The sequence below is a fragment of the Lepidochelys kempii genome, chromosome 2 (assembly GCF_965140285.1).
Source record: "Lepidochelys kempii isolate rLepKem1 chromosome 2, rLepKem1.hap1, whole genome shotgun sequence".
NCBI lineage: Eukaryota > Metazoa > Chordata > Testudines > Cheloniidae > Lepidochelys > Lepidochelys kempii.
Window position 1 is genome coordinate 14,220,704 of NC_136381.1, and position 72,089 is coordinate 14,292,792.

Consider the following 72,089-nt stretch of genomic DNA (forward strand, 5'->3'; position numbering starts at 1 on the left):
TTATGTTTTTAACCCCATCTTAGACACAACATTGACACAATTGGATGACAGGATGTGTAAGTACAATAGAGTCAGACAAAGGTTTACTTTTTTGATGGGCTGGAAACTGAAAAGTATCAGCAGCAAGGACCTAAAGAGGCACGCTCGAAACTTAGCAAGCACCTACCCTGAGGTTTTAAACTTGGAGTTTTGAGAACAAGATTTAGCTCTTTGCCAGGTTTTACAAGTGAATCTTTAAGCATGACTTCAGCAACAATGGTGCCGATTGATCTACATTCACTATAAGTCTTTAGAATCAAGTTTACCTAAAATCAGTGTATTTTTTGCTGTGTTCCTGTAACTGTGGCCACTAATGAAAGGCGTTTCAGCAAGATAAAACTAATCAAGACCTATTGAAGAATATCCATGGGACAAGAAAGATTAAGTGATCTGGCAGTTATTTCTGTAGAGGATTCAGAAGCAAGGTGAACGGACTGGGGTAAGATAATTAATGAGATTACTTCAGAGGAGAGTAAGAAAGGAAGGTTCTTTTGTAAAAGTACTTAGTGATGATTCCAGATTTTTGTGATAGGGAAATAGGGGGCCCCAGATTTGAGTCTTAAAACTGGGCCAGTGTAGGGGCAAGGTTGCGGAAGATTGGCAAAGAGCTAAGTGGTGGACTGAGTATGTGACTGGATGAAAGCGGAGGATGCAGGCAGTTTCAATGAACTTTGTCCGACAGACCCTGCCAAAAGATATTGTAGCATAGCTCAGCATATATTTGCCTGTAAATGAGTCAGTTTATGTAGTAAGCATAAATTATATATATAAGAATGTAACCAGCTGTTGACCCCATGTAACCCCGAGATAAGCGCGGGGAATATAGCGCCGCAGAGGACTCCCCCCTGGTGGAGTTCTGCCTGGTCAGCAGTCCCGAATGGCCAGACTCCCCTGCAGCCCCTCTGTGCGTCCTAGGGTCTCCCTGCACAGATTGGAGTGTAAGTTCTTCCTTCCTTCAATAAAGCATAGTTTACTATTCTTAGGCTTGAGTGTCCTTCTTTCGCTGGTATCTTCCCTTCCCCCCCCAGCCCTTGCTGGCACAGCCTGGAACACCTTTGGCATGGCACTGGCCTTGTGATAATTTAAATGTCCACATTGTAAACAATTTCACTCATCCCGTAAATAAAAAAAAAGAGGGTCACAGATTTGCACAATTTATAAGAGTGACCTCTCATTTTTGTGCCATAAGTGGATGGTGTTGGGAGATGCTACCACTCAATTTCTTCCCCAGCATCCGATGAAGTGAGCTGTAGCTCACAAAAGCTTATGGTCTAATAAATTGGTTAGTCTCTAAGGTGCCACAAGTACTCCTTTTCTTTTTAGAGATGAGGGAGTTAATGCAAGTGGCTTAGGAAAGTAGAAATACTGCTAAATTTTGGGCAGCAATAGAATGAATGCAAGAATTTCTGGGTGCAATTAGTTTATTTCATCCAGACACTGGCATTTTAAATATTAAGTTATATTAAAGGGCACTTCTGTTCTGAATGATGGCTGTAAAAGCTTTATCATGGAATTCCTTATCTTTGGGCTTCAGTGGCTCCTAGTCAAGTGCACTTACTTTACAAGTAAAAAGCTGTTTCTTTTTTTCCTAACAACCAGCCCTGCAAACTCAACATCGTTTCCGACAATCAAGCTGTGCTCTGTCCTACTTGCACTTCATTGCCAGTAACAACGATTTTGCAAGACAAGTTATACCCTCTGGGACACCTGTGCAACCATATTGTCTGATGCTTATCCTCTTTATTACATGTGGGTAAATGGTATATTGTTGACAATGGAGTTTCACTGATGTAAATGAGCACAATTTTGAAGATATAATGGGGATACACAAGTATAACTGAGGTCATAATCTGAAAATGGGAGGGTTGCACAGATTGACATGAGGGCAGATTTTGAGCTCCAGAGTCTCTTTCCAGTGGTGGTATAGAAGAAGGAAAGAACACATCTTGACTGAGAATCTGAGTTTGCAGGGCTGGGAGTTAGGGGAAAAATATCATGTAACTTTTAAGATGAGCATATCTGATATGGAAATCACTGAGATGCAAGACGTCTGGCACCCCACAATGCCATCTTCACAGTCACTTTTCAGAGCAGAACCACATTATACATAGCTATCAAAGAAAACTTATGGGACTACCATAATGTGTAGCAAGAACATGTATAATGAGACACTGGACAAAGGGAATCTGTGCTTTCAGTGTCAGAATGGATGAAGGATATGACTGCATGTATCCCACTCAAATATATTACTTATCAACTCAGAAGACATCTAGAGATTTAAGTTGATACAGTATCCAAAGTTCATCTTACATTTGGTATAAATTATTTCTAAATGTGACTGTTATAATGTAGCTTCTTTTGAGTTTTTTATTTGAGTATGACTCTTTTTGACACTGAAGCCGCTAAGCAAAGTGTCCCTTGTTCTTTGCAAACAATTCTCACCTCAGTGCAAATTCACACAAAACATATGTTTTATAGGTTATTGGTCCATAAAGAGTAACATGTAAGGTATCTACAGAAAGTTTGTAATTTGTCAAGATTCATAATCATTGTGAGATGTAGACACAGAAAACACTTCGGGACTAATGTATTTATATTGAAAGTATGCTTTATGGATGTGGAGTAAAAATTATTCACCAGGGGGATAATATGTCTTGATGATGGGCCAGTCAGGTAGGAAGGAATTGTCACCCCGCCCTGTTAGTCTGTGTTGCAGTGCAAGGCTTGATTATTTAGTCTTGCTCAGTCCCAAGACTTTCAATGGAAAACCATCAGAAACAACTGCAAACAAAACCATTTGAAAGTAAAAGGCAAGGATTTGTCCTCTTTATGAATAGAAACAAAAGACTTTCAAAACAACATAGAGAAGGGAGAGGGCCTCTGAATCCTTTCACTAAGGAGTCATCTTGAGGAGCAAGATGTTCTCATAAAAAAAACATTTGTTTCCATCATATTCTCTTGTTTTTAGTTAAATCTGTATTTTTTTTTTGTTTTATTACAAGTGCTCTTGAGTGCTGTGTGGTTTACAGGAGTAGTGATTTAAAGTAACAGTAGTGAACTGCGACATACTTCTCTTTTAGGGGCAGAGAATCTGGAGTTTCTGTGAGTAGCTAGTGTCAGGGGTTGGACATGGCAGGGGAACAATTCAAAGGGACTCAGGAACTGGGGTGCACCTATTGTTAACCTGCAAGGCAAAACCAGCACTGGCATAGCCCAGAGGATGGTGCTTGAGCGACTCAAAGGTTTGGGGTGGTAGGGAGCTGACACCCAGCCAGGTACAGGTAAGACTCCCTCATGCTGGAGGGGTGACTTTCAGTCCTAGGTACTCCGAGAACCGTCTCACTCTTATATTTACGTTTTATGAGGTATATATTGTGTGTTATTTACGGAATTATATGTACACATGCAAACTGATTTGAAGAAGCTATCTGGTATCCATTGCTCACAGCCTCTGAAGGGAAGCGTAGATTAGGGGCCAAACCCAACTGGACCTGCTGAGGACACCTGGTTGGTAAAAGGGGGTGCTTCAGCCTGGAGACCCAGTCTAAGAGTAGGCAGAATCATGGGATTCCACTCTGAGAGAAGGGCAAGCACTGGGCCTGTCACTTGAAAGGAGTTGAGTGAAGGGTCAAAGGTACAACTAACTGAAAGTCTATGGGAACAACAGGGGAAAAGCTTTCAGATGTTGACTACTCTACATCCCCCTCAAGGGCTGACAGCACAGCTGACTCAGGTAGGGGAATATGATTGTGGGTAAAACACTATTCTTCGGTCTGCACTAATTTTCTATTTGAACTTAGTCAAATCACTGACATTCCCCCTGCCTCAGTTTCTCGGTCTATAAAATGGTGATGAATATTTTCCTGCCATCCAGAATTGCTTGGAGGTGTGCAGTGGTTTTCCTGTCCTGTGAAAATATTTAGGACTTAAAAAAAATAATTTTCCCAGTCTGCATGCAGATGAAATCAAGACATTTTGAATGTTTTCATGAAAAGCAAGATTGAAAGAGAAACTGACCCACCCTAGAAAAGCCTGTTGGTAGGACACTTACCTGGGATGTGGAAGATCCATGTCATTAGTGAGTGCCCTAACCACTGAATTCTTCTGGGCTGAGTCTGTCTTGACCAGAAATTCCATCCTGGAGCTGAGAAATCTTTCCCAATGAAAGTGTAGTTGACACTGGTGTGTTCTTGCATTTCAGTTTTGATGCACTGGCATTTTCCAATGAAAAACCAATTTGTCAAAAACTTCCTGACCAGCTCTACTTTTTGTTCTTTGTTGTTAACTTCTTCTAGCCTTAGTCCCATCTAGATGGAGTCAGCTGTTCAAGTCCTTCTTCCCCATTCCAGTCCATCTTGCAGCATTTCCTCAGAAACTCCACAGCTAATCAAATCCTTTTGTATGAAATCCATCCATCTAGTTTTGTGTCTTCCAACCCTTCTCTTACCCTCCACTTCTAAGTTTAATACCCTGTTTCCTATATATTCTTCCAGACTTTTTTTCTCGGGCCCAAACCATCTAAGTCTGCATTTCCTCAGCTTTTCTGTAATTGGTACCACCTTCACACTTCTTCTCATTTGTTTGTTCCAAATATGGTCCATTCTTGTAACTCCAAAAATCCATCTTAGTGTTTTCATTTCCACTGTATTCAGGATCTTCTCTTGTCTCTTCCTCAGTGCCCAGAATTGAAAGTCATACAAAAGTGCAGACCTATTTACCATCTTATTTTTCAATTTGATAGGCACTCTCCTATCGCAGATCACTCCACTCACTTCTCTCCATTTAGTCCACACCTTTCCAGTTCTGCTTATAAGTTCATTGTTGAGTTCACCACTATTTTGTACTATTGAATCTAGATACTTGAATTGCTATACCTTTTGTAGTGGCTGCCCCACTGCCCTTCCCCCGATGGTGTCTCCAAGTCCCATTGTCTTCATGCAAGCTCTCATTGAATCTATAGCTCAAATACTCTGTTTTATATCTGCTGATCTTCATGCTGTTTCTTTTAAGTATCCATCTCCATTTCTTTAAATCTTTTCCCACTTCCTCTTTGCTCTCCCCCATGAGCACTACATCATCTGCAAAGAGCATACACCAGGATGCCACTCTCTGGATGTTCTGTAAATGCACTGAACGCCAACATCCTGAGTAGCTATAGTATGCACAATCAATGTTTGTAAAAGCATTTTGAAATCCTTGGGTGGAAAGTGCTAGAAGTATGCAAAGCATCATTATTATTGTCTGATCTTCTACCTGCTGGATTAGCAATTTCCACATATGACATGTCAAAGCTATAGAGGGAAACTAATCAGAACAGCAATAATTTATGATCCAAGTTATACTGCGTTCAAAGAACAACATGATGCAGAGTGGTTCTTCCATCTCCTTCTCTTCTCAGGCTACCTCGATCCTTGTGGTTGCATACAGTTGAGGTCACATGTTATGGCCACAGAGAGGCTATAGAGAGCTACACAGAAGGGGAACGTTTAATGTTGCCCTTCTCCTCCATGTGGAATCCTGATTCACTTTTGTTTGGATTTCCAGTCATGCTGCATGACAGAAAGGAAAGGACACATAGCTTCATGTTTCCGTCCCTTCTGATCCAGTGTCTAACAATTTGGGTCATGGATGAGGGGTTCTTAGCTGTGATCCTGGGAGCCTCTCGGAGCCAACTAGCAGAGGGCACACCTTACCATAACTCTCATGAGACCTGACACACTCATAGCCCCAACTCATTGTTTTCATAATCTGTACCTAGAAGGTGTTGTGTAAGGTGTCATATGTAAACTGGTAACATACTGGCCATTAATATCACTGCAGTATCTGTGTATGGGTGATGTATAAAGAATTATAGGTGTGTGTTGGAAATATATTCCAAAAATGTGTTTGGCAGGCAATGCCTAAGCCTCGCCTGTCCTAGACAAAGAAGTCTTGTTTTGCTGGCTTGACTGTGTCTTCAATGTAAATTAAGTCAAGTGTGATCAAAGACAATGAAAAACACATTTATATAGAAGGTAAAAAAAGGCCATCAGGTGAGCAAGTGGGGGAAGATGGCCACTTAACACTTTCAATTGGGGATGGAGACTGCATCCCCAGGAAAGCCTTCCTGCCTTTTCAAACAGGGTCAATGAACTTTGAGAAGATATAAGCAGAGGCAATAAACCATTTTGTGACTTATCACCTTGGGGACATAGGGGATCAGCGCCATTTTAGCTCATGAAAAGTGGAGCCACTTGGCCCAGGCAGCAACAGTAGCTGGAAACTGACTATACGTGAGAATCCTGCTTAGACAGAGATTGATACTTGCTGAAGTTAAGTTTTATGAATTAGAAAGTGTCTTTTTTTGTTTTGCTTGTAACTGTATTACTTAAATCTCTGTTCTCTGTAAATAAACGTATGCTTGTCTTATTACAAAACCATCTCCATGCAGTGGACCAAACTGAAGGGTAAAATCCTCATCCAAAGTAAACAGGCTGGTGTGTGTTCTGTCTCTTGGGAGATAGTAAACTTGGTAACTTCTATAATGGTCCCATGGGAGGGACTGGACACTGCAAGGGGATGGTTCTGGGGAGATTCGGGACTGGAAGAACTGTTGGTGTCACACTGGAAGGAGTAACCAGGTTGGTGGAAGCCAGGGTGAGGCCATTGTGCTGTAAACAGGCTGCTGGTGTCAGGGTTCTGAGCCAAAGCTGCATAACACAGAAGCACCCAGGGTTATTGGTCAGGTGGTGACATAGCCCCTTATTGGTCTGGGTGAACCCCAGGGTTTCCCACTGGGTGAAACTCAACCCAGATAATACCAAGATAGATATTATAGGATTGGCAAAACAGGAGGGATTGGCAAAACAGGAAGAGTTGGTGGAAGTTACATAAGGACCTTCCAATTTGTTGGGTGTGCTTGCTGTTTTGTTTTTAAGGTTCATAATGCAGGGCGCTTGCTGGATCCCCAGCTAATTCTAGAGATATATAAACAGTGGTTGCCAAGTGTACTTTCTATCACCCATGCTTGGCAAGATGGCTGTGCCCCTTTCTCTCAAATGTGAACTTATCCAAGGTTGTCCATGTATTTTTCACCTAGAGGTAAGATTATTGCAACAGAGTTCTCGGTGAGCCTACCCCTACATTCAGCAATTGCTGCCAGCTCAGAATGCAGCATATCATTAATTCAATGGCATTTGCCACTCAGAGCACAATATAACTATGGTCTACACTGCCTTCCGGACAGGGGCATGCGCAAGGGGGGGCAAGCAGGGGCATTCCCCCCCCCCAACCCATGAGCAGGGGCACAGGACTCACCCGGAGCCAGGGTGGGGGAGTGAGCTCCTTTGGCCCCAGGCCAGGGCGGGAGATGACAGCTCCTTGGGCCACAAGGGGAGTAGGGGAGAACCAGCTCCTCTGGATCAGGGAGGCACACAAAGTGTCCCCCCAAAAGCGGCCACATTTTTATTCCTGTGCAGGTCCCTGCTTTTGGATGATTTGCAGGCAGACTGTAGGTGTTGGCTTTGAGCTTATAAAACCATGAATGATTTGGGACCTGACTACTTGGGAAACCAACTCCCTTTGCATGTGATAACACAGCTATTGCAATCCTCCAAGGTGTCTGAAGTAATAGATCTGATCTAAAAAAGATGGGTCTGGCAGCAGTTTGCCTGTGGTTAGGAGCCTTGACTCTGGAAGTCACTTATTGTCTTGACTCACCATAGCCCATGTATGGTGACTTTCAGGGCATGCTTTAAGACTCTCATATTTTCCTAGGCCTGGAGGAGGAGAAGGAAATTTAGGCTGCTCTGGGGGTGGGAAGATTTTTTTAGATCTTTATTTCTTTGAGATTTTTATTTATTTTGATAAAAGTTTGTGAGTTTAAATTATGGAATGTTTCTACAGTGATTCAGATATACATCTAAATATATCAGGATTAATAATTCATTAAAAGTGTAAATTTCCTTGTTAATATTAATGAAGAATTTGTTTAAAAGCGTAACCCAACACCACTATTATCAGCCTACTGTGAATTGTCATATCAGAAGCTTCCTGATCACGTGCTCTGCAATGTTGATATTCCATTCAAGAGGACAGATTTGTTTGATAGAATAAGGCTGCAAATACTAGATATTTCTGTAACATATTGTAACAGTGTCGCGGGGCCCTCTTAGCTCCTGCCCCTGTTGTGCTGCCAGTGTCACTCTGAGACCCTGGGATTCAGTAGCCACTGGTGCTGTTTATTTACAGGTTGTGCTCCCATCACCTTTTCACCATACACAGCTTGGGTTCTCGTATCTGCCCCCAGGAGGGAAGAGCTATTGCTCTGCTTCCACTCCCTTGCTCTCCTTCCTAGCTTCCTTCCACCCAGCCTTTTATATAGCCCCAGGCTAATTGGGGGGGCAGCTGTCTCCCATTCTCCAATTATGCTCAGGTTTTCTCTAGCCAGCTCTAATTTGCTTCCCTTAATGGGAGCTGGTGTGACAAAGGGCTGAGGCAGCAGTTCCTGCCCAGCACCCTGTCACACATATATACACGGCAAGCCAGATCCTCAGCTGATGTAAATCAGCATAGTTCCCTTGAAATTAACAGAGCTACACTGATTTTTACACACACACAGTGGTGAGCTGGAGCCGTTCCCACCGGTTCGCTAGAACCGGTTGTTAAATTTAGAAGCCCTTTTAGAACCCGTTGTTCTGCAAGGGACAAGCGGTTCTAAAAGGGCTTCTAAATGTAACTGGCCAAAAGGGGTGCCTAAGGCGCCGACTCCGTGGGCGCTCCAGCCCTGGAGCACCCAAGGAGAAAATCTGGTGGGTGCAGAGCACCCACCGGCAGCTCCCCGCCCTGGCCCTGGCTCACCTCCACCTCCGCCTCCTCCCCTGAACGTGCCGCCCTGCTCTGTTTCTCCGCCCCCCCCAGCTTCCTGCGAATCAGCTGTTCATGCGGGAAGCTGGGGCAGGCTGAGAAGCAGGCCGCAGCTTCCCGCTCAGGCCCAGGGAGGCGGAGTTGAACTGGGGCGGGGGGCACGAGGAGGGCCACCCACACCGCAGCAGGTAACCCGGGGGGGCGCACGCAGGGGAACCGCTCCAGCTCACCTCCGCTACCCTCGGCCTGAGTGGGAAGCCACCGCCTGCTTCTCAGCCCTCCCTGGCTTCCTTCCGAACAGCTGATCCGTGGGAAGCTGGGGGACGGAGAAGCAGAGCGGGGCAGTGCGTTCAGGGGAGGAGGCGGAGCGGAGGTGAGGTGATTTGGGGCCGGGCGTGAGGCGGAGAGCTGCTGGTGGGGGCTCTGCACCCACCAAATTTTCCCCATGGGTGCTCCAGCCCCGGAGCACCCATGGAGTCGGCGCCTAAGGCGCCACTTTTGATGTGATCAGTGGGGGAGCGGCCGCTCCCCCTGCTTCCCCCTAGCTACGCACCCCCACCCCTAGGAGCCAGAGGGACCTGCTGGATGCTTCCTGGGAGCTCCCCCAGGTAAGCACCGCTGGGTCTCCCCACCTCGTCCCCCGGCAGGTGCCTCTGGCTCTTAGAGGTGGGGTGGGCACCCACTACGGTGGCCCACGAGACCCTCCTGCCCAGGTTCTGGGGGCAGTCAGGGGACAGGGGAGGGGGGGTGGATGGGGCTGGAGGGGCATCAAGGAACACAGGGGGGTTGGATGGGGCAGGAGTCCTGGGGGGCGGGGTGGGCAACGATCCCCTCGTGGTGTGAGGAGGGAACCCGTTGTTAAGATTTTGGCAGCTCATCACTACACACACACATACACACCTCTATCTAGCTATCAAAGAGCCTACCACGGCCACCGCAGCCACGCACAAACTCCCAGTTATGGCCCCATTTTGGTAAGGTACTTAGACGTGTCTAAATTTAAGCAGGTGAGTAATTCCATTGAGTTCAATGGGACTGCTCCTGTGCTTAAGCGTGTGCTTAAGTACCAGAGTGAATTGGGACCTTAGGATAAGAGATCAGTGATACGGTTTTCAGGACTCAAATCCACCTGTCTCCAAGCACTGAAACATTCTGAGATCCATTTGTTCTTTTCTCCAAATACAGTGGAAAGAGCTGAAAAGTTGCAACTTCCCTGCAGAGCCCACAGTGAAGAATGTGCAGAGTCTGCAGATTCCTTCACCACTTGCACGGCCGTGCAGTACCTTCACTTTTCAGCTTCCTTCCCTGTACCTTTGCTTTGTCTCTTGACCTTCTCTCTTTCCCTTCACCAGTTGTGCTTGAAAAAGGCCTCCTGCTCAAAATATTGTCAAGAACTGTTCTTTCTATTTTCAGCCTGAATTTATAAGGTCTTTGTTACATTTGCAGACCTCCTGTCTCCCTTGTGACTGTGTGTTCATACAAGAGAGATCTAATTCCAAATTACAACAATCCTGATATAACAATCCTTATAGTACTAAGTGATTTTTAACAAAATAAAATAAAATATGGTGCCATAATGTTTTAAATTACATTTGAGTTAAGACATTTAAGGAAATTATATACAACAGAAGTGACACACAGAAATAACTGTGGATGAAGTTCTGCCCAGTAACAATGGAATGCTATACTTCCTGAACTGGGTCATAAACATACAGCTAAGGGTAACATAAAATTCCTCCTTTATCTGTAAAGAGTTAAGAAGCTCAGATAACCTGATTGGCACCTGACCAAAAGTACCAATGAGGGGAGAAGATACCTTCAAATCTGTGGGGGAAGGTTTTTGTGTTGTGTTTCTTTGTGTTCTCTCTGGGTCAGCGAGGAACCAGGGCAGGGAAAATACATCTCCTAAAGCCATACCTGAACTAAGCATCTAAGGTTACAAATTGTAAGTAATAGGAAGGAAATGCGTTAGATTATCTTTTGTTTTAGCTTGGGAATTTTCCCTGTGCTAACAGGAAGGTTAATCCCTGTTTTTTGTAACTTTGAAGTTTTTCCTAGAGGGGAATCCTCTATGTTTTAAATCTTATTACCCTGTAAAATTACACAGGGTGTTTCTTTTACTTTTTTTTTCTTTATAAGAAAGTTCTGTTTTTTTAAGAATCTGATTGGTTTTTAGTGTTCTAAAAACCCAAGGGTCTGGTCTGTGTTCACCTTGTTTACCTATCTGGTTGGTAGATTATTCTCAAGCCTCCCCAGGAAAGGGGGTGAAGGGGTTTGGGGGAATATTTTGGGGAAACAGGAACTCCAAGTGGTCCTTTTCCTGAATCTTTGTCTAACTCGCTTGGTGGTGGCAGCAGTACTCATCCAAGGACAGGGAAGGATTTTTGCCTTGGGGAAGTTTTTAACCTAAGCTGGTAGAAATAAACTTAGCGGTCTTTCATGCGGGTCCCCACATCTGTACCCCAGAGTGGAGAGGGAACCCTGACAAACTGATTTGCTAATTTGCTAACACAGTTACTGGCATGGTGCACAAACATCCCATAATGAGGTTCATTACATGTTATAGCTGGTCAAGACTCACTGGCCAGCATGTACAGTGTAAATTAAAATAAAGAAAACATAACATTAACAAAATATTGTGTGGGTTAATCCTGAGGTCCTTGCTCATTTTATATATGTGTGTGTGTAGTCCACCTATAGATCTACTAATGATGGCCAGACTTTGTCATGTACATGTAATTTAATCAATTCATTGGATGTTATTTTCTCAGTATTTCTATTCTTCAGTAGCTCCCCATGTGGACATTCTTATTCTGGAATAAGTTTGTCCATACACAGATTTCAAGGCCAAAAAGGACCACTGTGATCATCTAGGCAGACCTCTGGTATAACACAGGGCAGAGAACTTCCCCGAAATAATTTCTGGAGCAGAGTTTTTAGAAAAAAAATCTGATCTTAAAAAATTGTCAGTAATGGAGAATCCACCAGAACCCTTGGTAAATTTGTTCCAATGGCGAATTACCCTCCCTGTGTAATATGCACCCCTTGTAGTATGAAGAAAACCTGAAACATAAGCCCTTGTATCAGAAGCCTGATATGAAGCAGGACCTGCTCACAGAATCTGGCAAGAACAGGACTGACATTGCAGAAATACACATTCCTAAGAAGTGCTAGTCACAAAGTACTCACGCAGACACATCCCGATATTAAGTGGTACCAAAATATCCCGATATTAAGGATGATACAAAAACATTCCCCAATGATAACAGAACACACTGACCCCTCCTAAAAGATAAGGTCAGGATAACAGTACGTAATAAAAAATGTTTGAATCAAACCAACATGTACCAGGTAATGGGTAATAACTAGCCACATCAGGGGACAGTAACTATGTCAGGAGGGCAGTACTAACTTGTTTGTATCAGGATATAAAGATGTATCTCAGAGGGAATATCTTTGTCTAGCTTAGGGTGGAACATAAAATCCCGCCGTTCACTGAGCTGGTCCATTGTTACGGGCATTCATGTATTAGTGGTCCAGTAGAGTCTGCGGGATACTAGTACTGTACTTCATCGGCAATAAACCTGGCTGGGTGCCTTCATCCTTTAACAGATCTTGTGGTCATTGGGCAGTTCGCTCAAGGTCTGCCGTGCCAACTGTCTACACACAGCTGGGGCAGCACACACATGCATCTATAAACATCTTACCACACTGGTGACCCCGACATGAGTATGTGAAGTAAGTGCACTGCCTTAAAATGCCTTAAATTACTAAATTAATACAAGTTTGGCAAATATTAAAAATTCAAACAAACAAGTGGTAGCAAACATGAAGGCAAAAAAAACCCTAAAGTGGTTTAAAAAAAAATTATACAGTAACTACAAATTGGGTAAACAAATTCCCTGTTAGCAGTAGTCATAATTTGGGTCAGTGACACTGCATCCGATCTAAAGCAAATGTAATTCAAACAATCTTGTCCAATGTCTAAGTACCAACACTAAATCCTAACACAGCAATATGTAATAAATTGCTTACTGTCCATTCAGTAGGTTATCTGAAAAACAGCATCCAGAAAAAACAAAAAACTACTGGTGTATCAAAAAGCAATGCAACCAATAAAACAAAAAATCTAGCCATTCCTATTTCCCACCCACCACAGCTCCCAAATATCTTCAGTCACTGCTGCCCATGATAGAGTCCCCCATCATGTAAGTATGACCTACATTCTTTGTTCCCAGATGTATACATTTATACTTTGCCATATTAAAATCATGTTTGCTTGCACAGAGTTTACCAAGCGATCCAGAATGCTATCAGTGATCACTCCCCCAATTTCCTCTGCAAATTTTATGAGTGATAATTTAATGTTTTTGTTCAGGTCTTTGATAAAACATTACATAGCATAGGGGAAGAAATGATCCCTGGGGGACTCCATTGGAAACACTCCTTCTAGAGGATGATTCCCCATTTACAGTTACATTGTGAAACCTATCAGTCAGTTGTTAATCCACTGAATGTGTGTTCCACATTAATTTTATGAGAGACACAAGGTTTGTGAGGCAATATATTTTATTGGACCAACTTCTGTTGTTGGAAAAGACAAATTTTCAAGCTTCATAAAGCTCTTTGTCCTGAAGCCTGTCTCTTCCACCATAAGAGATATTATCTCACCTACCTTATCTCTCTCATACCCTGGGACCAACATGGCTATGACACTGCAAACAACAGTTAATTTTATAGCATTCCATTTTTTTCATCAAAATATTGTGCAGTACCAAGGCAATCAAAGCAATATATGGTACAAGTCGGGTACTGCACAGGGAGTTATTTGGGAATAGATAGATTTTAAATTCACACCCTACTTATTCTTGAATAACTTTCCCATGTAGACAAGCCCTATTTAGAGCATTGTTCCCATGTGTAATGTTTCAGATGCAGAGTGTCCTGGCCCACGATGGTTGGTGTGCTGTAAGCCTCCAGTCCTGTTTGCTAAGAGAATCTTATTTTTGTCTCATGCTAGGGCCCATTCTAAGTCATTATAGCTCCACAACCACCAAGACTAGTGTCATAAATATAAAGGGAAAGGTAACCACCTTTCTGTATACAGAACTATAAAATCCCTTCTAACCAGAGGCAAAACCGTTTCACCTGTAAAGGGTTAAGATGCTAAGAGAACCTTGCTGGCACCTGACCAAAATGACCAATAAGGAGACAAGATACTTTCAAAGGGGGGGGGGGACAAAGGGTCTGTCTGTCTGTGTGATGCTTTTGCTGGGAACAGATCAGGAAAGGAGTATTAGAACTTGTTAATAAGTAAATCTAGCTAGAAATGTGTTAGATTTTCTTTTGTTTAATGGCTGGTAAAATAGCTGTGCTGAATGGAATGTATATTCCTGTTTTTGTGTCTCTTTGTAACTTAAGGTTTTGTCTAGAGGGATTCCCTATGTTTTGAATCTGATTACCCTGTAAAGTATTTACCATCCTGATTTTACAGAGGTAATTCTTTTACTTTTTCTTTAATTAAAAGTCTTCTTTTAAGCTCCTGATTGCTTTTTCATTGTTCTTAAGATCCAAGGGTTTGGGTCTGTGTTCACCTATGCAAACTGGTGAGGATTTTTATCAAGCCTTCCCCAGGAAAGGGGGTGTAAGGCTTGGGGGGTATTTTGGGGGGAACACGTCTCTAAGTGGGCTCTTTCCCTGTTCTTTGTTTCACATGCTTGGTGGTGGCAGCATAGGGTTCAAGGACAAGGCAAAGTTTGTACCTTGGGGAAGTTTTTAACTGAAGCTGGTAAGAATAAACTACATGCAAGTCCCCACATCTGTACCCTAGAGTTCAGAGTGGGGAAGGAACCTTGACAACTAGGAACTAATGTTAATGTACAGTTGGGAAAGGGAGGTTCCCAACTTTTCAGTGTTGCTGAACAGTTTATTACAGCTCTGGTGAATCACAAGACATCTCACCTTAAAATTACATCACTCTGATCCAGACTGTTTGTGCTCACTTTGAGCATCATTAATTCTGGAACCATGTGAGATTTTCCAGCAAAAAATCTAGAACCATTAATGTATTGAGATGAGGAGATGTGCAATTTTCCTCCCCACACACCCTCTCCAATAAACTGGAAACACAGTTACAAACCAAATGCCAAACATGGATGTTCCTTTCAAATTATCCACAACAGCAAAGAGGACACAGTTATCCACACAGTGATCATTCTGTTGTAAGTCAGGAACACAAAGAGAACTCAAATGTTTTATAAAAGAAGGGTGTGAACAAGAGGAATAAGTCTTGTGCAGATCTGGATTACATTCTTGGTCCTACCACAGAATTCCCATGTGAACCTGACCAAATCATTTAATCTTCTCTGTTCCTTATCCCCCTTCTGCAGATAGGGTTGCAGAATAGAAGTATAATTTCCTTTTTCTATTTTGCTTATTAATGTAAGCTCTTTGGGGTCAGGTCTGTCTCTTACTAGGTATATGTACAGCATCTAGCACACTGGAATCCCAGTCTACGTGGGGCCCCTCAGCACTACGGTTATATCATAATAGTAGTAGCCTAATATTGTGATATTAATTCCCCCACACACCATATCTTGGTCGGAATATGTGGGGAAACTAGCGATGCAGCATCATATGACTAGAGCTGGGCCTAAATTGGAAACTTAAGACAAAATTTTCATGTGGAATATCTTGATTTTTTCAAGCCCACTTTTCTCCCTTCCTTGCTACCGTTTCCCACATTCATGTGATGGCAACAGGTCAGCCAGTAAATATAGACGGGAACATTTATTTAGTTCACCATACAGTCTCATCTACAGATATAGCCGATGTTTTTTGCATCACTTCTCAAGTCAAAAGTAAATGTGAACAGATTCAAGTTAGGCTAAAGGCTAGACTCCTCTTTCAGCTGTGCAAACTGCATCCATTGCTGACAATAGCTGCTGCTTTTGAATGCATGTCAGAATAAAATTTGGTACAGATTACGAGGTTTATGGGGCAGAGAGGATGGCTTTTTCATCCACTAGACTATGTGTCTGAATCAAAATTGCTCTATTCGTTCATAAGGCTGTAATAAGATCAGTTAGGAAGTTCAAGCTATCCTTAATCAAAGGTCCACCCCCCCAAGAAAATCATATTGTTTGGATCTAGTGGAGATGGGACATTTGAACTAATGGAGTCTAGTGGGAGCCAATACATTTTCTTATATAGGTCTCTGTAATTGGAGCTGACACCTTTTGGAAGAGAAGCATGTGTCCTGGAGGAAGACTATTCTTTTGTTCAAAAAGAATGAGACAGTTACTAAAATAAGACATCTGGCCGTTTCACCTTGTTGGCAAGTGCTCCTGGAAATGATTGATAACTTGTGCTCCAGCACAAATGCTAGGAACTGCCAGTGCTGTAAATTGTGCTACAGTCCATACATGCCCATTAAGTTCTCAGCACTCCTTCTACAGTCAGTGAAGTAATATCAGGCTCAGTATGCTGACAGGAACAGCAAGCCCACTGGTCTAAAGTAAATTTACTTAAAATTAAATGGATTGTTCCACTAAAGGGACCAAGTTGGCGGCCACCACAAAATATAAAGGAGAAAAAAATCTGGACTTGGATGCTTTGAAGAACAAGAGGATTAAAAGGAACAGAAAAGAAAAACATTGAAATATTCAGTGCAAAGGCTTTGTACAAGCCCTGTTTATAATACAGGATCTGGATTTCCTTTTGCATAGACAGTGAACAGGGACAGTATTGAAAAGGATCAGAACTAAATGTAAATAGAAACAGGCTATGAAATTTTTTTTTGAAATTTTTTATGAAAAATTTTTTAAGAAAAGGTTTAAACATGCAGTGGAAGGGAGAAAATGCCCTTCAGTTTTTATTTTTCAATAACACAAGGCTGTGAAGCACAAAATGACTGAGAAACACATGGGAAATAATATTCAAAAAGTAATATGCCTGGAAATTCCTTGGTAATTATTTTTAAGTCCCAAATTCTTTTCTGTAACACTGATTCAAATCTGGATTAAATCCACTGAAAATGATGGAATTACTCCAGATTTACATTGATGTAACAGAATAGAATCTGTCCCTAAAATACCAAAGTGATTCCAATGTGTCACCATGTTCTTTGATCGCAGAACAACACTAATTCACTAGAGAGAGAAAATTTCCCTTATAACTACCCTTTTTGCAAAAATACCCAGGGGACGGAAGTCCTAAAAGATCCTATCATGGAGTATATCTGCCCTTGTTCTGTCATGGGTCTGGGGTTCTGGGCTCCCCCGAGGAATGAAAACAGTTACATGTCCTCTCCAAATCCATGGACCTTGGAAATTCTGTATGAGTAAGGGCACACACCCTCTGCACAATTAGCCTTGCTTCTGGGGTTCCTTATTCCTCCTCCCCTGCTCCTGGGCAGCCTATTATTAGAATGGCACTGCCTCAGATTCCTGAATCTCTCACAGTGGGGTGCCCAGCCATAGAGAGGAGCCCTGGAAAAGTTAATACACTCTCAGCCTGCATTAATCATACCCCAGATTCTTCTTGGAGCTGGGGTCAGTCCCACAATGCACATTTTCCTGCCTCTGGAGTCCCCTCTTAATCCTAACCTATATTCTCCCTTGCCTTATACCAGTGAGCCCCACAGAGGGTTTTCCTTGTGGTCCGGACTGCAGAGGAAAAGAAACTGTAAGAAACTGAGAAGCCTGTAATGCCACTTTTCTGACAGACAGTGGCGACCTGCCAAGAGGGTCCCCATAGAGTGAGTGTGGGGGTGGGGGTGAGTGCCGGTGGGGGAGAGGGGGAACAGGATGGGACAATAACAAATAAGTTATTTGGAAAAATATTGTGAAATTTGTATCTTCACCCAGCTCTATAAATTGGAAAATAGGCAAATATTTGATGATTTTATTAGTAAATTCATTATTTTTTTTCAAATAAATTATAATATATTTTGGGCAATTTTAGTCAAGTTTGACAATGTAGTGATAGCACTCATATAAGCATTTATTCCTTAAATAAAATCACACCAGATATTAAGTTTCTAAACTAAGATTTCTAACAGTCTTTGTCATAAAAGTTTGGCCTTTCCAGTTGGACAGCAGTATAGACGTTATTAACAAGAGTATGATAGAAAAAAAAATGTACGTGAGATCCTTTAAATAAAGGGGATTACTATAATGGGGCATCTGGTTCTTTAAAGTACAGATTGCAAAGGCTCTATGCTGTATCATTTTAATCCCTATAAGTAAATGCTCCCCTTCTAGCTTCCTCTCTAATATTAGTTATTCTGCTGCTTGCTGTCATTTCATATGGGGAGAACAAATCAAGGACAAAATATTGAGAAGCAATTTTATTTTTGTATATACTTTGTCAGGCTCTGTCCCCAGAACTTTTATAGAAAGAGAAAGAGTGGGAAGTTGTCATATGGCTAATCACGTGCTTTAACATCTCAACTTCAGTGAGATACATTATGACTTCAAGCAGACCCAGAATTTCATAGGGGAATAATTAAGAAACTCAAACCAACTAAAGCAAAGCAGAACAAAAAATCAGCCAGTCAGGGGTACATAGCTAGGAACAATCCTAATGTGCAGAAAAAAGAAAAGTAAGAAGCTGCATTTTCTGCATATGCACACAATCTTATAATGAAGGCTGCATAGAGGATTCCTGCCTCCTGATACCGGGGGGCACAAACGTGACTGCCCCATGTTTCTCCCCTGCTTGGCCGCCTCCCCGCTGGGGTTGCCAACTTGGTAATATTTAAAAACTGGACACTCGCTGCTTTTCCCTTCCCACCCACCCCCAGCCCCAGTCAGGAGGGACTTGTCTGTGGAACCAGGGCTGGAAGCTGCAGCCACCTGAGGAAGGTAGGAGTAGGGACTGGAGTAGGGACTGAGTAGGGACTGGAGCAGCTGATGACCCTGCGCCTGCCCACTTCCCCCACTGGCAGGAACCAGACGTTGGGACTTTCCAGTTGAAAACCAGGCACCTGGCCATCCTACTCCCCACCCTGCGCCCAGCACGGGGCCGCCGCATTCTCCCCACCCGAGTTCTGTGGGGAGGGGCCTCTGTCCTTCTCCCATTGTGCCTCTGCCATGGCATGTTTGGCTGCTGTCCCTGGCAGCCAGGCCTGGGTGGGGAGCGGGAGGAAGCGCTTCTCATACCGGCTAAAGCCGACCTCTCTGCATCACTGCTGCCTGAGAGACACCTTGGCTGGGGTGGCAGCCCACCCCACCCCCTCTACTCCCTGCTCAGGCCTGGCTGCCGGGGACTGGGGCCGAGCGAGCTGGAGTTTTCCCTCCCCCCTGGCACGTTTACGACTTGCTCCGCCCCTGTCCCCGGCAGCCGGGCCTGGGAAGGGAGCAGAGGGGGTTGGGTGGGCCACTGCCCCAGCCAGGCTCATGCAAGCAGCTGCCGCGCTGCACAGAGCAGTGACTCTGAGTGGCCAGGGGGAGAAGCAGCTGGTCCTGACCCTTCTGCTCCCTGCCTGGGCCCAGCTGCCAGTGACAGGGGCTGAGTGTGCCAAGAGGCAGGCGTGGCAGGAAAAGGACAGAGCCCCTCTCCCACTCCCGGCAGGACAAGCAGAAATCTGGGGGGACAGGGTGGGCACTTGACCCCACGTGGCCCCCTGACACATTGCTTATGGAAGGCTGCCTAAACTTATAATAGTTGCCTGTAGATGGTAAAACTGACTGCCCTTTCAAGCACTGGGTAATTTCTCAGGATAATTACCAACCTTAGCAAAGTTAGAAGAGGCTCATTAACTGGAGACTTGTGAAGTTTAGATTATCATTAGCCTCTTGATCAGCATCACTCAACTCCTCAGATTTTTTTTTTAATTTTAAACTTCAGATTATTCTCTTTAGGTTTTGAGAAGATTCTTCAGAAAGGATCAGATCTCACCCAATCTTAGCAGTGATGATTCAGTATTTATTTTCAGAAATAAACGTTTTTTACAAAAATGACAGATTTACCATAAACATTTGTTATTTCTTATCATTGCCCCAGAAATCATTCTCTACACTAAACATACAGTTGATGTACAAATGCTCTTATTCCATTAAACAATTGTTAAGTGAGTATTTAGCCTTTTTGTTTTCCACTGGATTAATAAATGTGATACACAGTAATGATCTTAAACTGGTCAGTGGACTTTAACAGTTTGTAATCAGTAAATGATGTCCCTGCCACTTCATTTTGCTTAGCCAACTCAGATTAATTCAATTCTGAACTATTAAAATTAAATAACTCTTCAAAATTAACATGAAAATGCCCTTAGTGGCCATTACATTCTCAGTGTTGTTCAAAAACAACTGACATTGACTTTACTTTTGTCAAGGTTCCTTCCCCACTCTGAACTCTAGGGTACAGATGTGGGGACCTGCATGAAAGACCCCCTAAGCTTATTCTTACCAGCTTCGGTTAAAAACTTCCCCAAGCTACAAACTTTGCTTTGTCCTTGAACCCTATGCTGCCACCACCAAGCGTGTTAAACAAAGAACAGGGAAAGAGCCCACTTGGAGATGTCTTGCCCCCAAGCCCTACACCCCCTTTCCTGGGGAAGGCTTGATAAAAATTCTCACCAATTTATACAGGTGAACACAGACCCAAACCCTTGGATCTTAAGAACAATGAAAAATCAGTCAGGTTCTTAAAAGAAGACTTTTAATTAAAGAAAAGGTAAAAGAATCACCTCTGTAAAATCAGGATGGTAAATACCTTACAGGGTAATCAGATTCAAAACATAGAGACTCCCTCTAGGCAAAACCTTAAGTTACAAAGAGACACAAAAACAGAAATATACATTCCATTCAGCACAGATATTTTACCAGCTATTAAACAAAAGAAATCTAACACATTTCTAGCTAGATTACTTACTAACTTTTTACAGGAGTTCTGAGCTGCATTCCTGATCTGTTCCCAGCAAAAGCATCCCACAGACAGACAGACCCTTTATCCCCCCGCCCGCCCAATCCAGCTTTGAAAGTATCTTGTCTCCTCATTGGTCATTTTGGTCAGGTGCCAGCGAGGTTATCTTAGCTTCTTAACCCTTTACAGGTAAAAGGGTTTTGCCTCTGGCCAGGAGGGATTTTATAGCACTGTGGACAGAAAGGTGGTTACCCTTCCCTTTATATTTATGACAACTTTAGTTTCTGTTATTCTGAAAACTTTGTGAGACAGGATTGTTTTTCTGAAGTGATGACAATAAGGAGCAATATAGAAAAACAAATTTCATTTGTTGTCAAGATTTGTTTGGCCATGCTATATAATAATCTCAAGCAAGATCTGGTTGTACCTTTACTACTTCTTTCATCTATATTTAACATACTCTGTACTGCTTAATTTACTTTGCAGTTTGTGATTATCTTGATTGGACGTAAACAATAAATGCAGTGTGTTTAAGACAATAATGAACAAACCTAACCAATCTCTCCTTAAAGAGATTGGAGGGGTGGAGAGAGGTGGGGTTGGAAGGGAAGAGGATACAGGAGAGTGCTATAAAATGCAACGACAAAACACTACTGAAGAGTGTCAAGTAACTAGCAAGTTCATTGATGGAAAGTAATAGTTGCTAAACCAGTAAAAAAAGTTAGAAAGAGTCTGGTATGGCAAGAGATAAAACAGGGTGTGAAGAAGCAGAAAGAAGCTTGAAGTCAGCATGCAACTAGTTGGCTTTGTAGCATATCTAAAATCCAAAGGAAACAAAATCCATATTAAAGGAAGAAACCTGGAGGGGGAAGTAGAAGGAAACTTTCAGCATTCAACTCTACCAGTTTTTTGGGGGAAGAAGTGTTTCAAGTTAATCTATGCAAATATGAATGGAATGCAGGAAGATTCCTTTGCAGTTTTAGAGCCATAGTTCTGAAATTTTATATTGCTCCTGAGTCCCGCAACAAACATCTCAGATTCTATGTACCAATCAGAACATTCTCTGCCATCTGAACAACTCCAGGAGAGGTCTTTGTAAAGCAAGATAGCTATTTGATTTGTAACACAACATTGCTAAAAGATTACTTAGCCATTCTGGTGAAATCGTTTGCAAAGGTATTTTGCTAGATGTAAGTTAATTAGGGTAGTGGGATATAATTGGTTAGAGAACTATGTTACAATATGTTAGGACTGGTTAGTTTAAATTTAAGTAAAATCATAGAATCATAGAATATCAGGGTTGGAAGGGACCTCAGGAGGTCATCTAGTCCAACCCCCTGCTCAAAGCAGGACCAATCCCCAACTAAATCATCCCAGCCAGGGCTTTCTCAAGCCTGACCTTAAAAACTTCAAAGGAAGGAGATTCCACCACCTCCCTAGGTAATGCATTCCAGTGCTTCACCACCCTCCTCGTGAAAAAGTTTTTCCTAATATCCAACCTAAACCTCCCGCACTGCAACTTGAGACCATTACTGCTCATTCTGTCATCTGCTACCACTGAGAACAGTCTAGATCCATCCTCTTTCAAACCCCCTTTCAGGTAGTTGAAAGCAGCTATCAAAAACCCCTCGTACTTCTCTTCCGCAGATTAAACAATCCCAGTTCCCTCAACCCCTCCTCATAAGTCATGTGTTCCAGTCCCCTAATCATTTTTGTTGCCCTCTGCTGGACGCTTTCCAATTTTTCCACATCCTTCTTGTAGTGTGGGGCCCAAAACTGGACACAGTACTCTAGATGAGGCCTCACCAATGTCGAATGGAGGGGAATGATCACGTCCCTCCATCTGCTGGCAGTGCCCCTACTTGTACATCCCAAAATGCCATTGGCCTTCTTGGCAACAAGGGCACACTGTTGACTCATATCCAGCTTCTGGTCCACTGTAACCCCTAGGTCCTTTCCTGCAGAACTGCTCCCTAGCCACTCAGTCCCTAGTCTGTAGCGGTGTATGGGATTCTTCCATCCTAATTGCAGGACTCTGCACTTGTCCTTGTTGAACCTCATCAGATTTCTTTTGGCCCAATCCTCTAATTTGTCTAGGTCCCCCTGTAGCTTATCCCTATCCTCCAGTGTATCTACCTCTCCTCCCAGTTTAGTGTCATCTGCAAACTTGCTGAGGGTGCAATCCACGCAATCCTCCAGATCATTTATGAAGATATTAAACAAAACCGGCCCCAGGACCAACCCTTGGGGCACTCTGCTTGATATCAGCTGCCAACTAGACATGGAGCCAGTGATCACTACCCGTTGAGCCCGACAATCTATCCAGCTTTCTATACACCTTACAGTCCATTCATCCAGCCCATACTTCTTTAACTTGTTGGCAAGAATACTGTGGGAGACCATGTCAAATGATTGGTTAAGGTATAGCTAAGAATATGACTATATAAACTGGGGTCAAACAGGAAGTGGGTTGGAAAATTGGAATCATGCTTGTGGGAAATTAACCCCAATAAATATCGCATTGCCTGCACTTTGGACTTCTGGTCTTTTGCTGCTTGCTGTCTGCGTAACAAGAACCAGGGAAGTGGGAGAGTGAAGGGAAAGCCCTCTAATACAGTAAATGAATTATTTGTGTGAATAAGGAGTACACATTGGACTAAATGGTTGCAGGATTGGACTGTATACCTTAACATGCCCAGAGGACAATACAAATGTACTTTATTAAAGTTTTTGTTGACATGCATAATATTTTGTTACTGAGTTAAGTGTTATTGCTTTTTCTGTTTGTTTTAAAAATTGGAAAGAAGAGCAGAACCCAGATGGCATTATGCTGCATACATAATTACAAAATATTTATGTTGCCGTCAATTTTCATTGGGTAATAATCAAACTGTTGTGTAATCCAATTGCTCCACAGTCAGTGTGATTTTCACATCTGTTTAACAAAAAGCAAGATAATATTCATAAAGAAAATAGTCAAATTATCAGTGGGCCCAGGATGAGGAACCAACATATTAAAAGGCATGTGGTGCCAGCTACAGATGTAGAATTCAGAACATGGCAAGTCCGGATTGATTGCAGTTTCAGTATTAAATTCTTGGGAAGGCAACCAACAACGCTGAAGACAAGGGAATAGTATTACAGCAAATAAGCAAGATCAAGGGAGCAGTTGAGCCAGCTAGCAGAGATTTTATCATGGCTCCTGTGAACATCTCAGAATACCAGAACTTGTCTTGTTTTCTTATTGCCATGAAAAGGTCAAAAATTAGCAGTTAGAACATCTTTGTTACACACTTTAAATTCATTGTTGTGGTATAGAATTTGCTGGACAAGGATCAGAAATGAAAACCAACATGGGGCAGCAAGGATATCAGACTAAAGAGTCTCATATATGCAATAATAGTACCACAGACCTGGAACTGGTCATGGTCTGCGCAGAGGAGAAAGGAGATTTATAATGTGAACCTGAAGGTGGCTGTGTTAGTGACTGGAGACCAAGGACCCAGAGAACAGGTTGCAAAAAGATAGAGGGAAATCTGGCAATAGTTAGTCAATGAGGAAGATCTGGAGTGGATTATGGTGAGCTTCAGATTTTGAGGACAGTCACGCAGTGCAGCCTGCTGAAGTACCTAGGAACCTGATGGAGACTCTTATCACCCTCACCATGGACCTGTCCCAAAGGCCATGGACATGGATGAGGCCTTCCACTGACATAAATGGGCTTCAGCTGAGCTCCATATTCTGCTAGTGAAGTTCTCTCTGGACCAGTTTGTAGAGTGGATGGGCTGGTGGAGATGCATCATAGAATCATAGAAGATCAGGGATGGAAGAGACCTCAGGAGGTCATCTAGTCCAATCCCCTGCTCAAAGCAGAACCAACCCCAACTAAATCATCCCAGCCAGGGCTTTGTCAAGCCGGGCCTTAAAAACCTCTAAGGATGGCGATTCCACCACCTCCCTAGGTAACGCATTCCAGTGCTTCACTACCCTCCTAGTGAAATAGTATTTCCCTAATATCCAACCAACACCTCCCCCACTGCAACTTGAGACCATTACTCCTTGTGCTGTCATCTGCCACCACTGAGAACAGCCTAGCTCTATCCTCTTTGGAACCTCCCTTCAGGTAGTTGAAGGCTGCTATCAAATCCCCCCTCACTCTTCTCTTCTGCAGACTAAATAAGCCCAGTTCCCTCAGCCTCTCCTCATAAGTCATGTGCCCCAGCCCCCTAATCATTGTTGTTACCCTCTGCTGGACTCTCTCCAATTAGTCCACATCCTTTCTGTAGTGGGGGGCCCAAAGCTGGACACAGTACTCCAGATGTGGCCTCACCAGTGCAGAATAGAGGGGAATAATCATGATGCATGTTGTCCCTCCACCCTATCCTGTGGAGTTTTGTCAGAAAATAGCTTTGTGCTTCACAAATTAAATTTTAAACTCTCATTCACAGTCCCAAGGGAGCAGACTTAGTCAGGGAGGGTCCCTGGGAATATAGTTGCAGAATGGTTTTGCTGCTAGGAGTCATGGTTCACTGCCAAGGATCAGGGCTGGTCAGAGGCATTGATCTTCCACATGAATAGCTCTGCTTCCTGCAGATCTGAGTCCACCTGTGTGGGCCCTGCAGCCTTTTCCATAAAGGGATACCCTCTCTTCCTTATGTGATGCTCTGGGCAAACAATACTTTGTGCTATTTGCAAAATAGCATGTGATCCTGTGATTAAAAATGCTATTATAATGGACATACATTGGGGCTTCATGTGCACATTTATGTCTTTTCCTGAGTGTTTTACTATGCCACCTTAATATACTTTTAATGTATTTTAATTTTAAATCAAATGCTGAAGTTATGAAGAGATGCAGTTAATCACGGCAATTTAAATTCAGCACTTCACATGTTTATGTAATATGCGGGCAAGATACCTAAAGGAAACACTCCTTTACTGATTCTTGTCGGTAAGTCAGAAGGGCTGATGCTTCACTCTTTGCATATTTTTAAAGATTCAGTAATGAGAAATATATCCAAACTTAAGAACAGATGGGCCTGATTCAAACACATCCTGAACTTTGATTAAATTTGGATCTAGATCTGAATTCCCATAAGGTGCTGAAAAAAAAAAAAACCCAACCCTCAGCTCTGAATTCTCCCAGACTTTGGAGAAGTTTAAATCTGGATCTGAACTTTGTCTCAGGCTAATCTCAATTTAGGAAACATCTTAAATACAACAGTTGGGGGGAAAAAACTGAGAAAATCTGCTGACTGTGAACCCTACCTAGAGAAGATATAAATAAAGTCACCAAAAGATACCATAGCAACAAACAAAAGTCCTAAAACAGTTCATTGTAAAGGACAAAACCTATGGTATATTTACTAAAAGCCTTATAATCTTTCTCTCCTGTTCTCTCTTACAGTGTGATGGAGTGTAACTAGCCCACACTGAGCATGGAGGAGCCCTAACCTGCTACACATGTGGTAGGTGGTGTATTAATTTAGATGGAATAAAGGTTTTAACATAACCCAATCACTGCCCAACATTAAACTATGTAAAGCAAGGGTCAGGGTTTGGTATACGGAGAACTCAGCCTGCTTAGTACCATGGCTAACTCGCCATTAAATATAATTTTAACCTTTTTAATTGACAATAAAGAAAAGAAGGAAAAACAGCTCTAACATTTGAAATGTATTAAGCAAGGCTTTCATTTTAACAGCACCCCTTGTTTCCTTTCCCTTTAGCTCAAGACTGTTTTTTAAAAGAAAGATTCCCTGGTTTGACAGTCTCTTAATGGTATCAAAGAGGTTAATAACTGTCCTTCTGAGGAAAAATAAAAAGTTAGTTGAGATGGGCTGGAACTGCTGCTGCTGCTGTTTTTGTTAAAGCCTGATCCCATTTTATCTCAGATGATGTTTGGGGTTCAGCTAAAGCTGGTAGAGGTGATGATGTCATCTGGGTCCCTTTCTCTAGCCTGGCCTGGTCAGGACATCCCTCCGGATTAGAATGAACAAGGATCGGTGTCCCAGGAGAGGGTGGAAGCGGCAGCCAGAATGATGAAGCTTGCTCTAGTAGCCTCCATCTGTTCTTCCTCTTCTGTATGCTCTTTTTGTATTCCCCCCTCCTCTAAAGTCACTTTCTTTAAGGACCCACAAAGGGAATGGTGGCTGGGATAGGCCATCCCCTCATCATTTTGTCCATCAATGAAGCCTAATATCCAACACATCCCCTTTGGTTCATTAACTTCCTGCTCCATGCCATCCGTTTTTAGCAAGCATTATTTCAGCACTCCCTGAATTATATCAGTGTGGGTCTTTTGGGTTTAAACTAATCCAGTTTCTCTGTCTGGTTCTTTTGCACCTGTTTAATAACATTCTTTACTGAAAATAACTTGACCTATTTTCCATGGTAAATTCCTAAGCAGGCAAAAGTTATAGACCAATTGTCACAACAAGTGTCAAACCTGGAGGGAGGGAGTTAAAAGGACAGACCCCACTGCATTTAAGTTCTGACCAAGAATGACAGCAGGTCTCTGGCTCTCATGCAGTGAGAGAAGGCTACCTGAAGCTGGGTTGCTCTATGGCAGATGGCATTTCCCAGAAGAAAAGTATGTCTGCAACGGGGAGCCCAAGGCGGTTGGGAGGGAGTGGCAGCAATTGAGACCTCCCAGGATTGTGCACGCTGGTGGAGGGGCCTTCGGGAAGCAGGAAGACTGTTGCTGAGTAAGGGACTGCCCTATAAGGGGAGCAGAGAAAAGTCTCCTGCAGAACCAGCTGAGTGGCAGAAAGCACTCAGAAGCTCTGCAATGTGCCAGTGGAGGAGGCTTAGTAGGAGTGGCTTTGAGACACTGGGAGCCTGGGAAAAGACTGAAGCAAAAAGCCCAAGACAAGTCTTGGTAGAAAGAGGTCTAGGAGGGAGCCGAGGTTCTCAATTAGGTCTTGACTCCCTCAGTGTGGGACTTTGTATGTGACCTGGCCAAAGGGTCGAATTGCAAGAAGCAGCAGACCACTGCAGAACTGGATGGGCTGTCAGCAGGGAGTGCTAGAGGAAAGCCTGCTATGCTATGCCCAGCCATCAGGGGTGCACCAGCCGGTGAGTCACATGTTTACACAGTATAACACACAGTTTTGGTTAAAACACTGTGGAACAAATTATTTTCTGATGTGAAGCCATTGACTTTCAGTGAAGTTTCACCAGGGATGAAGTTGACCCAGGGAGCACTGTGTGTAAACAAAGGTGACCGTAATACTATTGAAGCTAGGGGAATAGCACATAAATAAATGGCTTGTAACATCATAAGCAACCATAAAATAAACCCTGGAGATGGAGGGTAAGATGGCAAAACATAGGAACATAAGCAAAAGCAAAATGCCACTAAAACACCTAAGTCCTACTCTCTCTCCTTTCTCTTGAGTTACAGCAAAGTGCTCATTCTCTTAAGTGGGGCTGCTATATGTTACTGGCCCTTTTTTTTAGAACTGCCAGAAAGCCTGGAAGCCTACACTACTTTGAAAGACAGGAAAGTGACTCTACTTGAAGGTCTTGTCCTCCTTTTCTACTCAATGATCTGCCACCTTCCAGCCTTTAACACTCCTGTTCTCCATGCTTCAGAGCCTGCCACTCTGCACACAGTCAGATCAATTCAGAGCGCACTTCCACTGTCCTACATTTCTATGATACTGTGAACTGTAACAGACCAATCCAGTCCCCTACACTGAATCAGGACTAAGTATTATCTAGACTATGCATTCGCAAAATGTTGTATGCGTAACCCTGAGGATACATGAGACATCTCGTGGGGAAGGGGGAAATGTGAGAGAAATTGTGTAATGATGGATTTATTTTATTGCACTTTCATAATAGGCTTGTGACAGGGTTCAAATCACCACTGTGGCACCTCCTTCTGGCTGTCCTGGGAATTAGCTTAGTTCGCCAGTTCACCCTTGTCTGGTAACATCTTGCCACCATCACACCTGCTCCAGGAAGCATGTTGTCCCAAAGAACACAGCATCCTCTTCAGGACCCAACCCTCCCGCTGTGTCACACTCTGTTCTCCTCCCTTCCAAGGAAACCATAGTCCACTGTCCAGCCACTTCCAAGTGAGGGTGGGGAGGGACCCAGGCCCGCCCACTATTCCGGGTCCCAATCCAGGGACCTTGTAGAAGGCAGTTGCATGCTGCATCCCCTCCAACCCCACAGTCTACATTCCTGGGCCACTTCCCTGCAGCCCCAGCACCTTCTCCACCTTTGTCTCAGGGCCCCAGCATGCCAGCAGTCAGCCAGGAGCTCACTCTTGCTCCCCTGATTCTGCCCAGAACTGCTCTGTTCGAGGTGCTAGCTGCTCTCTGTTTGCAAGGCAGGCAGGCCTAGTCCTAGTCCTCCATCCCTGAACTCCAGACAGTGACTGACCTGCTTTGCCCTGTGGCTCTTCTTATATGGGCCTGCCCAGCCCTGATTGGTTGCTCCTCGTAGCCCTCTCCAATTGGCTATCTCCCACACAGCCTCCCTAGGGTCCTCTCCAGTTGGCTGCCTGTTGTGCAGCCTCCCTAGGGTTCTATTAATCCTTTAGGGACTAGTGTGGAGAGGACGTCCCATCACAAGGCTACTCAGACAAAGCTTTAAAACTGTGTGGGAATTTGTTATGTAAAATATGGTAGTTAATTTACTTCAAGATGTACCAATGAGAACACAGAGACACTGATGTACAGAGCCCTCACCTTCAATCACCATACAGTGCAAGCTCAGTTGCCCAGCAACTGTGCTGTCTAACTGAGCTCAGAACATAGTATCAGTGATGAGAATGTTAGGGGTATGCAGATAGCTGGTAGACCTGGAAGGAGGTATGCAATAAGAAAAGTTTTGGAACCTCTGGTCTAGACCATCCCTGACTGGTGTCTGTCTAACCTGTTCTTAAAAACTTCCAGTGACACAGATCCCACAACCTCCCTAGAAAATTTGTTCCAGGGCTTAACTACCCTTACAATTAGGGAGTTTTTTCCTAATGTCTAACCTAATCTCTCTTGCTGCAATTTTAGCCCATTACTTCTTGTCCTGTCCTCAGTTGTTAAGGAGAAGAATTTATCACCCTCCTTTTTTGTAATAATCTTTTATGTACTTTCAGTCTGTTATCAAGTCCCCTCTCAGTCGTCTCTTCTCCAAACTAAACAAAGCTTCTTTTTTTTAATTTGGAAGACATGTTTTCTAGACCTTTAATAATTTTTGTTGCTCTCCTCTGGACTTTTCCCAATTTGTCCACATATTTATCAAAGTGTGGTGCACAATACTCCAGCTGAAGCCTTATTGGTGGTGAGCAGAGTGGAAGAATTAGTTCTGGTGTCTTGCTTACAATACTCCTGCTAATACATCCCAGAAGGATGTTCATTTTTTTACAATAGTATTACACTGTTGAATCATATTAGCTTATCCACTGTAACCCTTTTCTGTGAGTTATAGTGGGTTCACAGCTTGAGAGCTTAATTCTTTAGCTCAAGCTATAGAGCTCTGTCTTAGCTCTAGCACCTCCTTGGTGTTAGTCAAGATGGTAGTCATCACAGAAAGGGGGTTTTCCCAGGATTCATGTGATGGTTGTCATCCTGACTAATACCAGGGATTCAATCAATTCTTTTGGGGGGCTGTAACAAATTCATACTCCGTGGATTGGGCAGAAAGAGGAGCATTTCTCACATATTGGCCAGTGAGTTATGATTGTCCACTTTTCTAAAATCTGTCTGGTATTTTCTATCTAGTACATACTAAATTGAGCATGTATGAGATGTCAGCTGCACATAGCTATCTTTATACCTACTGAATAATCTGCTGGTTATTACATTTCCCAGTTTGAAGGGGAAACCATTAGTAAAATTTTACATTGCAGTTAAGGAACATAGTTTTCTCTTTTCATTGTTTCTCTAATTTCTCTCATTTTCATTTTTCCCATTGTCTTGATTAAATTTTCCTTAAACTTGTGAACGTGATCTCACAGAACTAAATTTTAAGTTTAAAAAATTGCAGTTGTCTATAGTGCTTGGTATTACTGTCATTTTTATGAGTTCTTTCGCCTGTAGAAGTTTCTGCTGTATAACTTTAAACACTACATAAAACACCAAAATTACTCTGAAGTGGTGCAATTACAGTATATAAAACAATATGCTGTCCTAAATTAAAATTTACATACACTCCTTCCTTTGCACACTGATCCATTTTAAAGCCTCTAGTGAGATTTCTAGCTATTGCATGCTAGAAAATAGACTTCCAGGCTCTGGTAAAGGGGCACATTGCTTTCATACAGGCTGACAAACTGGCACTACTTAGTTAGAGAAAAGGGACTTGGTGTCTGTCATATATAACCCTTCTGCCTGTCCGAGTTGGCAGCAACAAGGGCCGAGTTCAGTATCTAGGGGTTCCATTCTAATAACACAATGCAAACCGGCTCGAGCCCCCAGTGACCTGGGACAAATATATCCCACCCCCGCTGGGTGCCTCCAAGAGGCAATACTTCCCCTCTCGCAAGCACAGAGTCTGAGTGTAGCAAAAAGCCTTTTAATAACAGAGAGAAACAATGTGGCATTATGTTGGGGAAACACCACCACCAAGATTCATAACACAACCCATGAGCAAAACCCACCCCAAACAAATTGGGGCATGTCCTTTCCCTTTGGTTCTTGAGTCCAGCAACCCAAAATTACCAAAAGTCCCAAAAGTCCAACAATTCAAAAGTCTTTGTCCTTGGTCAGGGCAGCCCCAGAGTTCAAAAGTTTATCTGCAGAGTTTTACCTCCCAACCTGGGTGGAGATGGGGGGGAAGGGGGGTTTAGGGGCACCTTACATGGTCCAAAGCTGATGGCCCCACCTCTCCATGGGGCTCCGCTCTGCCAGCCGCCCCATGAGCTGCTCTAGGCATCCGACAAACTGCTCTGCTCCACCAGCCACTCCGCTCTGCTCACCATCCCGCAAACTGCTCCACCATATAGCTTCAGGCTCCCCCACGACTTAACACAACGCTCAGTGATTTCAGCTCTTAGTCAGTTCAGCTCTTTTGTGATTTCAGCTTGTAGTAGAGGAGCCTCAGTGCTGGTGCACCCTTAGACCAAAGTGAATTCAGCTCCGCAGCCTGTAACTAGACTCCTAATAGAATCAAAATTAGCTCTGATGTTCCACAGTGGAGAGAGGAGGCAGTGCAATTAGCATGTAAGGCCCTCACCAGGGGCCCATGCCACCAAGTATTAATACCTATCCCCAGCCTCCCTCAATTCACAGAGTTTTGGAACCCGTGTCCCTTGCCTAGCGAGTGCTACTTAGTTGATGGTGAGTCCCTCCATCATAACAAAAGGCCAAGTACAGTTCCACTGTCCTTGATTCCCATAATCAGGGTAATAACAATTTATTCTTCCTGCCCCAATAACAGAGACACTGGGGATCCCACAGCAGCCAAAGTGACCATTTGGGCAGCTATGGCCTCATTCTTAGGCCCCTGAAGTTCTTTTCCACAACTTGCCACCACCTTACCACCAGATGTCAGGGTGGAGCGCATCCTGACTTTGCTTACACATATAAATAAAAAACAAAATTGATCTCATGTCAGCAAAACAGCATGGTCAGCTAATGCACTGAAATGGATGGAAATGTTCAGTTTCCTCTCGGTTCTCATCCTTACACAAAGATTTTGGACCTAATTGTGTGGTGCTAAGCAATTTCTGTAAAGTGCCCTGAACTTCTGCTGAAGTTGAATGTGGCTGATATGATCAGCACCTCTTATGTGAATCTCAACATCTTTCAGGATCCAGGTCTACATGGCTTTGCCAAATAGTGTCAGACTGGGAAAAGCAGAAGCATCACTTACAGAACATTTTCCATCATTCTATATTTGTCTTACAGTAGTGCTAGCTACTCCAGTCAGCATCAGTGAGCGGGGGGCTTGTTTTGGCACTGTCGACAAATGTAGAGCAAAAGGGCAGTCCCTGACCCAATGTGATTACAGTCTAATTTAAGGAGGATGCAACAAGTGAGTGTAACAATCATATAATAGGACAGGGAAAGAGGGCAACAGAACCAGGAAGATCACCCATTAACGTATACCAGTTGTGCACACAGCTAGAAGGCTTTGAGACCATTAATTTTACAATTGTATAGCTGTATAAAATTTGTGATATACATACATCTGAGATGTCTTTCCCGGCCGCTGGTATCCATTGGCAATTTGCTGTAGGAAATCACAGAAGGAGTGGGTACTACTAGGCCCGACTGCCACGGCTCTTACCATCCCCATCACAGTTTCTAACAGTTGGAGTAGACTGACCACTGGTCAGGTTCAGTGGTCAAGATGAATTTCATAAGCTCGCAAGTGCCCTCTACATTTGAAATGAAATCTCCAGACACCCCCACACTAACATGGCGGAACTAGTTTGAGGTCTCCAGAAACAAGTGGCCTAGCTACAATGGGAAAATGCCTTCCCATTCTCACAGATCCCAGTGGTCCCGGGCAACCTTCCACAATCATCCATGACAGCCCAATATCTAGGCCCAAAAATCCCCCTACCAGAGAGATTTGATGGGAACTGTCAGAAGTGTCGGGAGTTTCTCAATCAATGTTGCTTGTCATTCCTGTTGTGCCCAGCAATGTACCTGAACAACCAGACCAAGGTAGGGGTCATCATCAGCTTATTGACAGGTGAAGCACTGGACTGGGTATTGCAACTCATGGAGCAGGGAGACCCGATTTTCAATGACTTTGGTGAATTTGTTTATATCTTTTCACTCATGTTGGATGCACACCATGCCTGCTCTGCTCTACACCATGCCCGTCAGTCACTCTGACAAGGCCTCCATCCCATTGTGGATGCACACAACCACCTCCACTCCTCCATCTTGGGTCCGGGGCAGGAAGAATACATGGTTAGGGAGATCCTGGACTCTAAGCTATTCTGAGGACAATTAATATAACTCGTGGACTGGGAAGGGGTATGGCCTAGCTGACTGTTCATGAGAAACAGCCAGTAACTTTTCATTCATTCGACCTCCTTCATGAATTCCATCAATCGCACCCTGACAATCTAGGTCCAAAGACACTGGGGGGTGCCCTTGAGAGGTGAGTAAGTGATGAGTAAGTCCTGACCGGGCTCTAGCCAATCTGCAAGCCAGAAACTGGTCTGGTGACTCCCAGGGCAGTTAAATAAGCCCCACAGAGGGAGCAGCAGCTCAGTCTGCTTAATGTCACTCCAGGGCTTGGAACTCCCTGCTGCCTGACTGTGACAACAGACTCCCCAAGCCTTAGCCTGTTCCAGCCTTGTTCTCACTCCAGCCCTGTTCCTAGTCCTGCTTTCATAGACTTTAAGGTCAGACAGGACCATCATGGACATCTAGTCTGACCTCCTGAACCTTGCAGGCCACAAAACCTCACCCACCCACTCCTGTAATAGACCCCTAACCTCTGGCCGAGTTATTGGAGGCCTCAAATCGTGAGTTAAAAACGTCAAGTTACAGAGAATCCACCATTTACACTAGTTTAAACCTGCCAGTGACCCATGCTGCAGAGGAAGACAAACACCCCCTCCCCAGGGTCTCTGTCAATAAGAGCCAGGGGGAAATTCCTTCCTGACCCCAAATATGGTGATCAGTTAGGTGGTACGGTGAGCAAGGCCCACCAGTCAGACACCTGGGAAAGAATTCTCTGTAATAACTCAGAGCCCTCCCCATCTAGTGTCCCATCTCCGGTTGTTGGAGATATTTGTTGCTAGCAGTTGCAGATCGGTTGCATGCTCTCTCCTGATGTAGTGCTGTCTACACTGGGTCAGTATAACTGTATCACTCAGGAGTGTGGATTATTCACATCCCTGAGCAATGCAGTTATACCGAAGTAATTTTGTAGTGTAGACCAGGGCATACTGTGTGGTAGGCTAACATGGGATAGATTTACACCCCAGGTTGCCATGCATCAAATGTCCATGTCGACAAACCCTAACGTGCTTAGAACATGTGTGATTGACAGGATATAAAGCAGCTAAAAGATCAAGACAGATGAGGATAGAGAAGGTGTTATCAGTTTTATTATGACCTAGAGGTCTTTGGAATCCTTGATGAGTGGAGAGGGCAGAAGCCACAGACCATCCAAAGAGGTCTCGAATCTGTGCAGCACCAACAGCTGGACATCTTCTGTGAATATATCCGGCAATTCTTGCCTATTTACCTAAAAATGTTATAGATCCTATGGAGTCTTGCAATTGAAGAGCAATATTTCAAAAGCAGTTTTCTTGAGTGAGAGGAAGCCCCGCAATGTGTATTAGTCTGACAATATAGGCAGACTCCCTGACATTCACAGGAGATGTCTCAAGGTCATATATAGAGTGGGCTCTTTAACTCTCTGCCTTTTGATTTCAGCTCCTGCTTCTGTGACAGTTTCTTCCATACTCTGTTAGTTTGTGTAATGTTAAGTGGCAGACTGGCCAGGAGGTTTCTCTTCCTTCTGCATATGGAGTTCATTATGCTTAGTCTAATTATACATTGGGGGCCATTACATTGTCCCTCGAAGTAAGCATAAATCAAAAGTCAATTGTCCATTTGAATCAGATTTAGCCAGAATATGTGCTACATGAAGTTTCGGGTGACTGGAATTAGCTTGTGCACAGTAAACATTTCAAGTCTAATCTGATCATTTTAAGTGAAAACTAGGGAGCATCAAACTACAGAGGAAGAAGAAAACAACCCACGTTATGATCGATAAACAAAAATGAACTCGGAGAGGGAACAGTGATGTCTGATTAATCATCTGATCAGGTGATTAGATTTCCAAAGTAAACAAAGTAACAAAGTAATCCCTAGGTCTCAAATTGGGGTTTACAACATACAAACCGTAACCACAGCCGCTCTGCCCCCCGTGTGGTAATATGTTTTGCGAAGATTTCCTTTGAAACAACATTGGGATGTATTTACAACTGAAATGTGTAAAAATACTCATTAATCTTTTATAACAGATATTATATTATTTTTTTCCAGGTCCCTTTTGTTGAAAGGTTGTTCTCTCCTGACTCGAATATACATCCTTGTCTATTGTCATTCAGACACAAGTGAGAAGATTAATTTAGAATCTTCACTGGAATTTCATTTCTCAACACAATTGTGCTTTCATCATATTAATAAAAAGAAGTTATGCTATAAAGATAATTTCATTTGTCCTCCCTGTTGCTACTATAGTGTCTTCCTGCACTCAGTTTTTAGAAACACAATTGCAGACATATTGATTTGTTTGTTATAAAAAATGCCAGTTACCATGGCATAACTCTGTCCTCTATTTCCTAGCTGTAATGTCATTTTCATCTGGAAAAAAAACCCTTGCCCTTTTCCAGTACTGTTTGCTTCTTCTTTTTTTAGCCTGAAGTGTGGGTGCTATAACAAGGGACTTTTAATGTATCTTTACATCATGGCTGGATTGAATTTTTTTATGGATTGGTATTTCATTTCCCAATACTATTTCAGTGTTGTACTCTGCTTCAGGGTACAGGCTAGCAACCAAAGTCCTGATTTGACTAGATGCTGTGTGTTTTGCAAAGGGAATGCTTTGCTCAAACCTGTCAATAAACCTGTATGTAATCTCTAATAGGAATCAAGTGCTCAAAACTCGGTGATATGCCAAAGATAGGGTGCTTTCTTGTGTTTAAATGTAGATGAGCAGCAATTTGTTTTCTCTGAACTAAACAACGTACGTTGACACGGACAAGAGAAAGGGGAGGTCAAAAAGCACAAACTTTTATCTTTAAACACGTCTAATTCTCTCAATTTTCCCTCACTGGCATTTTTGGCGTGCATGTTATCAATGTTCCAGCCAAAAGAACAACACGGTAACTGCCCCATGCTGCTCCTAGACCATGCACTGCAATATCTATGCCACAGTTTTTATCCATGCTAGTGCAGGCACCTCTACCCGAGCTGCAATCACACCTTGCTTGGATTGCAGTGCAGACATACTCTCTGTGGGGAACCTCTGCCCACAAACGGTCTCCAGGATCAGGGGTAAAGGCCATCAAACGTCCCTTGTCCCAAGCACTGTGTACAACATTAAAAAATAGATACATAAAATTCTTTATGAAAAAAAATGCTTTCCCAAACAAGTGCCAGCCTTACCACTCAGAGCAACAGCAGGAAGAGTTTGCTGGGGCTCCTGCCCTTCCACTGATTTTATATGAAGAAGGAGTAAATCGGTTTGGGAGCACCCAGGTGCAAATGGAGGCCAGGATCAGCCTGGTTACAGTTGTAATGGTCCTTTCACGCATAATCAGTTGTGGGGATCCATGATAGCGGTAGGTGCAGGTCTGCCGTGATGATGGTTATTTCCTCTTTTCTAAACTTCTGATATCTTCTGTTGCTCCCTGCTGAACTGTCTCAAATTTCTCTGTATTTAAAAATATGATTATTAATATTACAGGAGTACCTAGAGGTCCCAAATGAGATCTGGGCCCATTGTGCTAGGCATGGTACAAATGCATAGTAGAGAGAAGCCATTGTTGGCATGACTAGATTACAGTCTAAACAAAGGGTGGGAGAAAGGAAGTGTTAATATTCCTGTACATGTGAGGCATTGAGGCACCTAGAGATTAAGTGACTTGCCCAAGGTCACACAAGAAATCTGCGATAGAGGAAGTGAATCCAGATCTCCAGGGTCCCTATCTAAGGCCTTAACATCAAGACAGTTTTTCTTCTTCAAAAAACTTGGCTGGAGTGGGACAGATTCCCAATGCAGTCACGAGGGGATTCATCTGGGCACCGTCAGCTCAACTCCAGCACACCTGTGAGGCCTATTGCAGCTGGAGAATGGTAGCTCCTTGAAAGGAGGGATCCAAGCACACTGAGGGTGGCACTCAGAGGGAAGCAGAGCTAGATCTTAGAGCTCCTTGAACCCGCAGAGCAGGGGCTGCTGGCTAGGAAAGCTTCTGAAGATCCTCTGCCACTTGGGCCCTCCTTTACTTTGTTTTTCTTTTCCTTAGAGCCCAGGAAGCTCGGCCTGGGCCCACTTAGTCTGACGTGGTTAGAAACCCATCCCAGGCACAGAGCCTATTGACTTGTTTGCCTTGCAAGGGGTGCAGGATTAACCCAGACTGTTTGAGGGCTGTGGGACTGCTCAATTTTGCTTCTTTCATTTCAACTACTGCTAACCCCAGAAAGGGGTAGAATGAATGGTATCCCTGTCCCTGTACATGGAGGAACACAGCCCTCTTCAGATTGATTCTACAGTGACTTCTGCTGCAGGAGAAAGGCATCAGAGGCAAAGGAAGCACCCATACCCTCCCCAATGGGCTGTTCTAAAGGTAAAGACTATGGCATTGGCCCAAATTCATCCTGGTTTTTATTCCATTCAGATGAATTCTATTCAAATTATATCACTTATATCCATTCAAAACACTATTGCTAAGATCATATTCCTAGCCCCTTGTTTTGACCACATCACCCCACTCTACAAATCACCCTCACTGGCACCCTCTTCTCTGTCACATCAAGCATAAGCTACTTGTCATCACTTTTGTGGCCCGGCCATACCCTCAGTGATTACCGAGATGGCCACTCCTGCCTCCGCTCTGACAATGCTGCCAGCATCCACTGCCCACTTGTTACACTTTCAAACTAGCACCTTCATGCTTTCTCTTATGCTGTCCCTCCCTATCAACATCCACAGAGCCACCTCATTGTCGTCCTTCAGATCCCTCCTTAAAACACTCCTATGCCAGGATACCTACAAAAAGTTTGATAAAAATTAAGCAGTTGGTGGGCTGAGACCCCGGCCCATCATGCTGATGAGTATTATCTTGTTTCCTTGTGCTCTCCTGTCTGTATCCACCAATTGTCTCTTGTCTTATGCTTAGGGAATGTCTGCTCTTGGTGCTGCGGGTGTGATTCCCAGCTTAGCTAGTGTACTAAATATAGGGTGTAGCTATGGTGGTGTGAGTTGTGAGAGGGTCTAGTTGCCCTGAGTGTGTGTCCATCAGAAACCATAGGCACATACCTGTGGTAGCTAGCCTGGCCATCTGCGGCGGCTACACTTTATATTTAGCACACTAGCTCAATAAGAGCTAGCATGAGTATGTCTCCTTGAGTTGGGAACCACCCCTCTCCCCCCACCACCCCGCAGCTCAAAGAGTGGGCACACCCTTCGGCTGCTAGCCTCTAACAAACCTAGACTGAGCATACAGTCCCTGGTCCAAAGCTATGAGGCACCAAGGTAGTGTGGACATTCCTTAGATTCCTTAGATCCTTGGAGCAGGGACTGCATTTTTGATCTGTGTTTGTACAGTTCCCAACATAATGGGGTCCTGGCCCATGACAGGGGTTCCTAGATACCAGTGCAATAAAAATAATAATAAATCAGTGAAGCTACACTAGGGATGAATTTGTCCAGCCATGCCCCTAACTAAATGCAGTCAACCACATAATGTAATACTGCAACCGAGACCTTACCAACGCCGTATATGGTGAAATATTTACTGCACTTGTTTAATATAATGCACTCTCATGAATACAACCCAAAAAAGCTTTTGCCTTTTTGTGACAGCACTGCATTATTGGCTCCTGTTCAATTTCTTATCCCCTCTAACCTCCAAATACTTCTCTCTGGTACTACTGTTCTAATTACTTACTTGAGGGATGATCTATTTGACCGCTGAATATTTTAACTATAAGATAGCTTGTGGTAATGAAAGCCTGGCCAAAAGATATTTCTTTTGAAGGCATCCCCTGCCAATAAAAAGCCATAAAGGCTACTCAAGTGGAGCAGATACATACATATCGATCTCTTACTCCAATACATCAGTGTCTGAGTTGCCTACTTCATCATTTGAACGCAAACTACATATATAGGCCTGGTTCTGATATCAATTAGTGTTGTTATACAGATGTATCCCTACTGTCATCGCTGAAGTTCCTCCTGGTTTACACTAAAGTTACGGACCCATCATTCTTATAAAAGACATTCTTAAAATAAGAGCACCAAGGTAAAACTAATGGCTTTGTTGTCAGGAAATAAGTCCCAGAACTAGCAATGTACGGACTTCCAAACACATGACGGTCCACTTTGGATGTAACCGAGTGGCATATTCTAAGAGCATGTGTTGGGATGCAGGGCTCTTCAGCTCAGTCATCCTGATGTCAGCTGCTTCAACCCTTCATAGAGGTGCTGAGGGATGTGTTGAGTCACCGTGGGTAGGGCTACTCTGCAATTAAAAACCCAGGGCTGGCCTATGTCGGCTGACTTGGGCTCACTGGGCTTGAGCTAAGGAGCTGTTTAACTGCAGCAGAGGTGTTCTGGCTTGCTCTGCAGCCTGAGCTCTGGGATCCTCCTACCTCACAAAGTCCTAAAGCCCAGGCTCCAGCCCAAGCCTGAATGTCTACACTGCAATTAAACCACCCCTTTGTGCAAGCCCGAGTCAGCTGGCCTGGGCCAGCTGCAGGTTTTTAATTGCAGTGTAGACACACCCTACAAGGCTAGACCAGCTGGATCCAATTATCTCTCATCTAGAAGATTGAGGGTGGAATGGGGTGTCACAGTGAGAATGTCTCTGAATCAAAGCAAAGTGGGGCCTGCACAGAAACGCTAAGAACAACCAAGCTGGGGGGAAAAGCTTCAGCTGATGCTTATGTTTTGTTGTTTGTGTTAACAATGCAGACCTAGCCAAGGCAGAAGATGTCTTTGATGTGGATATCCTCTGTTCAGAGCGGGGTAGAATTCCACCTGCTTACAGCACCCAAAAGTTAAGAGGGTAATATTTTCAAAAACATATAACTGATTTAGGCTCCTAAGTCCTGCTTTCAGTAGTGACTGTGGCGCTTAGGAGTCTCTTTGATTGGATAATAGGCTCCTTCAATGTGCCCAAGTCACTTTTAAAACTGGGATTTAGCCTCTGTTTAGGTTCCTAAATCCCTTAGTGATCTAGGGAAAAGTTTCAAAAGCACCTATCTGAAACCCAGGAGAATGAAAATTGGGTCTGACCCTGTTCAGAATTGGAAAATCCTGCAAGATTGCATATATTTCCTGCACATGATCAGGCTGCAAATTGAAGAAGGACAGTCCTCTTTGCGAGGCAGTATTTCATTGTATCCATTTCTACTCCTCAACAGAACCAGGAAGTGCAAAGGTACGAAATGTGATTTAAAAAAAAAAAAGTTAAGCCTCAAGTATTCAGTCTGAGTTTTGGATCAGTTCTTACTTTCTCTGAGATGGTTCACTAATGCCTGCCCAGGGATTAATGGAAATGAAATGTCTTCACTAATAGCATTGCTTGTAAAAACATCACATCCATCACTCCCATGTGTAGGTATAACTCCGTTGATAGCAATAGAGTGGTGCTGCTGATGCTGACAATTAATTTGGCCCCTTCAATCCAAAAGGCACTTGGGTATTCTGTATAACATTTACATATTCAGTATTGCCAACTCCAGTGATTTCAGCATGAGTGACGGGACTTCACAGGTACTTGAGCTCCTCTGAGGATGACGTGAGACGCTCCAGGTCCTTCGCGAAGGTCAGACGTGCTGGAAGCCAGCAGAGTCTCTCCCCTCTGCTCACGGTTCTTGTGGGGGAGAGGCGGAGCTAAAGTGCCCAGCAGCTCAGTGCCGTTCCACCCCTTTTCCTCATGAGCCACTGCCTCCACTCCTCCCTGCAGTACCTGGCCAGCCTGGGAGGGGAACAGCGGGGTGAAGAGCTCCTGGAACTGCCCCTCTAGCCTGGTAAGAGGCAGAGGGGGGTGAAGAGCCCTTGGAACTGACCATCCCCTGGCCTGGGAAGGGGAAGAGGGGGATGAGAGCAGAAGTGATGGGGTGGCAGCAGGGGGCGAAAGTGATGGGGAGGGCAGATTAGGAGATAGGAGTAATTGCTGGGCAAAGGACAGGCAGATGTGGGGGTGAGAGGTCCTGTAGCAACGGCCACCTTACCCAATAAATCTGGCAGAATGGGCAACACAAATTGTGACATCCTTCCCTCTCCCAAGGATGGGCAGGGGGAGTTCCAAAAAACAAAAGGCAGATAAAAAGACACAATATCAAGATTGTGGTGGGGGGTCTGACTCATGAATTTTGACTACATAGTTTATTATGGTCTATTGCTTTGCCTAATACAAATTCACTTGAAGTCTTTTCCTTAAGACTGGGCGTCTTTCTAAACAGTGTGCTCGAGTTCTATCAGAAGTTACAGGCTCGGTTCAGGAATCATTGGCTGTAATTCTGTGCCCTTTGCTATGCGGGAGGTCAGACTAGTTGACCACAATGGTTCCTTCTGGCCTAAAATCTATGCATCAGTGGTTATTAGCCAAAATGGTCAGGAACACTGCCTCATGCTTGGAGTAGCCTTAAACCTCTGATTGCCAGAAGCTGGGAGTGGATCACAGGGGATGGATCACCTGATAATGGCCCTGTTCTATTCATTCCTTTTGAAGCTTCTGGCCACTGTCAGAAGACAGGAGACTGGGCTAGGTGGACCATTGGCCTGTCCCAGTATGGTCATCCTTATGTTTTTGTGTTGAGTTAGGAAATTTTAACATAGCCCCTCCCTGCAGGCATGGCTTAAACATCCTCCCTTTTCTCTCCCATGTGCTTGGGATCATCAATATTTGTAGAAGCTTCTCCCCTCTCCTCGCATGGGTTCTTTTGTTTGATGCCTTGTTCCTCTGCTTATTCTGCCAGATAAATGGGCACTGTCCCTTGAGAGATCAATGTTAATACTACTAGCTGGCAAGGAGTGTAAAAGCCAAGTACACAGGGGACCTATGATAAATAAAACAAGCCCCAGCAAAGGAATGGCACACCAATAATAACAGCATTACAAAGGAGGTGACTTCAGTGGGAACAAGAAAACAGGATCTGGAGAATTTAAGGAAGCAGTTAAGGTTAACTAATAAGTAATAAACACTGGTATATCAACCATTCTCCCCACCTCCCAATGCTCACAAACTCTTCCCACCCCAATATCTTCTCAAGACAGGTGGTACCACTGAGATTGCATGTCCTGAGATGAAATGTTGCGGTGACATGGGCTGGCTTAAACAAAAGTCACCTTACTTGTTCTTCTCCTCAGGGTGGGGCAGGGTCCTCTCCTGACTCCAACCCAGCTCACTGGTTCCCCTGACCTGGAATCCTCCTGGGGTCTCAGCTGCCTCTTGGTAGCTGGTTCTGCCTCTCTTTCTGTGGATGATGGGCACTGCGGTGCAGAAGCTGTCACCCTGATCCCTGTAGTCAGAGTCCCAGCAGTCCAAACTCCCTTCCGGGGAAGGGGAATTCAGCAGGGATTCCCCTGAGCCAGGCTGTCACTCTTCCAGCTTCCCAACCTAAACTCTCTCTTTTCCCTTTGATAAAGTCAGGCCGCCCCTTCCCCAGTTAACTTGCTGGAGGTGGGAAAGTGGGGGAGAGAAGAGGGCTGTGTAGCCCTGGCTTGTCGTTGCCCGTCTTTAAAAAGGGAAGAAGGAGGATCCTGGGAACTATAGGCCAGTCAGCCTCACCTCAATCCCTGGAAAAATCATGGAGCAGGTCCTCAAGGAATCAATTCTGAAGCACTTAGAGGAGAGGAAAGTGATCAGGAACAGTCAGCATGGATTCATCAAGGGCAAGTCATGCCTGACTAATCTAATTGCCTTCTATGATGAGATAACTGGCTCTGTGGATGAAGGGAAAGCAGTGGACATGTTGTTCCTTGACTTTAGCAAAGCTTTTAACACTGTCTCCCACAGTATTCTTGCCAGCAAGTTAAAAAAGTATGGGCTGGACGAATGGACTATAAGGTGGATAGAAAGCTGCTAGATTGTGGGGCCCAACAGGTAGTGATCAATGGCTCTATGTCTAGTTGGCAGTTGGTATCAAGTGGAGTGCCCCAAGGGTCGGTCCTGGGGCCGGTTTTGTTCAATATCTTCATTAATGATCTGGAGGATGATGTGGATTGCACCTCAGCAAGTTTGCAGGTGACACTAAACTGGGAGGAGAGGTAGATACGCTGGAGGGTAGGGATAGGCTACAGGGGGACCTAGACAAATTGGAGGATTGGGCCAAAAGAAATCTGATGAGGTTCAACAAGGACAAGTGCAGAGTCCTGCACTTAGGACGGAAGAATCCAATGCACCGCTACAGACTAGGGACCGAATGGCTCGGCAGCAGTTCTGCAGAAAAGGACCTAGAGGTTACAGTGGACGAGAAGCTGGATATGAGTCAACAGTGAGCCCTTGTTGCCAAGAAGGCCAATGGTATTTTGGGATGTATAAGTAAAGGCACTGCCAGCAGATCAAGGGACGTGATCGTTCCTCTCTATTCGACACTGGTGAGGCCTCATCTGGAGTACTGTGTCCAGTTTTGGGCCCCACACTACAAGAAGGATGTGGAAAAATTGAAAAGAGTCCTGCGGAGGGCAACAAAAATGATTAGGGGACTGGAATACATGAGTTATGAGGAGAGGCTGAGGGAACTGGGGATGTTTAGTCTATGGAAGAGAAGAATGAGGGGGGATTTGATAGCTGCTTTCAACTACCTGAAAGGGGGTTCCAAGAGGATGGCTCTAGACTGTTCTCAGTGGCAACAGATGACAGAACAAGGAGTAATGGTCTCAAGTTGCAGTGGGGGAGATTTAGGTTGGATATTAGGAAAAACTTTTTCACTAGGAGGGTGGTGAACACTGGACTGCGTTACCTAGGGAGGTGGTGGAATCTCCTTCCTTAGAAGTTTTTAAGGTCAGGCTTGACAAAGCCCTGGCTGGGATGATTTAATTGGGGATGGGTCCTGCTTTGAGCAGGGGGTTGGACTAGATGACCTCCTGAGGTCCCTTCCAACCCTGATATTCTATGATTCTATGAATGGTCCAGTCAACTGCTTGCCAAGTTCACCCCATGTGGAAGCCTCCCTAGGGGTTTCTAGTTTCTTCTGCCGCCAGTCCACCCAACACCCCCCGACTCCAGCTGTGCTGGGAATGAGGTCAGGGGGCTTTGGGAGCCATCTTAGTTGTAGTCCCTTTGGTATTACCCCCTAGAACCTCAGACTGGAGGAGCTCCAGGAGTTGGAGATCAGGTAAAAATCATCACTGTATAAGAAACCGGAAGAATCATTTGGATTTCCTTATTAAACACAAGAGAGATTCCAAAGAGAGGGAGATGGAAAAGCGAGTGTACACTGTAGGACATCACTGCATTGCTCGATCCATTAAAACATGATTTTGAGTCTCAGCATAGTTGAGGTTTAATGAATGGGATTTGTCACTGATGATAAAACCTGACTGTTCAACAGTTTGGTAACATTTCGGAAAATGTGTTCTAAATAGTCCCCAAGGCATGGTTTCGTTTCAGTGTAGATAGCACCCATGCACCTTGGAAGCTATTAACAGTCTCTCAAATGGCTATGGGCAGCCCAACTAATTGAATCACACATCTGACTAGAACATGTATTGCAACAATGTCTCACTTTTTATAGTTCCTCTGCAGGTGCAGCAAATAGGATCACAGCAGCTCACATGGACTTCATTAACGCTTTAGTTACTAGTTTAATACACTGTGTGGAAGTAAGAGTGTAACATGGCTCAGCACATTTTCCTTTTTTTCTTATCTCATTCCCACATTTTCGGCTTTTCTACCATAATGTTTCGCACAAAACCTTTTCATTTTTCCAGGGGAGATTGAACGTCAATATCCTGTTCAAAAGGTGGGGATATTCAACCCCTTATGCTGACTTTAACAGTGGCTCAGATCATAGCATAAGTTTAAGATTGTGCAGCAGATTCTAGGCATGTGTGGTTTTCTGTAGAAAGAAAACACTGAAATCCACAATAATATGTTGCCCGAGCATGCAGTATTTAGAAACTTGAGTCACTCTTTTTTGACAAATGTTAAAACCATGTTCTTTGTTGGCTTGCCAGAATTCAGCATTTGCTTACCAGCTACTCACCTGGGTGCAGGCTCACATAATCATTAGCAGAGGTAATGACAAATTGCTCTGTGGACTGCAATGTGCACAGAAAATTCAAATAGCATGAAGGCAGTACACAGATTCCCCAGTGCTGGTGCCTTACATGAAAGTGACTCTAATTCCGTAAAGCAAGTTGTCAAATCAATGTCTCTCCCATGAAATGAAAATATATTTTTAAGAAACACCTCAAAAATCCACAGAGGAAATGCAAGTGCTGCATCAAACTGAAATGATTTCATTCCTCAACTGATGCTATAAAAATTGATCAGATTAAATTTAATGGAGAAATCGATAGAAGTGTAATTCAGCCAGCTCCAGAAATATTTATGAAGAACAGTTAAACACCACTGCTATGATACAAGAGAATACTTGTAACGTTATTAAGAGCAAGGTGGACAGTGCTTCAGCATATGATTTCTATAGTGTCTCTCTGAGGGGTTTGTAGCATCCTGTTGTAAGATGAGTTGTCATAAAAACAGCAAGTTCCCTTTAGCTAAAGATGGGATTTGTGTGGCTTGATATTTATCCATTTTGACCTTTTATGTCTTTTACAGTATTTGTTGATCCAGTAAAAAGCTACTTTATCCATCTTGCCTTGGTAAACAAATCAGAACACAGGCTCTCATTAGTCAGCCCTGGGACAAGCTGGTACTTAATTTCTGGTACGCAGACTTGTCCCCATACTCAGTTCTGCCCTTCATTGTGTGCAATGAACTGTGCTGTATGATTGCCATGTAAATATTTTATTATAATTCAGCTTGTTGGTAAATAGCAGTTGCTGTTTCCTAAGGCCAAGGGGCTGTGTAAAATCAACTCCAGAGGACTGCAGGAGCTCTCCAGTCAATATTGTGGGCTCTACTGAAAGCCTTAGGACATTGCAAGCTGTACCTCTTCCTCCTCCAGAGGTGGTGCTAATCCACTGGCAATCCTAAGAAGGGATATCCCCCCCCCACACAAAACACATATTAAAAAAGTGAATAGGGTGGCGCCCTTGAGCTTCTCAGGGCCCTAAGCAATTGCTTAGTCTGCTTATGCCTAGCCTGGCCTTCAGCCACTCCTCTGCATCTCTTATAATTTGATTCATAGATACTTAGGTCAGAAGGGACCATTATGATCATCTAGTCTGACCTCCTGCACAACACAGGCCACAGAATTTCACCCACAACTCCTGCAAAAAAAACCTCACACCTATATCTGTGCTATTGAAGTCCTCAAATCGTAGTTTAAAGACTTCAAGGAGCAGAGAATCCTCCAGCAAGTGACCCATGCCCCATGCTACAGAGGAAGGCGAAAAACCTCCAGGGCCTCTTCCAATCTGCCCTGGAGGAAAATTCCTTCCCGACCCCAAATATGGCGATCAGCTAAACCCTGAGCATATGGGCAAGATTCATCAGCCAGATACTACAGAAAATTCTTTCCTGGGTAACTCGGATCTCACCCCATTTAATAGCCAATCACAGGCCATTGGGCCTATTTACCATGAATATTTAATTACCAAAACCATGTTATCCCATCATACCATCTCCTCCATAAACTTATCGAGTTTAATCTTAAAGCCAGATAGATCTTTTGCCCCCACTGCTTCCCTTGGAAGGCTATTCCAAAACTTCACTCCTCTGATGGTTAAAAACCTTCGTCTAATTTCTAGTCTAAATTTCCTAGTGGCCAGTTTATATCCATTTGTTCTTGTGTCCACATTGGTACTGCACTTAAATAATTCCTCTCCCTCTCCGGTATTTATCCCTCTGATATATTTATAGAGAACAATCATATCTCCGCTCAACCTTCTTTTAGTTAGGCTAAACAAGCCAAGCTCCCTGAGTCTCCTTTCATAAGACAAGTTTTCCATTCCTCAGATCATCCTAGTAGCCCTTCTCTGTACCTGTTCCAGTTTGAATTCATCCTTCTTAAACATGGGAGACCAGAACTGCACACAGTATTTCAGGTGAGGTCTCACCAGAGCCTTGTATAACGGTACTAAAACCTCCTTATCCCTACTGGAAATACCTCTCCTGATGCATCCCAAGACTGCATTAGCTTTTTTCACAGCCATATCACATTGGCGGCTCATAGTCATCCTATGATCAACCAATACTCCAAGGTTCTTTTCCTCCTCCATTACTTCTAATTGATGCGTCCCTAGCTTATAACTAAAATTCTTGTTATTAATCCCTAAATGCATGACCTTACACTTCTCACTATTAAATTTCATCCTATTACTATTACTCCAGTTTACAAGGTCATCCAGATCCTCCTGTAGGGTATCCCTGTCCTTTTCTAAATTGGCAATACCTCCCAGCTTTGTATCATCCACAAACTTTATTAGCACACTCCCACTTTTTGTGCCAAGGTCAGTAATAAAAAGATTAAATAAGATTGGTTCCAAAACCGATCCTTGAGGAACTCCACTGGTAACCTCCTTCCAGCCTGACAGTTCACCTTTCAGTAGGACCCGCTGTAGTCTCCCCTTTAACCAATTCCTTATCCACCTTTCAATTTTCCTATTGATCCCCATCTTATCCAATTTAACTAATAATTCCCCATGTAGCACAGTATCAAATGCCTTACTAAAATCTAGGTAAATTAGATCCACTGCTTTTCCTTTGTCTAAAAAATCTGTTACTTTCTCAAAGAAGGAGATCAGGTTGGTTTGGCACGATCTACCTTTTGTAAAACCATGTTGTATTTTGTCCCATTTACCATTGACTTCAATGTCCTTAACTACCTTCTCCTTCAAAATTTTTTCCAAGACCTTGCATACTACAGATGTCAAACTAACAGGCCTATAGTTACCCGGATCACTTTTTTTCCCTTTCTTAAAAATAGGAACTATGTTAGCAATTCTCCAGTTATACGGTACAACCCCTGAGTTTACAGATTCATTAAAAATTCTTGCTAATGGGCTTGCAATTTCATGTGCCAATTCTTTTAATATTCTTGGATGAAGATTATCTGGGCCCCCCGATTTAGTCCCATTAAGCTGTTTGAGTTTCGCTTCTACCTCAAATATGGTAATATCTACCCCTCCCCCCGTGCCAGGCCAATGACCCCAACTCTCTCTCCAAGGTACTCGTTCCACCACTCTTTCCAAAGAGCCAGGCAAGAAAGATGTTTACCATTAACCTCCCCAGCCTCCCACAAAAAGACAGACCCTCTGCTGCCTCCTCTCCTTTCCTTTCTCAGACTCTGCACAGCCAATCACCGCAGTGATGTTCAGAGTGAGGCAAAGTGAAGCCAAAAAAAAAGCTGCATTTAAACTCTGACCTTTTGTCCCTCCAACCACATGACACAGACGGAATCATTGTGTTGGTGAATGAAAATTGACTTGTGTCAGATTTTCTAACAGCAGAATTTCCAAAGCTTGTGTAACACCGACAAGGCCCGGTCGTCGACAGGCAGGATCAAACCTGGGACCTCTGGAGCTAGTGCATGAGCCACTACCACATAAGCTAAAAGCCAACTGGCTGTTAGCAGACTCATTTTATCTCTCTCTCTCTAAGTGGTCTCGATGCCACTAGATGGGACAGAACACCACACCCAGAAGGTGTGTGGGTTATATATTTCCCCTAGCTGAGGAAGCGCGACCTGAGCTTCAGAGACTTTCCAGTTAAAATCCCAGATGAGCCCCCACTTGTAACGCGGACAGACACTGGTCATTGGGATCAAACCTGGGACCTCAGTGCATGAGCCTCTGACACAGTGGTTCCCAAACTTGTTCCGCCGCTTGTGCAGGGAAAGCCCCTGGCGGGCCGGGCTGGTTTGTTTATCTGCCGCATCCGCAGGTTCGGCCGATCGCGGCTCCCACTGGCCGCAGTTCACTGTGCCCAGCCAATGGGGGCTGCGGGAAGCGGCGTGGGCCGAGGGACGTACTGGCCACCGCTTCCAGCAGCTCCCATTGGCCTGGAGCAGCGAACTGCGGCCAGTGGGAGCCGTGATCGGCTGAACGTGTGGACGCGGAAGGTAAACAAACCGGCCCGGCCTGCCAGGGGCTTTCCCTGCACAAGCGGCAGAACAAGTTTGGGAACCACTGCTCTACTACATAAGCTAAAAGCCAATTGGCTGTTAGCTAAGGCTGTAGAGCAAATTCATTTAACCTTCTCTCTAAGTGGTCTCGGTGCCACTAGATGGGACAGAACACCACAACCAGGAGGTGTGTGGGTTACACTTGCACTGCACAAGGGGGATTTTTGCTTGTCAAAAGGTAAGGTCCTTCCACACATGCCCTTGTCAGAGCCCTTTGGGTGCCACACATCCATATGTGCTTGCTTTTTGTGGCTCAACCTTAGAACCGTTATCTGGCTAATCATCTGGGCTCTGTTTGGATCTCCATTAACACAGCTTCATAATCAGATGGAGGAATTGCCATTTTGTGTGTTGTCAAACACTAGCCGCTCTACCCCAGGGATGAGCGAACTGGCTCTATAGCTCTCCTAGACGCTGTTCACCTTCTGCGACAAGTGTCTTGGGACCCTGAGCGAAACCAGAGTTTCCTGAATGGCTACTGTGAGCAGAAGAGCCATCTATTGGAGCCATTTTGGTGTATCTACATCTTAAGTTACACTTAAGTTAAGTGGTTTATTCTCTGAAAAGCACAGTGCACAAATCTTGTTAGAGTCATTGAGATACATGTTCTCATATTAGTATATAGTAAAATTGGCTAGGCTAATATAAAAGAAAACCTGCTGGTCTACAAAGGAAACGCATGCAGCAATTATCCATTGTATGTGATCGTCAGTGTTCGGTATAACAAGGCTTTCCCAGGGTCCTAAAATCTTCCTTCCCTCAGACATCCATGTTAACTGGGGTGAAGAATTTACTTTCCAGATTCCCTGAGCAGCCACAGATATTGTCCCTCTGTAGGAGAGCAATAGCCCTCTCCAGCACAGTTCTCTTACTGAGGATTTCTAGAGACAGCGTCTGTTGTGAATCTCATGTAATCGGTCATCTAGTGGATCATACTATAAATATTAAGACAGGCTACTGTATATTTTTCTAAGAATGGAGACATTTTAATGGGGTGAATTAAGTGGTGTCATAGCTTAGAAAGTCCATCAGAACTTGCACTCTAATGCTAATGTATTTAACATTATAAGTATTAAAATGTAGATTCATAACACACTCTAGCATCCTATCTGCGGAAGTGGTCAGTGCTGGATTTTTCAAAGAATCATAGAACCATAGAATATCAGGGTTGGAAGGGACCTCAGGAGGTCATCTAGTCCAACCCCCTGCTCAAAGCAGGACCCATCCCCAATTAAATCATCCCAGCCAGGGCTTTGTCAAGCCTGACCTTAAAAACTTCTAAGGAAGGAGATTCCACCACCTCCCTAGGTAACGCAGTCCAGTGTTTCACCACCCTCCTAGTGAAAAAGTTTTTCCTAATATCCAACCTAAATCTCCCCCACTACAACTTGAGACCATTACTCCTTGTTCTGTCATCTGCTACCACTGAGAACAGTCTAGAGCCATCCTCTTTGGAACCCCCTTTCAGGTAGTTGAAAGCAGCTATCAAATCCCCCCTCATTCTTCTCTTCCATAGACTAAACATCCCCAGTTCCCTCAGCCTCTCCTCATAACTCATGTGTTCCAGTCCCCTAATCATTTTTGTTGCCCTCTGCTGGACTCTTTCCAATTTTTCCACATCCTTCTTGTAGTGTGGGGCCCAAAACTGGACACAGTAATACAGATGAGGCCTCACCAATGTCGAATAGAGGGGAACGATCACGTCCCTTGATCTGTTGGCAATGCCTTTACTTATACATCCCAAAATACCATTGGCCTTCTTGGCAACAAGGGCACACTGTTGACTCATATCCAGCTTCTCGTCCACTGTAACCCCTAGGTCCTTTTCTGCAGAACTGCTGCCGAGCCATTCGGTCCCTAGTCTGTAGCGGTGCATTGGATTCTTCCGTCCTAAGTGCAGGACTCTGCATTTGTCCTTGTTGAACCTCATCAGATTTCTTTTGGCCCAATCCTCCAATTTGTCTAGGTCCCCCTGTAGCCTATCCCTACCCTCCAGCGTATCTACCTCTCCTCCCAGTTTAGTGTCACCTGCAAACTTGCTGAGGTGCAATCCACACCATCCTCCAGATCATTAATGAAGATATTGAACAAAACCGGCCCCAAGACCGACCCTTGGGGCACTCCACTTGATACCGGCTGCCAACTAGACATGGAGCCATTGATCACTACCCGTTGAGCCCCACAATCTAGCCAGCTTTCTATCCACTTTATAGTCCATTTGTCCAGCCCATACTTTTTTAACTTGCTGGCAAGAATACTGTGGGAGACAGTGTCAAAAGCTTTGCTAAAGTCAAGGAACAACATGTCCACTGCTTTCCCTTCATCTACAGAACCAGTTATCTCGTCATAGAAGGCAATTAGATTAGTCAGGCATGACTTGCCCTTGGTGAATCCATGCTGACTTGTTCCTGATCACTTTCCTCTCCTCTAAGTGCTTCAGAATTGATTCCTTGAGGACCTGCTCCATGATTTTTCCAGGAATTGAGGTGAGACTGACTGGCCTGTAGTTCCCAGGATCCTCCTTCTTCCCTTTTTTAAAGATGGGCACTACATTAGCCTTTTTCCAGTCGTCCGGGACTTCCCCTGATCGCCATGAGTTTTCAAAGATAATGGCCAATAGCTCTTGAATCACATCCGCCAACTCCTTTAGCACTCTCGGATGCAACGCATCCGGCCTCATGGACTCAGATTCCCCTAATGCACATAACTGTGGAATACTAACCTACAAGAGGGAATTTTTTCTTGACCCCAGCTAGTGAAAAGTTTCTTGCCTGAACAATGAAGATTTGTAGCCAATAACATTTTTATCCTAGTCTAACTGCATTAATTTAGGCACTGCATGTATTTTATTCACTTAGGACCTGATCCAACACCAGTTTAAGCCAGTGGGAGTTTTTCTGTTGAGTTCAATGGGCTTTTTTGCTAATCCTTTTTAAAAATTAACTAAGTTATTTTCCTCAGTAACATATAGTAACTGTACATGGCCCAAACCCTTTGAGGTTTTTTAGCTGAGACTTTTTATTGTATTTTTGTGAATTTTAGCCAAACCACAGCTATGACAGTTTTAGTTGAATATATCCCTCCATAGAGATACCTTCAGTCTTCTCTCTATTGTTTGAGTATTATAGCAAACAGTTGTGTAATACACATGGACTATAAGACTTGAAGTCGCCTTGTCAAGGTTCCCTCCCCACTCTGAATTCTAGGGTACAGATGTGGGGACCTGCATGAAAGACCCCTAAGCTTATTCTTACCAGCTTAGGTTAAAAACTTCCCCAAGGTACAAACTTTGCCTTGGCCTTGAACCGTATGCTGCCACCACCAAGCGTTTTAAACAAAGAATAGGGAAAGAGACCACTTGGAGACGTCTTCCCCCAAAATATCCCCCCAAGTCCTACACCTCCTTTCCTGGGGAAGGCTTGATAAGAATCTTCACCAATCTGTACAGGTGAACACAGACCCAAACCCTTGGATCTTAAGAACAATGAAAAATCAATCAGGTTCTTAAAAGAAGAATTTTAATGAAAGAATAGGTAAAAGAATCACCTCTGTAAAATCAGGATGGTAAATACCTTACAGGGTAATCAGATTCAAAACATAGAGAATCCCTCTAGGCAAAACCTTAAGTTACAAAAAGACACAAAACCAGGAATATACATTCCATCCAGCACAGCTTATTTTACCAGCCATTAAACAAAAGGAAATCTAATGCATTTCTAGTAAGATTACTTAGTAATTTAACAGGACTTGTAAGGCTGCATTCCTGATCTGTTCCTGGCAAAAGCATCACGCAGACAGACAGACCCTTTGTTTCCCCCCCTCCAGATTTTAAAGTATCTTGTCCTCTCATTGGTCATTTTGGCTCAGGTGCCAGGTAGGTTACCTTAGCTTCTTAACCCTTTACAGATGAAAAGGTTTTGCCTCTGGCCAGGAGCGATTTTGTAGCACTGTATACAGAAAGGTGGTTACCCTTCCCTTTATATTTATGACACCCCTGTTATCGCAAGCCATATTAAAACTATGTAGGTTGTTTGTTCCCCACTGCTTCTATTGGAAGGCTGTTGTAAAATCTCGTTCCTCTACTGATTAGAAACTCTCTTCTCATTTCCAGCCAAGAGGATACAATATGCTATTGTTCTCCTGCAGAGGGCTATTTTTCTCCTGCAGAAGGACGAGGTCTGTGGCTGCTCAGGGAATTTGGAAATTAAGTTCTTCACCCCAGTTAACATGGATGTCTGGGGCAAGGAAGATTTTAGGACCTTGGGAAAGCCTTTTATACTGAACACTGACAATCGCCACACAGTGGATAATTACTGCATGCATTTCCTTTGTAGACCAGCAGGTTTTCTTTTATATGAATGTTAGTGGAGGTTCCCATCCAAAGAATGGGCATATTCACTGTACTAAGCTTCATTTTAAGCAATTAATTAGTTAAACCAACTGAAATTGGGCATCTAGGTTGTGTTTGGTTGGCACATAGTTTCATTTGATATTACCGGTAAGGAGATCACTAAAACCTCTCAGCGTTGAGGTCACAAGATGAATACTAAATCTTTTAGCAAATCTAGTGAAAATAAATGCCATAATTTACAGACTTCTACTCCTGGATTAGTACAAGTCTAGCAAATCAACAGTAATGTTAATAATAACAATGTTTGCTTGAATTTAACCGCATGAAGGTCAAGGAGCTAGAGACACCAAAATCAGGTCCACTCCATGGCTTTGTTGCCTGTCAAATGATGCATCTTCCACTGCAATAGTCTAACAATATGTCAAGCCTGATTCATTTACACATATCTTATCCAAGATCCTGATCCTTCAATATATAGCACCTACAGAGAGCCCAGGAACTTCAGTGTAGCAGGACTGGGGTCCAACTTAATTGTAATACTGTAGTTACATGAGACTACAGTTCTTTAGACCCCTGTTTACTTTGTTCAAGATGACCTTAAATTCAACTGCCAGGTCTCCAGCAGCAGAGCCTGAGGGGCTGTCAGATTGCCAAGTCAGCAAGGGAAGATAGAGGGAAATTGCAGGGAGAGAGGGGAAGAGATGCATGTTAAGATGCTGCCATTTAGTAAGATAACCTACAGAATATATTTGATCGATGTAAATGTATTCTTTTATCCAGCATTTCCCCTATCATGAGGCTTGCATTTTTATTTGGATGCAATATATTAACAAATTCCCAGCCGTGGATGGTGGTTTATAACATTACAAAGAGTTTAGAAAAGGAAAGAAAGGTGTGAAGTTCCCAAAGCGGCATAATTTCCAAGAGGCTATTTCTGGCACAGCAACTGCTCCAGGCGTCATTGTGCAGCCACCTGTTGCATCAAGACATACTACTTGCATTGTAATATCTCATTCCCAGTGAGCCCGTCAGTACAAGTAATTAGCTCAAAGCCTGGTATTACAGAATGATGTACACTACAACCCTCTTTCTGAACGGAGGTGACTGCACAGTCCTATTCATTTGCTTTACAGGCACCTCAAAGCCGTCAGGAATATTGCTCGTTGCATGTTGACTGCTAAGATTTCATGTCTGAATATGGTTAATACATATTCTAATAGTTTTTGCAGACCCAACTTTGCATCACAACATTGGAAGGCTCTGTAACTTTAAGTAGGCCACTCCTCCCCCCCAAACAACCCCTAAATACAATTCAGGATCCTTAATGTGGTGTCTTCCTTAGCTTTTGTTGCTTGTCTTTCATGACATCTCACCAGAGCTATTTGTGTCTTTGGGGAGATAGCGGAAAGATCACATATTGTACAGAGAGCATGGTGTTAAATTTATGCAAAGTGAAGAAATGTGTTATCTCAAAAAAATTTATTTCATAGCTTTTCCCTAGAGGGTTGTGTTTTGTTATATCTTTAAGGACAGCAGCGCTGTATTAGCATCGTGTTTAAAAACTCCATAAATATTAAGAGCAGCTTTAATCTGTAGCGTTTATATAAAGCAATACATCAAGCTCTCCATGTTCTGAGGAGAGAAAATAAACAACACGTTTGCAGCACAAAATGTCTACTTTTCAACTGGCCTTAGAAACTGGAGACAAAAGCCAGCTGAAGGGAAAGAAAGATGCTGAAAGGAAGCAGAGGGATATAGGAATAATTCCTTTCGTGGTTTCTGTGCTTTCACATGATTTCATTCTTTTGTGAGGTGTTTGAATAGTCAGAACTGGATAGTAGCAGTTCAGAGTGGGACATGGATAACATGGTATCTAAAGCAACAATAGAGTAGATCTAGGTGGCTAGTGAAAAGCAGCCATCTGTGGAGGAAGCAAAGGGCCATCTTCTTCTTCTTCCCTTCAGTTACAATTAATATACACACTCGTAAAGCACCCTTTGCATTAGCATTCAAGGGCACTGAACAAATAAATTTCATGTTAAAAAAAAAGCAATCTCCATGGATATCTAATTAAAAAGCATGTCCCATTTTTAATAGCAGAATGGTTTGGTCTCATTGTATAAGCTTGCTTGCTCTCAAGGAAAGTGTTCCATCGGGAGCTAAAAAGCACTTTCAGATAGGCTGACCTAAAGTGAAGTGCTCCTTCGCGCGTGTGTGTGTAGGAGGGGAAGTGCATGCACACCCCTATATTTTGGATGGATTACTGGCAGTTGGAGTGTTGGAAGGTGTCAGAGCAGAACAATTTATATTTATACACTGTCATCTGCACGCAGGCATGCTCTAATGGGGAGCAGCCAAAATAATACAAAAAAAAAACCATTCAGGGCTTAATATTAATTTCTTGTGGCCCTTTTAAGAGTCAACTCTCTTAAACATGAGGTTGGATGCATGCATGAAGATCCCATTAACCTCAGTAAGCGGTTTAGGCATAATTTCAGAGTACATCTAAAGGAAAACAGGGGTGCTAATTTTATTATGACTTGCGTATTAGGGGGTCATTGATGTATATGCTCTTGGGATGAAACTCCCCGTAGCAAGAGCTGAAGAAGCCAGGCAGTGAGGGATCCCACAGAGTCATTAAGGGTATTGTGTGGGTTACAGTCCTCACCTTTCTCTGGCAGGTAAAGCCCTCAGTTCCTTTGTGTAGCAGAGCAGCTGCTCTAAAGCAGGATAGATACTCAGGCTCACTGGGCCAGGCCAGGTGGTCTTAGTGACCAGCCTTTGATTAAGGATTTCCCAGGGTGCAGGGTCTAAGGGGGAAAGTGGGGTACAGAGTCTGTTAAGCGGTGAGACTTGTGTGTGACCCTGGAGAGAGACAGAGACTTCTGAAGGCAGGGCAGAGGTTTCTGCAAATAGGAGTTGTCTCTGGGACAGGGACTGAGTACACTTTGTAAAGAAGCAGATTACAAAAAGGAAATATCTGATTCCACATCACCGATTCCTGATACAAATAGGAAACTGAGCTGCAAGGCCCTAAAAAACGACTGCAGCTCAGCAGAGGGGTGACACTGTGATTATCTATACTATGGCAGTGCACAGGGCCATAGAAGTGTATAGGAAGATTGGGCTTCTGCCTTGAAGAGCTTAATCCATGATGTGGCACTGCAATGGATAGGACTGTGCCTAGTATATTAACACACTGCTCAAATCAGCTTCTGATATATCCCACCGCTCAGATCATGTCACGTCCTCCTCCAATCCCTTTCCTGGTTGGTTCCTCTTTCCCTCCACATTATGTTCAAGCACTATGTCCTCACTATAAAGTCTCTGCACAATGCTGCTCTTCCATGCATCTCAGCCCTCATTTCCTCCCTCATCTTACTGCACATGAGCCTCTGTATCCTCTATTTCTAACTCATCCTTTTGTCTCCTTCTTCTATTCTTGCCTTTGCTCCTCTTCCCTGTGGGGTCTGATACTGGGCACAGCCTCTTGCTCTCCATGGGCCAAACAAGGTCTCCAGGTACCACTCAAATACTCTCTCAGTCCATTTTAAACTTTTTAAGTGCTCTGTGAAGCACTGTGCACATTAAGGCATAAATAATGATAATTCAAATTATCCCCTTACAGTATTGTCCTTCATTAGTCCAGTGTCCATACGAGATTCCATGCTATGCGTGCTGATGCCAGCTCACTAAAGTCCTCTCTCAGTATTTAGTGCCAGATCCTGAGCTGGTGAAAGTCATCTTAGCTTTTCCCGTCCCCCTTCTCTCACCCCTCTGACTGCTTCTCCCACTTGACCAACGTTCACTCTGAGATTACCCTTCTCAGAATGGTTGGCCATATCTCCAGTCATAGATCCCTCTCTTTCCATACAGATAACAAGGTGTGTTAATGTGTGTTCCTCACCTGGAATGTCTCATTGCTATCTTACCTGGGGTGGATGATACACAGCTCTACATTTTTGTCCACTCACTTTCTGCTCTTTTTCTTACATATCTATCTGCCTGTGTTGGCTCTGGCTACATCAGTATGTCCGCTGTTGCAACCATCCACAACTAAAATTTGATTTCTGAATGAAGTATCTTCTTCTTCCACTGGCCTCTGCCTCTGCTGTTACAATCCTCACCTCAGATCTTTTCTTTGCTCCCTAGATAAATTATTCAATCATCTGCAGGTTTAAACTAGTGTAAATGGTGGATTCTTTGTCACTTGAAGTCTTTAAATCATGATTTGAGGACTTCAGTAGCTCAGCCAGAGGTTAGGGGACTATTACAAGAGTGAGTGGGAAAGATTCTGTGGTCTGCACTGTGCAGGAGGTCAGACTAGATGATCATGGTGGTCCCCCTGGCCTTACAGTCTATGACTCTGACCTTGTATTGCTCTACTTTATGGTAAAGTTAAACCTTGGGGGCCAGATTCTCCACTGTATTAAGTTTCTGCTGGATGCAGCAAAGACAGAGGTATTCAGAGAGCCAGTCATGGCTCCATGATTTTCTCTCCAGCCCCTGGCAAGGACGGAGTATCCTGAGGTCTGCTATAAAGTGCACCAGCTGGCTAGTATATCATCCCCTAGGAATCATACGCTAGCTAGGAATTGTTGGAACATGATATGCTCTAGCCACTTCCCCTACCCTCAATACTCACCCTGTGCCTGGGGCTGAAGGGAGGGAAGCATAGAAATTGTAGGCTCTGACAGCTCTGTGCCTGCTGGGGTCTCTCAAGGATATCCCTAGCAGGTGATATGAGCAATGTTTCGGGTCTTTTGAGTCATGCAATCAGCACAAAGAGAGCAGAACAGGGTCTTCAATCTGGCCCCCCTCTTTAAACGTCCAGCAGCCCAGAGTCTTGAGACCACCAGGACTCTGACCACACAGGAAAAGGAGCACACCACCCGCATCGCCATCACTGTCACTGTTTTCAGAACCATTTTGGAGTCTAATTCAAAACTGTCCTCCCTTCACCTCCGTTTATTCCCCACCCACCCACTTCCCCGCTCCTACCTCTTCCCTGCAGTTCCCCTCAAATTCCCCAGTATCATGCTGCCTGGTCTATTCTGTTCAGATTCCTATACCATGCCCACCCACATGGTATCTATCTGGAACGCTCTTCTTCTCCCCCACTAAGAAACGGAGTCACTTCTACTCTTGAAACCTTTGTGTATCCTTAGCTGATAAATGACCCTCTCTCTTTTAAATATTGTGTGATTCCATGTATAAAAATCAAGGACTCTATTCACATAAATCATATTGTCCCTCACAATGACAATACCCTATTATAACTATTCAAATACTAGATAAATAGCATGGCCCTGATACTCATCCTATTTACGTCATTTTGACATGAGTATAACTCCACTGATTCGAATGGCATTACTAATTTACCCAAGTGGACATGTGACTGATGTGAGATTCTCACATATTACAACCAACACACATGTAACCTATATACAAAAAGATGCTAGTGTCGATTAATTATTATTATTTATTATTATTGTTACTAGTAGTAGTAAATATATTATTGCAGATCCCAAAGGCCCCAATCAGGATAGAGACCTGTTTCAGCAGGCTGCTGTATAAACACAGAAAAGAGGCAGTCTGAAATACCTATGTTTCTTTCTAATCTAATCTGAAGCAAAAATCCTAAAAGGGAACGATCAAGAGTGTTTTTAATGCAGGTCCTTAGGATCCAAGTTAATGCATGCTATTGCTCTCAGGGCCTGTGAATTTGAACCTTGCCACAGCTTATCTGCTTCAGATTTCAGAAACAGAGGTTTTGACATGTGTGGTGAAGAGGGGTGCCCTTCAGAGCCCTGAGATGGAAAGAATCGAAGAAGACAGAGAGGAACATATTGTCTCCCTCCAGCTGTACTCTGCCAACTCCCCACTGCAGAAGGACCTGTTACCCAGCAGGACATTGCTTTGAGGAAACTCAGCCCAGTGTGGTCCCCATTGTGCCAGCAGTGGCATGCTGTCAAAACCACAGCAAGAGAGACCGCGATGGCAGGAGTAATCTAAGGGGAAATGCTAAAGTTGAACAGGAATGAAAATAAAAGCCTAAGCCAGTTTCACTCCTGTCGAAAGAGAGTGAATATAAGTGGGATTTAGGAGGCAGCCGTTATTATCGCTCTAAAATATAAACATCTCCCCAAGAGGAGACATTGGGGTCCAAACCATCCCTCGTGTAACTTCACTGACAGGAATGTTACAAGTAGGCTCAGAACTGAGATGAGGGAACACTGCTATATTAGTGGCATATGTAAGGTACTTCATGCAATCTCTTAAAGCGCTGCAGTACCACAAGCCATTGTTTATTGTGGTCCAGGCTACATGTGCTACATGATTCCCACCCTGCAAGGCAGCCATGAACCTTGGACTTTTTAACATTACAAAGACCACATCTGATTTTGGGGTGAACACCAACAATGACCGTTCTGAATGAAGCAAAGTCCATCAGATAAGGTAAAAGGGACTGAAAGAGGCAGAGAAATTACTGGCCCCAGTAATCCATGCATTTGTCACGTCCAGGCTGGGTTGCTGGAACTCACTGCATCTGAAGCTGAATGTGAAGACAACGGACAGGCTCCAGCTGGTACACAATACAGCTGCCTGCCTTCTCCCGGGCTCAGACTGCTGCGGGTACACCAGGCCCACGCTCAAGTCCCTCCACTGGCTCCCAGTCATCTTCTGATGCAAGTTTAAGTTCTTGGTCCTAATTTTCAAAGCAATTAATGGTTCAAACCCCAGCTACATCAAAGACTAAAGTTCAATATATGAACCTCCATGGTAGTTGCGCTCCTTGACAAAAAATACAGTTTACACAGCCCAGGACAAACCATGTTTGAGTTGATGACAAAGCATTCTCTGGTTTCAGAGTAGCAGCTGTGTTAGTCTGTATTTGCAAAAAGAAAAGGAGGACTTGTGACACCTGAGAGACTAAAAATTTATTTGAGCATAAGCTTTCATGAGCTACAGCTCACTTCATCTAACGCATCCAATGAAGTGAACTGTAGCTCACGAACACTTATACTCGAATAAATTTGTTAGTCTCTAAGGTGCCACAAGTACTCCTTTTCTTTTTGCAAAAGCATTCTCTGTTGAGGGAATCCAGCTATGGAACAATCATCCAGGGGAGATCAGGCAAGCCCACAGTTTGAGTATCTTGAGGAAACATTGTAAAACCTTCCTCTTTAAGAAAGACTTTCCACCATAAGTGACATTCACAATATGAACACCCTCTTGTATCCCCAACTCCCTATCAACACCCACCAAAAACAAACACCCTCACCACATGCCTGGCAGCATTTTAACTTCAAAAAGAGAGAAGTGCCAGAGAATCGATTATATCCTCTAGGGCAAGGGTGGGCAAACTATGACCCATAGGCTGCATCCAGCTCATCTCACCTTTTAATCTGGCTCACAAGCTCCCGCCAGGGAGCATGGCTGGGAGCTTTCCTCGCTCCGGTGCTCCAGCCAGGGAGCAGGGTTGAGGGCTTGCCTTGCTCCACTCCATGCATGCAGCAGCTCCGTGCGGCTCCCGGAAGCAGGAGCAGCCAGGGGGATCTGCACACTGCTCCCTCCCCAAGCACCAGCTCTGAAGCTCCCATTGGCAGGGAATCACATCCAGTAGGAGCTGCGGGGATGGTGCCTGCAGACAGGGCAGCGCACAGAGCGGTGTGGCCCCGGCTCCGGAGGGGGACAGGCCGCTGTTTCCAGGAGCTGCTCCAGGTAAGCGCTGCCCGGATCCTGCACCCCTGAGCCCCCCACTCTCACTCCAGCCTCCTGCCCCAGACCTGATCACCCTCCAAACCCTTTGATCCCAGCCCGGAGCACCCTCCTGCACCCCAAACCCTTCATCCCCAGCCCTACCCCAGAGGCTGCACCCCCAGCCGGAGCCCTCAACCCCCCTGTGTGCCCCAATTCCCTGCTCCAGCCAGCCCTCCATACAATGTCCATAGCGAGATGTGGCCCTCGGGCCAAAAAGTTTTCCCTCCCCTGCTCTGGGATGCTCTAATGATTTTATGTGAAAGGTGTCCAGATACTATAAAGATGGGAGACAGTATAAAACCCAAACATAGAATAGATAGAAATAACACATAAGACAACGGAACATGGGGGAGAGCTGGAGATCACTAAAGAAGGCTGGGGAAACTCCAGGGGATAACCAGCTATTGAAGCAGAAAGGAGAAGTAGCTGGGATTGCTTGGTAAATTCAGAAAAAGTCTGGGAGACTCAGAGATGGTTCCCAGTCTACTGATTTGGGATCTCAAGGTTTCCATCCAAAGCAGAAATAGAAGATAGGAGCTTGCTTGTGTCCAATTCAGTTTCACTTCTGAGTTTGTAATGGGTTCATAAAATAGCATATTTAGTGATTCTGTTATTATCAAGCTAAATATGAATCAACAGTGTAACACTTGTTGCAAAAAAAGCAAATATCATTCTGGGATGTATTAGCAGGAGTGTTGTAAGCAAGACACGAGAAGTAATTATTCTGTTCTACTCTGCACTGATTAGGCCTCAGCCGGAGTATTGTGTCTAGTTCTGGGTACCACATTTCAGGCAAGATGTGGACAAATTGGAGAAAGTCCAGAGAAGAGCAACAAAAGTGACTAAAGATCTAGAAAACATAACCTAGGAGGGAAAATTGAAAAAATTGGGTTTGTTTAGTCTGGAGAATAGAAGACTGAGGGGGGAACATGATAACAGTTTTCAAATACATAAAAGGTTGTTACAAGGAAGAGGGAGAAAAATTGTTCTCGTTAACCTCTTGTACAGGGAGACTTTGGCAAACCAGTAAAGTGCCTGAAACCACTATAGCTTATTGCTAAAAGCAGCCGAGTCAGCAGACTGTAAATTAACCAAGTCAGCAGGCTTAGCTTAAGCACGGCAGGAGGGGAGGAGGTGTTTTGGGTGCCACAGAAAGGGCAGCTTGACCCCACATCCTTCCTGATAAGAATTGTGTTGAAGTTGCTGATACATGCATCTTAGAAGAGCAGGATGTGCTCCAGGAATGTCTATTGGGGCCTCAAGGCTGCAAACTCTGGAAAAACCCACACCTGGTTAATCGATAATCAGAAGGAGCCTCTTGCTTGCCCATTGGAACTGTTTGCTTAACAAGTTTTCTTTAAAGGACATGTCGTATTACTAATGTATAAATAAGGGGGAAAAAATTGAGGTAGTGGGACTCTTCAGGACTGGACTCTCCCTCTGGATGCATCTTGTGTTTCCCAGCGGCAGACGGGCTACTGCTGTGTCACTCAAGAGCCACACTCAGCTTTGGTAATTATCAAGGGTTGGGGGTGTTTTATGAACCTCTTGCGGACGTGTGTAAGTGCTTGAGACTAAGTAAAGTTTAGCTTTAAGTGAAAGCACTCTTGTGTTGTCCTGTTTGTGCCAGCCATCTATCAGTGGGACGGTCATGTCTCCCCTCGCACAGAGTAAAAGTTACCAAGAGCTTTGGGTTGAAAGAACCCCGGGTAACACTCTGAGGATAGGACAAGAAGCAATGGGCTTAAATTTCAGCAAGGGTGGATTAGGTTGGACATTAGGAAAAATATCCTAACTATCAGGGTCATTAAGCACTGGAAAAAATCACCTAGGGAGGTCGTGGAATCTCCATCATTGGAGATTTTAAAGAGCAGCTTAGAGAAACACCTGCCAGGGATGGTCTAGATAACACTTAGTCCTTCCTTGAGTACAGGGGATTGGATTAGAAAACCTCTCAAGGTCCCTTTCAGTCCTACGATTCTATGATTCCACCATTAAAAAGTAGTCTCAGTGAATAGGATCCTGAAGGCATTTGCCCATCTCTTCTTAGACTAATCTTGTGTATTTGGAAAATCCCACATGTATTGAATGTACCATAGAAATGAACCCTAAAATGACACTGAGTGTAACTTGGCTATTTTACTTTCCTTACACCTTATGTGGGTTATGCATGGACTAAACCAGGAGTCGTCAACCTTCAGCACACAGCCCATCAGGGTAATCCACTGGCGGGCCGCGAGACATTTTGTTTATGTTGACCATCCGCAAGCGTGGCCCCCCGCAGCTCCCAGTGCCTGGGATTGGCGAACCGCGGCCACTGGGAGCTGGAGGGGGCCATGTCTGCGGACAGACAATGTAAACAAAATGTTTTGGGCCCCCCAGCAGATTACCCTGATGGGCCGCGTGCTGAAGGTTGCCGACCCCTGGACTAGATGATAGAGCCCAGTGACTAGAGAAAATAGCACATACATTCCTCTTATTTTTCCTTCTGGTTCAGAGAACTCAATTAAAATATCAATCAACTACCTACCCCCCTCGCTTTTCTGATGAGCATTTGAACTCTCCAGCTACTTTCCACCCCGTTACCCAACAATAGAAGCTATTCTACACAGTTTTGCTTCATTTTGTCACTGAGCCTGATGACACATCAGTGGTGTTTATATTTGAGATTTTGTATAAATGTAGGTTTCAGAGTAACAGCCGTGTTAGTCTGTATTCGCAAAAAGAAAAGGAGGACTTGTGGCACCTTAGAGACTAACCAATTTATTTGAGTATGAGCTTTCGTGAGCTACGGCTCACTTCATCGGATGCATACCGTGGAAACTGCAGCAGACTTTATATATACACAGAGAATATGAAACAATACCTCCTCCCACCCCACTGTCCTGCTGGTAATAGCTTATCTAAAGTGATCATCAGGTTGGGCCATTTCCAGCACAAATCCAGGTTTTCTCACCCTCCACCCCCCCACACAAATTCACTCTCCTGCTGGTGATAGACCAACAACCACATACCACACAACAGAACCACTAACCCAGGAACTTATCCTTGCAACAAAGCCCGTTGCCAATTGTGCCCACATATCTATTCAGGGGACACCATCACAGGGCCTAATAACATCAGCCACACTATCAGAGGCTCGTTCACCTGCACATCCACCAATGTGATATATGCCATCATGTGCCAGCAATGCCCCTCTGCCATGTACATTGGTCAAACTGGACAGTCTCTACGTAAAAGAATAAATGGACACAAATCAGATGTCAAGAATTATAACATTCATAAACCAGTCGGAGAACACTTCAATCTCTCTGGTCACGCAATCACAGACATGAAGGTCGCTATCTTAAAACAAAAAAACTTCAAATCCAGACTCCAGCGAGAAACTGCTGAATTGGAATTCATTTGCAAATTGGATACTATTAATTTAGGCTTAAATAGAGACTGGGAGTGGCTAAGTCATTATGCAAGGTAGCCTATTTCCTCTTGTTTTTTCCTACCCCCCCCCCCAATGTTCTGGTTTAACTTGGATTTAAACTTGGAGAGTGGTCAGTTTGGATGAGCTATTACCAGCAGGAGAGTGACTTTGTGTGTGTATGGGGGTGGGGGGGATGTGAGAAAACCTGGATTTGTGCTGGAAATGGCCCACCTTGATTATCATGCACATTGTAGGGAGAATGGTCACTTTGGATGAGCTATTACCAGCTGGATAGTGAGTTTGTGTGTGTGGTTTTTGGGAGGGGGGTGAGGGGGTGAGAGAACCTGGATTTGTGCAGGAAATGGCCCAACTTGATTATCATGCACATTGTGTAAAGAGTTGTCACTTTGGATGGGCTATCACCAGCAGGAGAGTGAATTTGTGTGGGGGGGTGGAGGGTGAGAAAACCTGGATTTGTGCTGGAAATGGCCCAACCTGATGATCACTTTAGATAAGCTATTACCAGCAGGACAGTGGGGTGGGAGGAGGTATTGTTTCATATTCTCTGTGTATATATAAAGTCTGCTGCAGTTTCCACGGTATGCATCCGATGAAGTGAGCTGTAGCTCACGAAAGCTCATGCTCAAATAAATTGGTTAGTCTCTAAGGTGCCACAAATACTCCTTTTCTTTTTGTATAAATGTAGTGGTGTACAAAACGGTGCCGGAAAAAAAATCCAGGACTCGAGGAACGAGGAGTAATGGTCTCAAGTTGCAGTGGGGGAGGTTTAGATTGGATATTAGGAAAAACTTTTTCACTAAGAGGGTGGTGAAACACTGGAATGCGTTACCTAGGGAGGTGGTAGAATCTCCTTCCTTAGAGGTTTTTAAGGTCAGGCTTGACAAAGCCCTGGCTGGGATGATTTAACTGGGAATTGGTCCTGCTTTGAGCAGGGGGTTGGACTAGATGACCTTCTGGGGTCCCTTCCAACCCTGATATTCTATGATTCTATGATTCTATGATTGACTCTACCTGAATTCTTACCCATTCCTAGAAATAACCATGAGGTTGGACCCTTGCTAATGTTCTGAAATGGTCAGTGAAGCAGGTGTCATTCTCATGGCATTTGCCACTACTCATTCTGCTTGCATATTGTATCCCTTCCTTGCACCCATTGTCAGTCTAGATTGTAAGCACTTTGGGGAAGGCCTACTGCTCAGTTACAGCCTCTAAGCACTATTGGAATACAAAGAATAAACAATTATTTCTATCTTTAAGGGATTCAGAAAAGCTTTAAGAACATCGAATGGCCGTACTGGAGCAGACGAATGGTCCATCTAGCTCAGTAACCTGTTTTCTGACAGTGGTTAGTGCCAGATACATCAGAGGGAATAAAAAGAACAGGGCAATTTATCAAGTGATCGATGCATCCCCTGTTGTCCAGTCCTAGCTTCTGGAAGCTTCCTTAGAGTACTGGCTATATGCAGTCAAGGGTTGCTCTTCAAGACTCTTCATCTGCCTTCTCATACATGTCTTTTTGTGAAGAGCTCTCAGGCTGCTGCTGGGGGGGTCTTGTTTCCCGTCTCCTCATATATGGTCCTGGAAAAGTTGGAAAAGTGTCTGAACATTGAAGGCTTTTCCTCACTATAAAATAACCTTGAGTCAAAACATGACCTTGAGATGTCGTGTTCACTAACAGGACTCTGACTATGACTGTGCAGTCAGTGTGTACAGGGAGAAGTCATGTTCAATATCATGTCAGCTGGTCACAAGTAAAACCTAGTCCCAGTAGAGTATATGAGCTGGCATGACTTGTCCCTGTCCACACTTACTGCAACATCATGGGCAATATCGTGTTGGTAAAGACGATTTCTCAAGCTCATGTTCTAACTCAGCATAACTTTCTAATGAAACAAAGTTCTTTGTTGCTTTTTCAGACACAACCCAGCATCCTAGTCTTGCCAAGGTCCACCCATTGCAATCAGATTGTGACTCCAATTTCATATATACCGGGATTCATACTGGGCTTTGTCCTTCTATGGATATGAATTGGAGTCTAGCTTCCATAGGAGTAGGAACAGCCCTTGAAAATAAGAACATTCAAAACATGAGTTCAATAAAATTTAGCTGATAACAGTAAAACTGTAAGTTAGAGCCTTTTGGGCTTCAATGGTGCTGAGCCTGGAATGAATGTGGCCCACTTACTTTAATTTAGGCCCCAATTCAGGCAGCATCTCTAGTGAGGAATGTGCTTAATTTTAGTACATGCTTAATTTTAAACCTGGGTTTAAATCCCATTGAAGTCAAGCACTTGTGTAAGCACTTCCCTGAATAAGGGCTGTAATTTTTGTACTTTTGAATTGTATCAGCCTGAACACTAAATCAAAATGTGTGGTCACTTTTGAAAGAAAACTGTACTTCTGTTAGCTCTCATCAATGTCTTTAAACTGTGGCTCTACTGAGGTCTCTCTGCTATGATGTATTAGTCAGACGTGGAAAAAGGTGTATGAAAAACTGCCTCCCCAGTGCTTTCAGGGCTTTGAAATTCTAGTTTATTTTTTCCCCATTTTTCTCATACTTTGTGATAATCATTATCTTCTTTTTCCTACATCTTGCAAACAGAATGGCACCATTAATAGCTGAATAAGATTTCTGCCACCTATTATTCCTCTGCTTTCTTTAAGGAACAACTTTGATTTAAAAATTCAAAGTGATGACCTCCATCTATGGCTCTGTGGGGCTCACAGCTATAAACAATGAGATTCCACTTTGCTTTTTTCCCCTTAATCTTGACAAAATACATCTTATTTAGATCATCGTTTGTTCCATTTTTTCTTGTTGGGAATGCATATTGAAAATGACGCTGTGTTCCAATAAATTCACTGTACCATACTATATAATTCCACATTGGCTACTACATCAATTACTGTCCATTGAGCTAGGTTTTTATAAGGTTGTCCATCACTGTGGTATCTGTGCATCTTCAATATCTTCCCAAAATCTCTGTCTCTTGCAGCTCTGCCGACAGGAGCAAACCTAAAGTTATCGGTGGGATTTTCTTTTTTTTTTTTTTTTTTTTTTTTGTAAATAAATATAACGTGTGAGGCTGCTAATGTGTTTGACAGGGTTACTGCTGAAAACCAAAATCAGATGTGCTAATTCCACATTTAGTTTTGAATGCGAAGAGGATGCCGGTCATTCTCATTACATTTGGCAAGGGGTTCTGTAGTTTGGAGTAGCGTCTGGCTCAGTCTATGGTTCTGAGTCGTCTCCCATTTGGCAACAGCCCTGTTTCTCCCATTATTATTTAGTATTAGAGAAGCACCTATAGGCCCCACTGAGGTCAGGGTCCATTGTGTTTGGCTCACCCTGACCCCAAAAGCTTACAGTCTATATAGACAAAACAACACAGAAAACAAAGTTGTTGTATGAGGTCATCATCATGGAAGGAGAGACGAGCACCTCCAGTAGCTAGAGCCAATACCATTCACAGCTTTGAAAATCAGAATGTGACCATTGGGAGACGATGCTTTAACTCAGAGCAGCGAAATGGAGGGATGCGTTCACAGTGTCAGTGAACAGACCAGCAGCTGCATTCTTGTCCAGATGTAGCTTTCTCGGGGTACTAGGTTTCATTCCTCCACATTCTAGAGAAGCGAATCACTGCACCAGTAAATAATGTTGCAAACTTTTATGTTCAGTGGAGTTGCTGTCTTGTGCTCCCTCTGACAGTCCCTTCCCCTCCAGTATTTTCTGTGGTACACCTGTATTAGGAATCATCACCATTCTGCAGCTGCTCTGACAGATTGGAACTAGTCCTTGTAAGAAGACAGCAATAATATCAGCGACTTGGCAACTGCAAGTGTTTCAGGAACTATCATATCTTACTTGGCACACCTCTAGTTTAAAAAATGCCTCCTTTGCAATTAATTAACAGGAATCCAAGAGCCTCCAGAATGAAAGTTTTATGAGCTGATGTTCTCCTCTGGGATGGCATCATTCAAGCCAAATAACTGCCAACTGGCATATTTGCTCGTGAACTCTTTCAACTCAGCATCCACCGAAACTATTTTCTGTCTTTCAGACTAGAAATGCCTGTGGAAAGTTATGCTCTTTTATCTTATTTAAGATTTATTTAAGATTTATTTTTTGCTTTTTAATTTATTTATTTTTCAGTAAAAACTGAGTTTCATATTGATGCTGGAGTCCTTCAAACTGAAATTCTCTGTCTGTCTGCAGAACAGATACATTTCCCAGTGCAAGCTTCCCCTTAGCCCCCGCCCCCGCCATGAATTCGCCTCATCCCTTTCTCTAAAGGGACTTAGGGTCTGATGCAAAATCTGTTGAACTGAGTTGAAAGACTCTCCTTGTCTTATGGATGTTTGGATCAGGCTTTGAGAGGGCAAGTTAGTCTCCATGCCCATTAAATCCTTCATTTCCTTGATGAGCCTGCTGTCAAACCAAACTGCAGTGGTGACAGGGTTTTTTGCGATCTGGACACCAGTTTAATATTGAAGTCATCACAGTGCAACATGCTGCTGTGTCAGTGAGTGGGATCTGAAATTGGGAGCCACTTTCAGGCTCTCTTTTGCCAAGCCAGAAAGAGGTAGAAGCTCTTAAGTGGGTCTTAACCAGGGGTACATGTACCCCTGGGGGTACGCAGAGGTCTTCCAGGGGGTACATCAACTCATCTCGATATTTGCCTAGTTTTACAACAGGCTACATAAAAAGCACTAGCAAAGGCAGTACAAACTAACATTTCATACAGACAGTGACTTGTTTATACTGTACACTGAAATGTAAGTATAATATTTATATTCCAGCTGATGTATTTTATAATTATATGGTAAAAATGAGAAAGTCTGCAATTTTTCAGTAATATTGTGCTGTGAGACTTTTATATTTTTTGTCTGATTTTGTAAGTGAGAAGTTTTTTACGTGAGGTGAAACTTGGGGGGTAGGCAAGACAAATCAGACTCCTGAAAGGGGTAAGGTAGTCTGAAAGGATTGGGAGCCACTCCTTTAGAGACTCGACCATGCCCTCTGGAAGTTCTAGCCTGAGCCCATCTGAAAGAAAATCAGAGTAGCACTGACGGGACCCTGTTGTTACAATAATACAAATAAAAAATAATAAACTCCCACAAAAGCTGCAACCTGCCCTCCAGATCCAGCGAGAAGCACTGTGTGTAGGCTCTTTGAAAGAATTGTCAGTTCATTAATTGGGCAGGGGGGGACAGAGCGCAGGTGATCCTGAGAGATATCTCCCCCACAAAATATTGAAACGCCGACACAAGCTTAGCCACTGTGACATTAACAGTGCTCCTCTAATTTGCTCTCTGACCTAGAAAAAGAGGACTCATGTGGCTGATCTGAAAACGTAAAAACAATGCCCCTTTCCCCTTTAGGACTCTACAGGGCTGCTTCTGATTCAAACTATGTGCGCTGTGGAAACAGAGAGATCCACTGTCCCATAAATAACCATTACCAACAAGACCATTAGGAATTAGGCTAGTATTGTATCAATGTCTCCGTTACATACTATATGCTGGCAACTGCATCACTGTTTTTTTAGGGTGTGGGTCAACACTTCATTAACCACTTTCTTTCCTGCAAACCTAGGGAATATAAGATATCGGTGCATCATAATTTTTTAAATATACCCTATTTGAAAGCAGACTGATTTCCTGATGGACTTAACTATTACCTAGAGAGGATACAAGTTCTTTCTTGTTATGCAATCTTACCCTGATCTGATTATTATGCATGAAATCACATTAGCAAGTGCCTCTCTGTGAGGAAACTTGGGAAACTGTTATAGAAAACAAAGAAAAACTAAACACATTTATTGGATTTCATCAGCAAAACGTATCTGTAAAATCCACAACACCTGGTCCTACATGTCACACAATTAATTCTCCTTTAATTTGTGCAGGAACTCATTACAGCATTGAGCAGGGACTAGTAAATAGAACAGAATTAGATAATTCCGTAGTGTATTGATTCTACTTTATCAAAGAACTCTGTAACTCAGCTAATGCATTAGCATTAAGCTGGGTTTCAAAGTTACTAGGGCAGCAAAGATAAGAAGGAGCAGGAAAGACTGGGAGGGAATGCAAGTGCTACCAGAGCAAGATGGAAGCATTTTACACTCACTATGCACTGGTGTAAATGATTGTACAAGGCGGTGGAGAAAGGTAAATGCACTCCCCTGGGAGGGGGTCTGTTAGGTTCTAGTCCTTGCTCCAGTGAATATTTAAGTATTTTATATGAAGTGGAACAGCTTCAATCGGAAAGAATTAGAGACCCACCTTTGCATAGCCAATTGGTGAAAAAAGACCTGGGTACAGAGTATGGACTATGAACTTGAGTCTCCCACATCCCAACTGAGTACCTGATCCACAAGGCTTTGGGGCCTTGTGAATCTACTGTGACTTCAATTTCAATTTTTCAAATATTTCCTTTCACCACTTCCAAAATGTTTCCTTCTTTTGTTTCAACCAAAACAATTTGCAAATGCAAATCTGCCAAAAAAAAGTTTCATCTGAAACATTTTGCCCAGTTCTATTTATAGGTTCCATTGTTTCTCTCTTCAGTGGTTTGAGCATTGGCTTGCTAAACCCAGGATTGTGAGTTCAATCCTTGAGGGGGCCATTTAGGGATCTGGGGCAAAAATTGGAGATTGGTCCTGCTTTGAGCAGGAGTTTGGACTGGATGACCTCCTGAAGTCCCTTCCAACCCTGATATTCTGTGATTTTGTGATTCTTCACCAAAAGGAAAATGTATTTGCACCTGGAAATGTACTAGCCAATCCATTTACATGACTTGTATTGCCTTTGTCAAGACATATGGAAAAATAATCAATGCTTAGAAACAAGGTGATATTGTTCTGTTA

The 72,089-nt window shown here is 43.7% G+C and overlaps 1 long non-coding RNA gene across 2 annotated transcripts; it reads left to right on the forward strand.

Moving 5' to 3' along the window:
• Window positions 1-8,984: 8,984 nt before the first annotated feature.
• On the forward strand, window positions 8,985-35,845 carry LOC140906337 (uncharacterized). 2 transcript variants are annotated; one of them, XR_012157072.1, is made up of 3 exons: window positions 8,985-9,071; window positions 26,159-26,219; window positions 35,724-35,845. It is a non-coding gene; the product is annotated as an uncharacterized LOC140906337 (long non-coding RNA). The 2 variants fall into 2 exon arrangements; XR_012157073.1 differs by lacking the exon at window positions 8,985-9,071 and adding an exon at window positions 9,179-9,256.
• The last annotated feature ends 36,244 nt before the right edge of the window (window positions 35,846-72,089 follow it).